Source organism: Pezoporus flaviventris, unplaced genomic scaffold, assembly GCF_033815535.1.
Source record: "Pezoporus flaviventris isolate CSIRO_AGI_PZ_B2104156 unplaced genomic scaffold, CSIRO_AGI_Pfla_v1 ptg000001l, whole genome shotgun sequence".
In the NCBI taxonomy this organism is placed as follows: domain Eukaryota; kingdom Metazoa; phylum Chordata; class Aves; order Psittaciformes; family Psittacidae; genus Pezoporus; species Pezoporus flaviventris.
This window is the reverse complement of record NW_026892549.1, coordinates 47,353,629-47,424,516: the sequence shown is the minus strand read 5'-3', so window position 1 is coordinate 47,424,516 and position 70,888 is coordinate 47,353,629. Positions and strand designations below refer to the sequence as shown.

General features: G+C 40.6%; 3 protein-coding genes and 3 long non-coding RNA genes across 7 annotated transcripts in view; 4 read left to right on the top strand and 2 right to left on the bottom strand.

Moving 5' to 3' along the window:
* Positions 1-8,040, bottom strand: part of LOC133267348 (uncharacterized) — a 12,021-nt gene extending 3,981 nt beyond the window's left edge. The window contains exons 1-2 of the long non-coding RNA XR_009742755.1: positions 7,683-8,040; positions 6,427-6,522 (exon numbers count right to left, since the gene is read on the bottom strand). This is a non-coding gene — a long non-coding RNA (uncharacterized LOC133267348). The remainder of the gene's footprint in view (positions 1-6,426; positions 6,523-7,682) is intronic.
* A 16,422-nt stretch (positions 8,041-24,462) lies between these two features.
* CUNH2orf69 (chromosome unknown C2orf69 homolog) lies at positions 24,463-27,898 on the top strand. Its single transcript, XM_061456485.1, has 2 exons — positions 24,463-24,846; positions 26,106-27,898. The coding sequence occupies exons 1-2, from the start codon at positions 24,520-24,522 to the stop codon at positions 26,943-26,945; spliced, it is 1,167 nt and encodes a 388-aa protein (XP_061312469.1). The 5' UTR covers positions 24,463-24,519; the 3' UTR covers positions 26,946-27,898.
* A 1,702-nt stretch (positions 27,899-29,600) lies between these two features.
* Positions 29,601-32,055, top strand: LOC133270915 (uncharacterized). The gene is made up of 2 exons (XR_009743960.1): positions 29,601-30,740; positions 31,636-32,055. It is a non-coding gene; the product is annotated as an uncharacterized LOC133270915 (long non-coding RNA).
* A 2,717-nt stretch (positions 32,056-34,772) lies between these two features.
* On the bottom strand, positions 34,773-44,017 carry TYW5 (tRNA-yW synthesizing protein 5). 2 transcript variants are annotated; one of them, XM_061456496.1, is made up of 8 exons: positions 43,882-44,017; positions 42,402-42,556; positions 39,953-40,022; positions 39,036-39,080; positions 38,381-38,518; positions 37,580-37,667; positions 36,953-37,069; positions 34,773-35,163 (listed from the first exon to the last, which is right to left on the bottom strand). In XM_061456496.1, the coding sequence occupies exons 1-8, from the start codon at positions 43,987-43,989 to the stop codon at positions 34,907-34,909; spliced, it is 978 nt and encodes a 325-aa protein (XP_061312480.1). In that variant the 5' UTR covers positions 43,990-44,017; the 3' UTR covers positions 34,773-34,906. The 2 variants fall into 2 exon arrangements, with proteins under 2 accessions (XP_061312480.1, XP_061312489.1); XM_061456505.1 differs by lacking the exon at positions 43,882-44,017 and adding an exon at positions 43,665-43,701.
* Positions 44,018-44,223: 206 nt separating this feature from the next.
* MAIP1 (matrix AAA peptidase interacting protein 1) lies at positions 44,224-51,378 on the top strand. Its single transcript, XM_061456520.1, has 5 exons — positions 44,224-44,587; positions 46,210-46,281; positions 47,970-48,096; positions 49,217-49,367; positions 51,135-51,378. The coding sequence occupies exons 1-5, from the start codon at positions 44,270-44,272 to the stop codon at positions 51,211-51,213; spliced, it is 747 nt and encodes a 248-aa protein (XP_061312504.1). The 5' UTR covers positions 44,224-44,269; the 3' UTR covers positions 51,214-51,378.
* A 3,483-nt stretch (positions 51,379-54,861) lies between these two features.
* On the top strand, positions 54,862-68,477 carry LOC133270921 (uncharacterized). Its single transcript, XR_009743962.1, has 3 exons — positions 54,862-56,172; positions 66,251-66,310; positions 68,187-68,477. It is a non-coding gene; the product is annotated as an uncharacterized LOC133270921 (long non-coding RNA).
* The last annotated feature ends 2,411 nt before the right edge of the window (positions 68,478-70,888 follow it).

Genomic DNA, 70,888 nt, shown 5'->3' with positions numbered 1-70,888 from the left:
GGCAGCTCAGCTGACGAGAGCGAGCAGCTGACTCACACGGGGCGGAGCCTGAAGCAGCGGCACCAGCCCTGACTGGTCAAAAAACTGCCCCGGGGAGCGCGACCGACCAGGAGCGCGGCGAGCAGAGCGGGCCAGAGGCGGTTTGCGCGGCAGTTCGAGCGGGATAGTGAGCACTCGTCGTATGATCAGGGCCTGGTCCGGCAGCTCTGCTCTGGCTGCCCCGGCGGTGGCAGCGTAGGCACCCAGACAGAGCCGATGAGAGGGGAGGCTGCAGTGCAGAGCTCGGGGTGTAGAGAGTGCCCGCACTGGTCTGGTGAGGGGAGGGTGCACGATGGGCAGGGCTGCACTCGGTGCTCCCTGCGGGAGGTCCTCCTGCAGCAGGGGCTGAGCTGCGGGATGCTGTTAATAGACTGCGAGATGTCAGGGAAGCTGAGAGGAAGCAGGAATGCTTGCTCCCGGCCCAAACTGTGCAGGGGCCTCGAGCTTCACCTCTACCTCATGAAGGAAAGAAGGAGACCGTTAACCTGGGAAGCTAGGAATCAGTGACAAAAAAAAAAAACAAACAACAAACAAACAAAAAAAGAAAGAAAAGGACAACCAAAAGCAAGGGGCTTCCCCCTAAATCTGTTGTCCCCATGCAGAACCGCTTTGCTGTTCTGCAGGGGGCTAATGAGGAAACGCACTCCAGCCGGAAATAGCCAGCTGATGCACTGGTAAAGAAGATCTCTACTGGTGCTGCCAGGAAAAAGCGGCGGGTCGTAGTAGTAGGGGACTCTACACTGAAAGGGACAGAAGCACTTGTCTGCCGGCCAGACCCCATCTCAAGGGAGGTGTGTTGCCTACCGGGGCACGGGATCAGGGATGTGGCAGAGAGGCTGCCTGCTCTAGTAAGTCCCACGGACTATTACCCACTCCTGGTGATACATGTTGGGTGCTAGGGATATAGATAGTAGCAGCCAGGGGAACATAAAGAAGGACTACAGAGCCCTGGGGGAGGTGGTTAGGGGCTCTGGAGCTCAGGTAGTCTTTTCATCAATTCTCCTGGATACAGGGGAGGACCTAAAAAAAGCTAGGAGGATTAGTCAGGTTAATATAATGGTTAAAAGGGTGGTGTCATAGTCAGGGGTTTGGGTGCCTTGAACACAGGACCCAAGGTTTGTAGGCCAGGTCTAGTGGGGGCTGGTGGAGCTGGTCTGATAAAGAAGGGAAAGAGCAGTTTTGGTAGGAGGCTTGCCAGACTGGTCAAGGAGGCTTTAAACTAGATGTGTTGGGGGAGGGGGCATCATTCCATCCCAACACACATAGTCAGTTGCCAGCACCTATAATAAGTGCTCTGAGCAATGTAGAGATATTCCAGCCGCTCCAGCCAATGAGCCGGCTTCAGTTGGAGCTCGGCTCAGATGCCTCTATACAAATGCCCGTAGCATGGGGAACAAACAAGAGGAATTAGAGATGTGCTCATCTACGGGGGTATGATATAATAGGCATAGCAGAAACATGGTGGGATGGCTCCTATGACTGGAGTGTGGGAATGGAAGGTTACAGGTTCTTTAGAAAAGACAGGGTGGTAGGGAGGGGGAGTTCCCCTTTATGTTATTAGGGATAGGCTGGAGAGTATGGAACGCTGTCTGGGGACAGGTGAGCAGTTAACAGAGAGTTTGTGGGTCAGGGTTAAAGGGAATATAGCTATGGGAGACATTACTATGGGGATCTGTTACAGACCGCCTGATCAAGGAGAACCTGCAGATGAAGCACTCCATAGACAGATAGGAAAAGCCTCACGCTCGCAGGCCCTTGTTCTCATGGGTGACTTCAACCATCCTGACATCTGTTGGAAGGACGGTACGGCCCGGCACAAGCAATCCAGGAGGTTCCTCAGTTGTGTGGAAGACAACTTCCTTCTGCAAGTAATAGAGGAGCCGACAAGGAGAGGTGCCATGCTTGACCTCGTGCTCACCAACACTTGTGACTTGTTGGAAATGTGACTCTCCAGGGCAGCCTTGGATGCAGCGATCACGAGATGCTCGAATTTGAGATCCTCAGGACAGTGAGAAGAGCGTGCAGCAAGCTCACTGCCCTGGGCTTCAAAAGAACAGACTTTGGCCTCTTCAGGAACCTGCTTAGTAAGGTTCCATGGGATAGAGCCCTAGAGGGGAGGGGGCCCAAGACTCTTGGTTGATATTCAAGGATCACCTGCTACAAGCTCAGGAGTGTTGCATCCCAACTAGAAGGAAGTGCAGCAGGAGGGCCAGGAGACCTCCTTGGATGGATAAGGAGCTCCTGAGGAAAATTCAAATGAAAAAAGAGGCTTATAATGAGTAGAAGCAAGGACAGGTGGCATGGGAAGAGTACAGGGATGCTGTCCAGGAGGCTAGGGACCAGGTTAGGAAAGCTAAGGCCCAGTTAGAATTAAACTTAGCTGGAGGTATTAAGGATAACAGGAAGGGATTCTACAGGTATATAGCAAATAAAAAACAGACTAGGGAGAATGTAGGCCCCCTCAGGAAGCTCTCAGGAGAACTGGCTACACAGGATTTGGAGAAGGCTGAGGTTCTGAATGACTTCTTTGCCTCAGTCTTCACTGGCAAAGGCTCTGACCAAACCACCCAAGTCTTGGAAGGCAGATGCAGGGACTGTGAGAATGAAGACCTTAGGCCCACTGTAGGAGGGGAACTGGTTCGAGACCATCTTAAAAATCTGAACGTGCACAAGTCCATGGGTCCTGATGAGATCCATTCATGGGTCCTGAAGGAGCTGGCAAATGAAGTGGCTAAGCCGCTGGCCATCATATTTGAGAAATCATGGCAGTCAGGTGAAGTTCCCGATGACTGGAAAAAGGGAAATACAACCCCTATTTTCAAGACGGGGAAAATGGATGACCTGGGGAATTACAGACCAGTCAGTCTCACCTCTGTGCCTGGCAAAATCTTGGAGCAGATTCTCCTGGAAGGCATGCTAAGACACATGAAAATCAACAAGGTGCTTGGTGACAGCCAGCATGGCTTCACTAAGGGGAAATCCTGCCTGACCAATTTGGTGGCCTTCTATGATGGGGCTACAGAACTGATGAACAGGGGTAGAGCAGTTGATGTCATCTACCTGGACTTGTGTAAAGCGTTCGACACTGTCCCACAAGACATCCCTGTCTCTAAATTGGAGAGACATCAACTTGATGGATGGACCACTCGGTGGATAAAGAACTGGCTGCATGGCTGCATGCAAAGAGTTGTGGTCAATGGCTCAATGTCCAGCTGGAGACCAGTAACGAGTGGCATCTCTCAGGGATCGGTGTTGGGACCGGCCTTGTTCAACATCTTTGTTGCTGACATGGGCAGTGGGAGTGAGTGCACCCTCAGCAAGCTTGCCGATGACACCAAGCTGTGTGGTTCAGTTGACACACTGGAGGGAAGGAATGCCATCCAGAGGGACCTTGACACTCTTGTGAGGTGGGTTGATGCCAACCTCATGAAGTTTAACCATGCCAAGTGCAAGGTCCTGTGCCTGGGTCAGGGCAATCCCAGGCACAGCTACAGGTTGGGCAGAGAAGAAATTCAGAGCAGGCCTGTGGAGAAGGACTTGGGGGTGTTGGTTGATGAGAAAATGAACATGAGCTGGCTTCAGTGTGCACTTGCAGCCCAGAAAGCAAACCGTATCCTGGGCTGCATCAAAAGGAGCGTGACCAGTGGGTCGAAGGAGGTGATCCTGCCCCTCTACTCTGCTCTTGTGAGACCTCACCTGGAGTATTGTGTGCAGTTCTGGTCTCCTGAACATAAAAAGGACATGGAATTGTTGGAACAAGTCCAGAGAAGGGCCACGAGGATGATCAGGGGACTGGAGCACCTCCCGTATGAAGACAGGCTGAGGAAGTTGGGGCTGTTCAGCCTTTAGAAGAGAAGGCTGCGTGGAGACCTCGTAGCAGCCTTCCAGTATCTGAAGGGGACCTATAGGGATGCTGGGAAGGGATTCTTCATTAGAGACTGTAGTGATAGGACAAGGGGTAATGGGTTAAAACTTAAACAGGGGAAGTTTAGGTTGGATAGAAGGAGGAAATTCTTTCCTGTTAGGGTGGTGAGGCACTGGAATAGGTTGCCCAGGGAGGTTGTGAATGCTCCATCCCTGGCAGTGTTCAAGACCAGATTTGATGAGGCCTTGGGTGATATGATTTAGCGTAAGGTGTCCCTGCCCACGGCAGGGGGGTTGGAGCTAGATGATCTTAAGGTCCTTTCCAACCCTAATTATTCTATGATTCTATTCTATTCTATGAAATGAAGGTCATCAAGTCAGAGAAAGGAAACACATCATGTGACCTAAACATCCAATCAAAAATATCAGCTCAGAATCTGAGTTGCCTAACACAGGCAGTCATCACCTAACTCCAAAATATGTACCACAAACAAATGCCTACAACTATTTAATTAATAGCTCTGAATAGTAAGCTGGAGAAAATGCTAAACTGTTCACAATGTGGGAAGAGAGGGAAAAGTTAAACTGCTTGCTCCAGTTGCAACTTTTACTATCTGAGAATCTTGCCCACTGTTCTTTTTTACTCTTCATTTGGCAGAATTTGGGAAGTTCTAACTGCTCACTACAAATTCAATAGTGTCTGTCTCCGTGAAAATGAAAGCTGCTGTTATAAAACTTTAAAAGTTTGAGTCACACCATGCTGCAACAGACAAGGAATAGTTTCTCGCATGGTTATAATTCTGGTGTGTCCTCAGGGAAGGGTCCTATAGGCAGTTCAATCTCATCTGAACTGCAGCTGCTGCACCATTTCTCCATCCCAAGCAACATAGTCTGCTCTAATGGAGAAGCACATCAGAGAAAATTAGCCGACAGAACAGTGACTAATCAGGCCCTAATCACACAAAGACAAGACCATTCAGTAATGACTACACTTAAACAGAATGGACTTCAGGAAAAATACTCCTGTAAGATCTGACAAAGCAGCAGACAACTGGAAGCCAAAACTAGGTTAGAAAACACGGCTCTAATCTTGGCCTAATTATTTAAAAAAAATCTGGATGAGGAAAAAAAAAAGAAAAAGAGAGGACAAAAAAAAAAAAAGAGTTTGTACCTGTGGTGCGGAAACAGTATTAAAACAGGTAAAATCAACTGTTGTGAAGCAGCAAGGAATTAGAGTGTACTGGATGAGGTACATCATCACACTGGGTCAGCGCATGTATGATCAACAAATTCTGATGATTCTGCTTTGGGGTACACTAATTTTGCTGGACATTGAGATATGTTGGGCAGTTTTGTTACGTGGCTGTGACAAGGATGAGTTCCAGAGTTCCTCTTGGTGTTTATTTGGTCTGCTGAATGTTTGCTGAGAAGAAGTTCAAAAGAAGGGATGTGTTTAACATCAAAATAAGCGTAATTAAACATTCACAACCAAAAGAGACTAAAGCCATCTACAGTATTGATACTAAAAACATTAAAGCGTCAGGTATTCAAAGGTAAAAGTCAGCAAAAATTCATTGCAGTGCTGCACGTTGTAGCTAAAATTTTAATTCTGCTGAAATGAGAGGCAAAATTACCTGCAAACTCAATGAATCCAAAGTTTACCATACAGATGAAATCAGAGCAATCTTTAAGAATATTTAAACAGAAAATGCAATTTGAGTCATAGAATCATAGAATCCTTGCTAATATTGCATCCAGTTTCTCTGATTCGTTGTAATCCCTCTCTAGTTTAGAGGACTACTAAATGCAGGATTATTTGTAATGAATTTTTTTGTTCACCAGTACATTCCATAACATCCCCTGCAATTGTTAGCAACACAGCATGGATTCTCCAAAACAAAGCTATATTCTCACACATAATTCTAGGCAAATAAGATTTTGGAAACAACTTGAGGTCATACAGGACCTACTTCCACAGGTATTCAGACAGGATTCAAAGCTTAAGTTTTAGACAGCAACTTGAATTAGCTGTGCAGCAGAGAAGTCAGCACTGCTACATCAAGTGTGAACAACAAAGGGTCAAAACCACCTCAAAAAGTAGCAATTTAATGCACTGAATGACAATCTTACATCCCACAGAATCATCACTGAACATATTTGAAATAGGTGTAACATACAAGCTCTTACTTTAGCTAGCCAGAAATGATGAATTTCTTAGAAAACTCATATATTGTTATGTGAGCTCATCCTGGCCACTGACGCCAATACCAAGACATGAAATTAATTACTGTTAGACAAGGCATTCTGATCAGGAATAATTAAAATCTTTTTTTAATATACATACATTTTGTTAACTTGTGGTGATGGCCATTTCCTTCTGAAGTGTAAGTATCAATAAGAACCATCAAAGTTCTCTTCCAGATTTAACTTCCCTCCCTATTTATCTCCTTCACTCCCTTTCTCTTCCTTTCACTAAAAGGAAAAGCCCAAACCAGAAAATCCTGAAGAGGTTAAGTTGCTTACAAGAAGAAAGCTCACTGTAGGAAAAAACATACACATAATATTTCAGTTCTGTTCACTGCCTCAGTCACTGTTAAGAGCACTGTTCTGTAGACTGATCTGGAAAAAATGAGGTAAAAAGATGGACTGGAAGTCAGAATATTTAAATGCTCTTGATTACTGACACACTTTGCTAATAAATCTTGAGCAGGTCAGTCAACTTCACTGTATTTCTAAAAGGATATATTAATTTTATCCATCTTTGAATAGTGTCCTGGGTTCAGCAGTAGCAGTCATGTTTTTCCTTCGTGTTAACTGGTGCAGTGCTGTGTTTTGACTTCTAGCTTGAGAACAGTGTTGGTGAAGCCGATGTTTTTGGTTGTTGCTAAGTGATGTTTACCCTGACCAAGGACTCTGTGAGGCTCATGCTCTGCCAGGGAGGAGGGGAAGCTGTGAGGAAGCAGAGACGGGGCGCCTGACCCGGGCTAGCCGGGGAGGTATTCCATACCACAGCACGTCATGCCCGGGGTGGGGGGTAACTGGGAGTTACCCGGAAGGACAGGGGTTTCCGGGTGGAACTCGCTTTCTTGGCCAGTGGTATCGTATTCTCTTCCCTTGTTATTTTCCCTTATCATTGTTTTAGCTGATAGTAGCGGTGGTGATTTGTTGCTGGACTGTTCTTGTCTCAACCCGTAGGAGTTGCACTCTCTCGATCCTCCTCCCCGTTCCTCCGGGAGCGGGGAAGGGGAGAGCCCCGGTGCGGGGGCGGGGGGGGGGGGGAGACGGACATGGACCTCGATTGTTGTCAGCTCGGCACCACTCACTGGGAGTGAGTGAACAAGTTACCTGACCGGGTTTAAACCATGACAAATAGTAATTTCATCCCATGCCTTCAAAGCCATTCCAAAGAGGATTGTGCCCTTTTTTTGTCACCGAGGCCAAAAGATCACCAGATAGAGGAAGATAACTCAATATTGTGTGGCAGTATGTGACACTGTTCCCTAATTAAACCACTGGAACAAAGAACAGTCATTAACATGGAATGATTCCAGATTCACACTGTTCATTTGTGGTTCCCCAAACGCAGCAAGTTATGATTTAGGTTCATATACTTCACTAGCTCAATACAGAAAAGTTTGTCAATGCTGAGATTTAAAATAGATATGCTTAAGATGTATGATTATACATATATATGGCTTATAAAATAATACGGATATTGCTTCCCCTCTTCCAAAGTTATCCAGTGCCTTTCATTAATGCACACAATGCACAATACTTACAGTGCTCTGGAGTGATTCCAACTAGTGCCATCCCAGCAGTCTTCTTTCCATGGTCATGGGCCAATTCTTTAAAGCATGCCTCTGCTGATTGAGGACAGACATGCATGAAGTATTCTCAAGAACATAGTATTACATATATTCAGCCTTTATACAAAAACAGTGTATTGTCATCTTATCTTGAAAACTTTCCACATCATAAGTTAGCTCAATTTTTACATTGTGAGGAAAAGCAACCATCCACAGATCCTTCAAGCCACTTGTATCGCTGCCTTGGATAGCACTTATTATTTCTCTTTGTGTAGCCAAATCTTGAGTGTTCATAGTCACACTGCACCTCACTCCATACGAGCTGGGTCCAATACCTGTAACACATTAGAAAAAGAGATATGTCAGAATAAAAATCCTCACTACTACTACTTGCACATCTCTTTGAAAAAAAAAAAAAAAGAGAGAGAGATCAGGTTTCTAGCTTTTCCAGACCTATCGTGATGGCATCCCATCTGACTCAAGTAAGAGTTCCTGGACCTATAATGCTACCACTTGTCCCATTAGTATTTAAGTTCAGTTTATCTTCATTTCTCAAAGTTCATTGTCTCCAGGTGACTTCTTAATCACAAATATCCAATATGTATGCACTCAATTTCCTTTTACTTGGTTTGATATTCTGTTGCTTTATTTCAGTGTGCTAAAAAAGAAAAGTCTTCTGAATGTACAGAGAAACGTGCTTAGTGAAAACAGATAAGGTGTATTTCATTTGTCCCTTTTTATCCACTCATATCAGCTTCATTGTCCATGCTGTAAAGTAACACCTAAATATTAATTATCTTGCAAAGATGAGCTTCTCTTTTTCCTGTTGTGTTCTGCATGAAAGAGCAAGGAAAAAAGAAAAAAAAAAAAGAGCTGATTTTGATTTCGTAACTAATGAACTTCTCTACATTACTCAGAAATGGAGCATAAGATATATCTACCCAAATTCCTTTTGAGGTGAGTAATAACTGATAAATACTTTTCTCCAGTTAATATCAACAATAAATTGATGTATCACTGTGCTTTAGAAAGTACCTTGAATATCAATTGTTTTGACCTATCTCCAAAGCTTTAAAATATAATGAATGAGTAATTATTTCTCTAAGACACCAGTGCCTGTTGCTCAAGAAATATCTGGGCTCAATTTCACACTGCAGGAAAAAAAGCAACTACTTCTATGGCTTTGGCACAGCAGCACATTCAACAAAACTTTCCTAGCAGCAAACAAAATGAAAACATCTTGCTTGTGGCACTCCTTTTAGCCAGTGCTTTAACAAGAGTCTCTAGATTATAATCAAACTTGTAACTGAAAGAATAAATGCTAACTCCCACTTATATGAAAAGGGGAAAGTCAACCAAATGTAAATCTTCTGCTGCTCACTGCCAGCTATATCAGATTCATATTCGCAGTTAAATGTACTACAAAATAATTTAAAATCACTTCAACTGTTTACAATGCCAATCTAAACCAAAATGATAGTATGTTAGAAAGCCAGATTTTAAAATGAGAAAGAAGTATAAGTGGATTTATGTAAGAAGTTATAGGACAAGAGGTAACAGCCTCAAGCTGCACCAGGGGATCTTTAAACTGGATATTAGAAAAAAAATTCTTCACAGAGAGGATGGTCAGCACTGGAACAGGCTGCCCAAGGAACCGGTAGAATCACTGTAACTGAAAGTGTTCACAAACCATGCAGATGAGGCCCTTAGTGACATGGCTTAGTGGTGGACTTTGCGCTCATGGGGTAAAGGTTGGACTTGATCTTAAAGGTGTTTTCCCACCTAGTTGATTTCATGATTCTATGACTCTATAGACCCAAAAAGAGGACACTGAAATTTTACTTTTTTCAGTGGTACAATTTGCAAATACTTGGAACCTCAGGTAACGCTATTTTTAGTGTACTTGCCACAGCTCTGTTGATAAAGGCTTTGGGTTCTACATAACACACACAATCACTCTTAGTTTTAGCTCATATTTCTTTTCTCCTGAGCAATATCAAAGTCCTTGCTGCATGTTCACTGAGCACTCCCTGGCACTTAACTCAGAATAGGGTGAATTCTACTCTTGTCTCTACAGATGAGACCTGACCAAGCTCCACAAGTAATAGAATTTTCTTTGTGACCTTTCTTATCTTCTTTAGCAAATGAAGAATTTTTGTTTATAGTTCTTCGCAAAGAATGAATGTCTTTACATGAGTTTACTCATGCTGAAGTTCATTATCTCCCATATCTTACAAAATGGAAGAAGGAATAATTATGATGAGATTCTAGTGATCCACCAGAGAATGATGAATCACAATAACAGCATTCAGCAACTGACCAGCAATCCAAAGCCTGAATAATCTGTATGTTTTTCAAGTTTTAAAGCTTATCACTTAGAAATGTCACTGAAAATGCAAAGAGGACAATCCTATTGTGACAGACAAAAATTCAATCCATGATACAAAGAGCTTACAAACCACTCATCGGTTGGCTTTGTGCTACAGGAATACACAAGATTGAAGAGCTTCACTTACTGTAATTATAAAATAATATTTCATTGCTATGCTAATAATATATTTGACAAGTTGCTTCTAAGTACAGCTTTACATTGCCTTAGAAAAAATAATTCTTCTCCCTCCCCTGTTTAGAGTAACTGTGTGGCTCTGCATAGAACACAGACATTAATATATCTGTAGAAGACTGAGTTCACAAGACAAATGGCCATACACATTGATTTAAAAATATACCTCTAGATTTCAGGCTGGTGTTATGTTAATGGTGAATGAAATAGAGAAAGTCTTGTAAGGAGTGGCTGAGGGAACTGGAGTTGTTTAGCCTGGTGAAAACAAGGCTCAGGGGAGAACTTGTTGCTCTCTACAATAACCTGAAAGGAGGCTGTAGGGAGGTAGTTGTCTTTTCTCCCAAGTAACAAGAGATAGAACAAGAGGAAATAGCCTGAAGTTGCTCCAGGGGAGTTTTAGATTGGATATTAGGAAAATTTTTTCACCAAAAGGGTTGTCAAGCATTAGAACAGGCTGCCCAGGGAAGTGGTTAAGGCACTATCCCTGGAGATACTTAAAAGATGTGTGGATATGGTATTTAGCAATGTGGTTTAGCGGTGGACTTGGCAATGTTAGGTTAATGGTTGGACTGGATGATCTGAAAGGCCTTTTCCAACCTAAATGATTATATGATCATCTGTTCAGAAACAGGAACATGAGAAGTTATCGTGCAGGTCACAGTAGTGAAGACAGGACTCCATAATTCTGATCTCTGCTCTAACGCTCAGCCTGGTCAATCATACTGAGTCTCATAAAGAAACCAAACATACCTGTATGCAGTCTGCAAATAAATCAATTCATTTTAGGTAAGCATTCAACACAAAAGTCTCCCCTAGTATTTTTCTTATTCATAAAGGAATCGTACAAAGCTTCAAGTTTCCCTGGCAATTCTGCCATTTAAAAACAACAAGCAAAAAATGGGACACACACCCCCCCCCTGCCCCCAGTGCAAACCATACAGCCAGTGATCCTCAGAGTTAAAGGTCTACAGTTAGCCAATAGTGATGTAAACTCCTTATGCCAGATTGTTAAAGTACAGAAGATAGCAGAAATGCTCATAATCAAGATCTGATGTTTGCTTTTTCCTCTGGACACAAACACAGTATTTGTGTTTGAGCACTGGCAGTAACAACTGTGAACTATGCTATTAATATCTGATTTAAAAATGCTTGTGGCAGGATCCTGTCTGGAGGAACAAAAAAAAAAAAGTATTCAGACAAAACAACAGTTAGAAGTGCATTAAAAAAAATTAACAGCAGTGATTACAGAAGAAAACCATGTATTCTTCTCTCAGGAAGTTATTGACATATAACTTCTCTTAAGATAGATCCAAACACTGCCATTCTCAACTAAAATCCAAGTTTCTGAGAAGATGTATTTTTAAAGTATATGCAAATCCTTGTTTTATTTAAAGGGAGAAAAATAGCTCAGTACCATTTTTGCTTATTTTCCCTGAACATCTTTAGGTTAAATAAATGGATATTAAACAGACTAAGAAGTCCAGCTGCATTAAGGGCTTAATTTATTAACTTGGGCTTAAGAATTTACACTTTAAAATAGATCATAGAATTAGGGCTTCTGAATTTCAGTCAGGGATGCAATGAAAATTGCTGGCAGTTTAGAGCAGCAATTCACACCAAAATTACATGAGGCATCCATTTGCTAAACAGTCTCCTAAAATGATCTCTGGCTCCAAATCAACATCTGGAGGTGCATCCTTTTCACTGACTATCCATCGAATTTAGCTGCCTATTATAAGTGGCTAAAGTAGGACAATATTAATTTGTTTCTTTGACTGTTCCTACTGAGACATTCTGTAGTGTTTGCTAATGCTATGTAAAACCAGCCCTAGCAATTAGTCATTTTGGTTGTTGTGTTTGGTTTTTTTTTGGCAAGATATGCATATAGAAACATTCTGATGATTGTTGCTACAAATTTTTAAGGACATAGTCAACACAGCCAAACCAAAGACCTGGGGAGACCCATGATCCAGGTAGGCAGAAAATACCCATCCTGTCATCTTTTTGCTGTGTGTGGGTTTCTGGCAAGCACTTCTGGAAAAGCATCCTGCCCAAATTTGGCTGTTGTTATCAGCCACATGCCTTCCACTGTTAGATTTACCAAAAATTCACAAGATGGCATCAAATTCCCCTTGAAAAGCAACTGCTCTATTGGAAGTGTAATCAATTAAGGTGGGTTTTGTGGGCTTTTTTTCTGTTTGTGTTTTTTAAGGTTTTGTTTGGTTGGTTCCAACAGGATTACAGAATTTTAGCTTGAATGACTGTCCAGGTATTTTCAACCTCCCTGCAGGTGTAAGACCTAAACCAGAACTATCCTATGGAATCCACTCCTGCAGTATTAAAATTTACTGGTAGAACTTCACTCACAGTGAAGCTGTAACTCAAATTTAAAACAGGTCCTTATAAAAGGACTGTTCTGTTGTCTTTGCTCCTTGCTTTCATTTATAACATTTTGGAATCCTAAACTTGAAACCTATTTTACAAACTGACAAGTTTCTTACTGCCCTACTGTAAATACAGCCTGTATGAATTTTCTTGCCCTTTCTTTAGTTATTCAATTTTGTGAAAAGTTTACTTTGTTTGTAATGGAATGAAAGAAAATTATCTGCCTTCAGGTTCCTTTGCAGACCTGACATATTAAAACACAGCAGTTTAATAGATATTTATTGAATACTTCAGATCTAGAAATAAGGAACATTACTGATTTTTGCTTGCCCATTATCTGAAGTTCTGATGAAAATTAAATCTCTTCCAGACCAAAAATTTGCTTATTATTATATTGGAATGTAAGAACATTTTGTATTTATTTAAGGCATTTGATACTGTCTCCCACAGCATCCTCATAGATAAGCGAAGGAAGTGGGGGCTTGATGATCAGGTAGTGAGGTGGATCAAGAACTGGTTGGAAGGAAGAAGGCAGAGAGTTGTGGTCAATGGGGCAGAATCTAGCGGGAGGTCTGTGACTAGTGCAGTCCCTCAGGTGCTGGTGCTGGGACCAGTGCTGTTTAATATTTTCATCAACAACCTGGATGAGGGAACTGAATGTAGCCTCAGCAAGTTTGCTGATGACACTAAGCTGGGAGGAGTGGCTGATACACCAGAAGGCTGTGTTGACATTCAGCGAGACCTGGACAGGCTGGAGAGTTGAGCAGAGAGGAACTTGATGAAATTCAACAAGGACAAGTGTAGAGTCTTGCATCCGGGGAAGAACAACCCCATGTACCAGTACAGGCTGGGGCCTGACCTGCTGGACAGTAGTGAAGGGGAAAGGGACCTGGGGGTCCTGGTGGATGACCATGAGCCAGCAATGTGCCCTCCTCCCCCTCTACTCTGCCTTGGTGAGGCCGCATCTGGAATATTGTGTCCAGTTCTGGGCCCCTCAGTTCAAGAAGGACAGGGAACTGCTGGAGAGAGTCCAGCACAGAGCCACAAAGATGATTAAGGGAGTGGAACATCTCCCATATGAGGGGAGGCTGAGGGAGCTGGGACTCTTTAGCTTGGAGAAGAGAGACTGAGGGGTGACCTCATCAATGTTTACAAATATGTAAAGGGTGAGTGTCAGGATGATGCAGCTAGTTTTTTTCAGTGATGTCCAGTGACAGGACACAGGGCAATGGGTGTAAACTGGAGCATAGGAGGTTCCATGTGAACATCAGGAAAAATTTCTTTACTGTGAGAGTGACAGAGCACTGGAACAGGTTGCCCAGGGGGGTTGTGGAGTCTCCTACATTGGAGATATTCAAGGCCCGCCTGGACAAGTTCCTGTGTGATGTACTCTAGGTTACCCTGCTCTTGCAGGAGGGTTGGACTAGATGATCTTTTGAGGTCCCTTCCAACCCTTAGGATTCTGTGATTCTGTATGATTTTTAAGTGGTGTCTTCTCTATTTGGGAGAAGGCATATCCATTTTCCATAAAGCATTCAGGATGAAGTTATGAATTAACAGATTTGCATAGAAATTTAAATAAAACCAAAACCAACAGCAATGGTTTAGCCAAAATTCTCTGCATATTTGTACATAACCATTGGGAAAATAACTTAAATACTTAGAGAAACTTCTCTTTCAATGTTTTCTTTTCAGGAGCTGCTGGCTAAGAATATAATGATAAATGCCAGCCCTAAACAATAGCATTCAATTCTAAGCAGATTTACTTGTAAAGCAGAGAGTGATGCCTGCCTGCTCTCATACAAAACACATTGAAAAATCCATTTCTTTTCCATAATGGCTCAGTAGATATTACATGAGTTATTTCTCATATAACTCAGACCATGTTCTCACTTCATCCCTACAAACCAAGACTTTTAAAGTCTCTCATGTACTTTTTAATGGCTGTCAACATAATCTGTTTAGATTTTACTGCAAAGTCAAACCCTAATTTGTTTAATTTAATTATGAAGACCAATGGACCTCATCACTTGTTCTCCCTGTCTGAATAAGGACCTTACAAAAGGAATTAGAATTCTTTCAGCAAGCATGCTCAAAACCTCACTGAACTGAGTGGGAGTTACTCCATAGACTAATTGACTTCACCTTAGGCTGAGAGAGAGCATTGCTGACAACACTGAATTTGTACACTTTATTGCTAGAAAAGCGTTACAGTTCCTACCTCCTTGACCTTATCGTTGGGAAGACAGAAGTGCTAAATCAGGTTAAAATACCAGCAAATTAAAATCCTTCCTTGAAAAGCAACCTCCTTTGAATAAGACTTTATTTACTGGCCTGCCCAAGAAACACTCTAATTCCTACAACAAAGTCAGATGCTAAGCTACATTAGAAGAGGGGGATAGGAAAACCAAACTAACATAGGTCAAAAAAAAGGAAGGAATAACAAGGATAAAAGAATTAAATTTCTTTATTTTACAGTAAATAACTTCTAGATTTAACTGTGTACACCTATTTAAGCAAACATATATATATCAGAACAGTAATGAGCCAAACTCAATGCCAAAATGGTACAATTGTTCCACTGATGCTTCAACACCATTTCAGTAATCAAGTCTAACTTTTAGCAGACACCAGAGTGTCTTAACTCAGAGATTACTTGTCTCAGGATTAAAGACTTTCAACAGATGAAGATGCTGGAAATAATATCTGACTTATGCTAAAGTTATTTTAACTCCTTTAAAACTATTGCTTTGCAAAATGGTGCTCTTAGCTTTAGCTATTTGGATAATGAGTTCGGTGACTTTTTGTAGAAGGAAAGGTCTACTCGCTCCACGAAAGAGGAATTTTAATTCCAACGTAAGACTGAGATAATGCAGAGTTTGCAAAGTACAAGGAAAGGGCAAAGAAACACTTTAAGTTAAGACAATGGATTCTGCATGAATCCACATTTAGAAAACACATCAATAACATGGATTTTTTTCCTCTAAACTGATCTCAGGTAAGAATTTTTAAAGAGATCTACAAAGTCTCACAAATCTTTGAGAAGTGCTTATGCTAAGAAAGCCTGTATCATACTAAAAAAGTTACTCAAAAAATCTTTAGAGGGAAACAGATCCTTTTCAGAACACAACATTTTATGCTGTTTGGCATTGAACAAAACACAATAACAGCTTATTTTACTCAGGCACTGAATGTTTGGATGTTCACATATTGCTTTATTATTGATATCACGTTAGTGCATGTCAAATACCAAAACAATGCCATTTAGAGAAAAAAAGGCAAGTCTTATTTAGCTATCAAACAGAAGAACTTGGAAAGCAACTTTGAGTTGGTATGAAAAAACAACAAGTGATCTGCAAATCTCAAGTACTTCAGCAAGGAGAAATTAACAGTAAGGGCTAAAGTTTTAAACTGCCTCCATAACGAAAGCATTCCCTGCAATTAGAAACCTTCATTCCACAGATTTGTTTTGTGCCATTTTAATATTTGACCTAATTACAAAAGTACATGCATCCAAGGACAGTTATGTCACTGTCCTGCATGTGTCTACTTTAATGCAAGAAAAAGCGTTCTGGCTGTTTTTATATAGAAGGACTGTTTTGATGATGACACTGTAAGGACTGTCGTAAAATACCAGTCTATTGAACATTGAAATAATGCTTATAAAGCATTAAAACTTTTTTCTTTGAGAAGTTTCTAACTTCATGAAAGTATCGCTCTGAGACAATCCTACTACTTTTAGTGTGAGGCATCCCTGCCCATGTCAGGGGGGTTGGAACTAGATGATCTTAAGGTCCTTTCCAACCCTAACTATTCTATGATTCTACTAGGATGCAAGCATTCTTATACTTACATTTCCTAAGTAAAATTCTTGTTGGACTAATATTACCTGATACAGCAGTGTCTTTTTAGTAGATGACTGTCCTTGCACACCACTAGTACCATTTAAAGCCTACATAGGAGTTAGATAGGTACCTTCTGTTGGTAGATGTGCAAATCTCACCATTCATGCAACCATTTTTAATGCAGTTTAATGTTATCATTAAGTAGTATCCACTTTGATTGAAACCCATGTGTTTAACACTTCTTACCAAATTATCTTAGGAAGGACTCCTAACTCACGAGTTACCCAGTAAATCTCTAGGCAGGTCTCCAAATCAATGGGCAATGTCAATGGTGTCCAAGAAAGGTGAGAGAAAAGTAAACCTGTCGCCAGTAAGTTCAAATTCACTCTAGAACCAGTGGTACATGCAATAGCAAAGCTCTGCAAATGCAAAAAGTAAAAACCACTGGCAGATGTATCAGACAATTGGGAAACAAGACCCATCTTTCTTCCAGACAGATGAATTCTTCTGGTACAAGGGTTAAAAGGGGTTTACGAACATAAAAAAAACCAAACATTCTTACCTAAAATATCAACACAAGTTGCTTTGATTAAAAGAGACTGTTACAGGCATAATCTGGAGATGTATTTAGCATTGCTACACAACTACATTTCTGCCCTAGGGGAAGATACAAATTCAAGATTTCAAGTATGCAGCAAATAGCAAAAATATCAATTCTCCATATCACACAAGCGTATATATAATTTTCTGACTGAAATCAGTTAAAGACAAGTCCTCTGAGAAAGCTGAACAGAAGCATGTGCTTAAATACTTCAAATTATAATGATTTAAGTTATCAGAGATTCCTTTATTTGCAGTATCTATATTACACGTGCTGAAATCTTTCAGGTCTATTTGCAGATAAAAGGGATCTTCCCCATCCATGTTATGCACAGGGTTATTTGCATTAAGAGGAATGAAGAATAGCCTATAGAAGCCCGATTCTGTAAATTCACACATGTCGCCTGTTGGTTATTTTCCATTGTCCTTAAGTAGTGGAGAATATTACAGGAAGATGAAGAATCTGTATCCACTGGAAGTCACACAGCTGAATGTGTCCCTCATTTCATATAACAGTATTCCACTTGCATAATACTTTTCTAGATCAGCATCCCATAGAAAAATGGCCTAGTGCAATGTCCAGCGCTCTTGCAGTGCTCCACCTAAGAAAACACTGTTCTCTGACAAATAACTCAAGTTTCAAATTTCCTATTTGTGTAATGTATCATGCAAACGTACCACTTTTCCAAAGAAAAACTAGAGCAGAGGATATGGCATAAATGCCAGAAACCCATGGTGCAAAGATATTGTCTGAGGCCAAATTCTGACCTCATTTTTGTGCATGCATCAAAGTTAATACATGGGATGGCAGAAATTAGTCTCATGCTGAATACATTGCAGTACCCATCCACAAAGCCAGAAAATTCTAAAACAAAGAATGCATGAGAGGGGAAATTGAGATCCAAGCACACAGGAGCTAAAATGTCATTATTTCACTGCCAGAAAAGCCTCAGACTGCAGAAATAGTTAGGGGGCTGAGCTTTGGTCCACTTTTTAAGCAAGAAAATCCCCCTCTATTTCACTTCCTGGGCCACTATGTGTTCTTTTAAATCCTATAAATAGATTTTCCAATTTATATTGATTTATACCAGACAGCATAGAGCTTCCTTAAGACACAAATTTTTTTCTTGTATGCTTAAACAAGCTACAAAGCACAGAAACCTTGCTGTCATTTGATTATGTGTTCCATGAACAGCAGAGCTACCAAAGCTTTTTTATGGACTCGTGTCCTTTGTTCTTAATTTTTCTACTAAAGTAATTTCAGCACTATATCCACCATGTCCTCCATGAACTGGACCAAGACAGAGGCAGCACATACCAGCTCCAGTATGCAGAGCCAACACATACTTAATTTTTAGCCTATTGCTTTCAAACTCGCTGTTCAAAGGCTGAATTCTCCCCAGCTTCCCTTCAATGGGGGCATTCCTTTGGGTCATCCTAATTTATTCATTCAGCAGCTTTCCCAGTACTCCCAGATTATTTATTCTGCAACTCCTACTCTTCATTTAAAGTGTCTAATAGGGCCATTGGAAAGGACTGACAGGTAGACAGACTGCATGATTAAACAAAACCAATTTCCGCACCAAAACAGCACAAGGGAAAAGTGTTTTAAACAGTAGCAGTAGTTCTGTGATTCTGAATTCCTTATACACCTGATTTTTTTCAGCAATAAAAAAAAAAGAGAAATGAGATCACATATCCTGTTATTTTAGTAGCTTCTCCACACAGCTGACAGAAGAACATGGATTTATTTTTCATGCTGAAAAGCTTTTATTCTCACTTTAACACAACTCAGTAAATTGATGAGAGAGTAATTTATTCTCCCCTATGCTTTCCTGAATATCCATACACACACAAAAGATGGATGCTGGCAGCCAGAGCTGTCAGTAGGAATTTCAGCAGAAGTAAATTGTTTAGTACTTATAATGGAGCATAATAGCTGTAATTTCATTTGAACTGTTGCCACTAATAAGCTAATAAAACTACAAGTCAAGACCCAGCCATTCATCACTCTGTAGCCGCTGGGAATTTCTCTGTGCATGCTTCACCACAGAGACAGGTAACTCAGTACTTTAAGTGTTACTATACCTGAGAGAATGATGAGCCAGGCCTGGCACTTACTCTGAATAGTGAATGACACAACTGCATATCAACTGCAAAGGAGTTTCCTATCAGTATTTAACAGGTGTTTTCACAGCTATTCCAATCCTTTGCCAAAATGCAAACTACTAAGTTGAATGCATATGCAGCAGAAAACTGTTTAAAAGGGAATTCAAATATAAAATGTAATACACAGATATGGAAATACATATATATGCACATTGTACATTAGTTGGGCAGGAAGCATGCTTTTCTGAAGATCACTGAAGTACCATGAAACACTACAGTTACTACCTGTGAACAGACAGAAAGTCATATATATTAGATACTTGGCTAAAGATATTAATGTCGCAGCACCAGACAGTTGTTCTTCACATAGAATTTTGATGAAGTATCTATCAAAATGCTCTAATTTAAACTGTATGATTAAAAAAAACCCTACAACATATTTTCTTAGTCTGAGAAAATACATATAACCAGAATTATATTTTGTGTTGTTTGAACATGCTTTGAATGAAAGCACAGGGTTAGCATAGCAGATATGAAGGCAACAAAACATATCTGATTCCAGAAAAAAGTGCTTTGATTGCAATAAAGATTACTTTTGCAGTAATCTTTTTCTACTTCGAAACTGAAGACATAGTTGCCTCTCATAGATGAAACTAATGACTCTGCAGGCAGCCACAAAAGTCTATATGGGATCTCAGAGAGACTGGTTTGGTGAACAAGGCAGTAGTTCTCTCCAGAGGAATTAATTTTGATATGCATGTCTTTCATCACTGCTCATCAACCATGATACACATTCATTTTGCCAAGCTCCAAAGATGTATGGATAGATTTCTGCAGAATCATGAAAAAACACTATGCACTTTACCTCCCAGTCCAACCTATAATAGCAACAAAAGTGAGCAGTGACCTGCATAGTGCAGGCATGCAGGACAGGCTAGTAACCCAGTGCTTGGGCTCATTACTGAAAATAGAATGGAGGAACGAGACATCACAGACAACAGGACAAATGGGAAGGCTAACAGAGGCCCCTCAAAGTAGAGTGTCTCATGCCTACATTGGTTAATATTTGTAAGGATTGATTCACTCAAGTTTATTGAATCCACTTACATTTTGCACTAGCCACATGACAAAGACCAGAGGCAAACTCAGAGCAGTCACTGTACCATTAAAATTTATAGTATGGAACATTTCTTGTGTCTTCCTGAAAGTAGGAACAGGTTGATGCTTTCCATTTTAAGTGGAAAAAACGTGTTACATACACTGTTACTTCCTACAACCAAAAGAGCCCATTTGATTATTTTGTGTGTATCTGAATTCTGGCTGAGATACCGACTAATTTTCATGCTCTCCCATAATGCTCATGTAACATTTGGGATGAAGATGGAAGCCTGTATGCCACCTTATATATTTGCTTTATCTGGTAACAGTTGCACGATGAACACATTGTATAAAGGTTTCTGGGCAGAAGCACCTGCATCACCTTTGGTTACCACAAATAACTATTACTAGAATGTTAATAATGGCTGCAAACCTTTCTGGACAAGCTAATCTCTCATCTGCAAAAACTAGACAAGGGAAATATAGGCAACAAGGAAAAAAGCACAGATAATTTTTTTTTCATGCTACTGATAGTAATTAACATTTCTCAAAAATAATTACTAAAATGTAAGCTCTCATTCTCGTAACCACTCCTCTTCAACGAATCCTTACTACTCTGTCACATCTCATTAATCATGAAAGAGCTCTGCCTGTGTAAGCAAACCTTAGCAATTAAGGTCCAAGCAACCAGACTTTCAGAGCACAGGCATTATAATGTTCTACACTTTGGTGAGCAATCTTTTGAAATTACCTGCTTCATTTGAAAGAAGCAAACCACTTATGTTCTTTCTTATGCTTATATATTAGCAGGTCTCACCTAGTATTTTTTTTAACACAGTACCTATTAGGAAACAGAAGTAACAAAGTTTCATTACCTTCTAATTAAAAGTTACAGTGTCAGCATGGACCAGAATGGCTCAAAATTGGAATAAGAAAATCCACCTGCATGAACTGAAATAAACAGTTGTATGAGTGAGCTAGAGATTTTTTCCTTAATAGTGTTGCTTCATTAGCAGAGGCATTGTGAAAGTTTCCATTAAGATTATAGCTTTAGGGCATGCTCACCAAGAAAAATTTAGAAAACACTCTATAACCATACCCCAGAAACACAAACCAAAAGGAAAATAAGGGTTTGCTTTGAGGAAATTCCAAAGTGAACACCTAAGTATTTCTAGCTGTCCACACACACACAGTAAGCTGCACTCCCACCAAATGCACATACCTCACAAGGTTTTAGGAACCTTAAGCCTTTTTTCCTACATGCATCTTCCTTCTTTACAGAGCTACCCTAGCTCCAGCGCAGCCCCACCTTCCTGCAGGCAAGGCTGCACCACAGTCTATACAGAAACAAGGATAAAATAGGGTTCCACAGTTGCAAGCGTTTACTTGCTATCTTTGTGATCTACCTTTGCTACTCCTCCTCCAAATAGTCAAGCTAAGTAGTTTTCTAAGTACCTGACAGCAATTTGGATCTTCACAGTTTGATTTCTAATACATGCAGTTAACATGTTAAAAAACTCCTTTTTTTTTTTTTTCAGAAGAATCAAACTACAGATTTACGTGCCTAAGTTTTGGAGCTAATACAGGCATCCATTTTTACCTTTTTTTTCCCCTCAAACATAGCCTGAAACTTCACAAGGGTGTTGTAACTTCTTATACCTGACTTATTCTGTGGCTTTTCTAAGTGGGTATTTGAAATCTGTTATCCTGGTGGCTGTGTGAACACAATAAACATTCATATTTCCTACATGATGTACAGGAAAGCGAAAGTGATAAATAAACAAGACACAACATGCAATGTGCCCTTGTAGCTAAGAAGGCCATGTTAGAACAGTCCAGCACTATTTTCAACAAAACACCTTTCTTCCCATAAGGGTGACTGATCACTTAACAGGATATTCAAAAGCTAGCTAGACACAGTCCTGAATAACCTGCTCTAGCTGACCCTGTTTTGAGCAGGTCGGTTGATTGACCATGGCCAGAGGCATCTTTCAGCCTCAGACATGCCATGGTTCTAAATTGCTCAGTTTTAAACTCCTGGGAGCACAGTCAGGAATTCACAGAGGAATTCCAGTTCCAATTCAGCACTAACTCCACTATAAATCAGGCTCTCAAGACATGAAAGTGGTTATAATCTGATGGCTCTTCTGATAGATTTTTCAAACCATGCTACACAGCACCATCTTCTGGTGACCAAAAGTTAACCATGGCAAGCATAATTTCCAAGCAAGAAATAGTAATGTTAAGTTTTAAAAGAAGATATTTAAAATAAGCAACTTCTATAAGAAGTCACCATTTTTTTTTTATTAACCCACTATCCCTAGAAACACACAAAGTGAAAAAATATCCTTTAAAATGTCTTACACTTTTGATGAAGAGGACCAGGCATCAACCTTGCACACATTTCTGCAAATAAAAAACCCAAAAATACACATTTTTTATACAATAAACAATGAAACCTCAACGCACACATTGTTCTTCTGAGCTTGCATATGAACCCTTGATTACAAAGTGCAAGTCTGCTTTCTGGAAGAGCTTTTGGATAAGCTTTGGAATACGGGAAGTAAGAACTGTTGCACTTGTTCTGGCATAAGCCCAAACCCATACCCATGAAATATACAAGTGTGCTGAGTAGACCATGAACACCCCCTTGCTCAAACTGAGTTTACATGAGCAGGCCTCACACAACTGCACAGGCTAGAGTTATTACTTGGAAAATAAGCCACTCTAAGTACTCTTAAGTCCTGCTTGCTGCTAGCTTGCTACACTAGCAAATAGACTTAACAGCATCCTATTTCCTTTTCATTTATTGAATTTTCCAGCCAGAAGAAACCAGTCAATATTTTGATGCAAGTTACGCAATTATGCAATCACTGTTCAATTAACTTTGCTTTCTTGCACAACTGACTCAACTAGCAACAGGCAGACTTGGTATCCAGTAGTTTCGTAGGTTTGCATGCAAGCATTTTTAACAAGGCTAAGAAAACAGAACAAAGGAATGAATACATGAAATAGGAAAACTGTAGACCAACCAGGAATACTTAGGAATAAAGAAAAGGCTGTTTCCTTGCTTTGTTTACCATGTAAAGTGCAGTTTCTCACAACAGTATACATAAAAGCTTTTATTCCAATGTAGTAGCACTAGTATAGCCAAAGCACAGTAAGCATATAGGATTTTGGCTGGTTGTTGGTTTGGGGCTTTTTAATACAACCAACATTTGAGAAATAAATCATAGAATAGAATCACAGAATAGTCTGAGTTGGAAAAGACCTTCAAACATCAACTACTTCAGCAAGCAGGGACATTTTCAACCAGACAAGGTTGCCCAGAACCACATCCAGCCTAGCCTCGGATGCCTCCAGGGATGGCACATCCACCACCTCTGGGCAACCTGTGCCAGTATTTTACCACCCTCATTGTAAAGAATTTCTTCCTCATGCCCAGCCTTAATCTTCTCTTTTTTAGTTTAAATCATCATCCCTTGTCCTATTGCAACAGGCCCTGCTGAAATCTCATTCTTACAGACTTCTTTTAAGTACTGAAAGGACACAATAAGGTCTCCCTAGAATCTTCTCCTGACTAAACAACCCCAACTCTCTCAGCCTTTTGTCATGGAACTGCTCCAACACTCTGCCCATTTCAGTGGCCCTTCTCTGTTAAGATTCACCAGCCTAGCACTATTTCCAATACAAGGCAGCACAGGCAGGACACCAGCTGGACACCACCACCTCAACTTTGTTTCCACGGGGGCAGGGTGAGGCTGAGGGGCCGGCAGCTGTACAAGCTCACCTGGGGCACCACATAACTTGAGAACTGAGGAGCCTCATAGCTCCCAGGAACAAGTCCACACCTGAGCCCATCTGATGGAGCGCTGGTGCCCAAACCAACCGTGGCACAGGGCTTGAGAAGGTTTTCAGAAGCACCCGAGGACCCCAAAGCGCGGACACTACCCCGCCCGCGCTGCCGCTACCTCACGGCTTCCTGCTTCCCGCCGCGCTCCTTTTAAAGGCTTCGGTGACGTCATGGCCGAAACGAGCGCCAGTTAGACGCGCCGTTGCTCCGCCCCCGGTGGGTCTTTGGGGGTGGTGCCGATAGATGGAGGCCAGGCGGGGAGGGGGTGGGGGGTGGTAGTGCGCAGGCGCACAGCGGAGCGTGGTCGGGCCGCGGGCGGGCGGGCGGCAGCCGGCGGGGTGTGGGGCGGGCACTCAGATGAGCAGGCGCTGCCCGCCGGCCGCGGCCTCGTTGCTGCGGGGGCTAGTCGGCCCCGCTGTTCTCTGCCTGGGCAGGAGCATGAGTCTCTGCGGGGCGCCGGCCGCCTGCGCCGCGGGGCCTGCGGGTGCTGGTGGTGGTGGCAGTGGCGGCAGCGGCGCGGGGTTCTCCTCAGCGCGGCTGAGCCCGCCGTGGCTGAGGCTGCCTCAGGTGCCGGGCGCGGAGCCGCACCGGGCTAACGAGTTGCTGCTGCTGCTGCCGCTGGCCCCGCGCGGCTCGGCCCCGCCGCAACAGCATCACGTTGTCTACTTCCCGGGAGACGTGCAGGTACGGCAGGGAGGGCTGCGGGCGGTAAGCGATGGCGGGCGGGAGCGGAGAAGCGGCGCTGCTGGGGATCCCGCGGCGGGTAGTCAGAGGCTTCCCTAGGGAAGCATCTCTGGGCGCTCGCTGCTCGTTACCGTTGGGTAAATGTAGCGGAAATGAGCCGTTCTTGAAGCCTGAAACGCATCAGCAATTGGAGGGGAGTCGTCTTCTATGGTATTGCTTGAGATTGACATTTCTGGCGATGATGGCGGTATCTGAAAAGGTGTCAAAGAGCATCAGAGGAAAGACAAATCCTAAAATGGCAAGTTCTTCTCATCAGGTTTAGCACGTCGTCTCTGTGCAGGCGTACAAACATCCCAGGCACCATCCTGCGGTATTTCATGGGCGCTGTTGCTTCCTCAGTGTGTCCTGAAGGCACGTGTTGTCTCTGAGTTGACAAGTAGGAGACTCTGAAGTGCTGTCACTAAGCATGTGGTTGACCTCTGTAACATACATACTTTGGAGAGTCAGCTCATCTCACAAGTCATTACTGCTCAAAAGCAGGGGTTAGTGCCTTTTTGTTCTAGGGAAAAACCTTTCCTTTTCAGTAAGGTAAATGTGCAAAACTTAGTAGTAGATTTTCATTTTAAGGCTTGGGGTGGCCTAAGAAAACCTTTCTGATTTTCATTCCTGGGTATGGCTTTATTCCTTAAGAAAATAAATCAATTGGTATTCTCTGCCATTATGAATACAGAGGTGAGGATCATTCATAATCTGGGAGTTAATTTCTTTCCATTTATGCCCCATATGGATGTGAACAGTAAAGATTCCCTATAGATGAATAAGAGGATTTTTTTTTTTTAATGTATATAAAAGATAGAAACTTTTTGCAAAGTTTTAAGTCTATTGTTTGTTAAGATAATCAGTGCTCAGGAAGAGCTAATACAGCAAAATTATGTATTCTATGTCACAATAAGCTGAATAATACTTTAATCTTCTCTTGGAGTGAAGTAAACAAAAATAATGAATACCTCCATGTGCTCATTTTTATTGCATTAATATTGGGGTGTTAAAAATACATGCTAATAAATATTAAAGTAGAATAAGTAAATCTAAGTATGACAGTTTCTTTAATGTGTTTCTTAGTCTGGAAGCGTAGCAAGCGAGCTCCTCTCTAATGCACATTTCTCTGTTAGTTGCAGTCCTTTCTTATGCATGTAAGTACACTGGACAGAGCTGAAGTATTTTCACAGTGTAGTAACATCTTGTATTCACTTTTTCAGAACTATCATGACGTCATGTCTTGCCACCCAGAAAACTTTCAGTGGGAGCACTGGAGTTTTGAAAACGTTGCGACCATACTTGCCCGACGGTTCCCTAATAGCTTCATTTGGGTTGTAAAATGTTCTCGAATGCACCTGCACAAATTCAGTTGTTATGACAACTTCGTGGTGAGCAACATGTTTGGAGCACCAGAGCACAGCACAGACTTTGGAGCTTTCAAGCATCTCCATGCATTGCTAGTTAATGCATTCAGACTCTCTCAGAATATTCTGCTGTCCCAGAAAAGCATGCATGGTGTCAGCAAGGATGCAAAAATAGCTGCTTGTAAATCACAGCCGCAGTCTGTTCCTACAACAAATGGTGGCTCATCCACGGGAAGAGAGAAAGATTGTGAATGCTCTAATAATTCTGCTATGAACTTCATTGTACCATCTGCTGTAGGTGCAGCATCATTTACTTTGATTGGCTTCAGTAAAGGTTGTGTGGTTTTGAACCAGCTACTTTATGAGCTGAAGGAAGCTAAAAAAGACAAGAATACAGATGCCTTCTTAAAAAACATAAAAGCAATTTACTGGTTGGATGGTGGTCACTCGGGAGGAAGCAATACTTGGGTTACTTACCCTGAAGTGCTGAAAGAACTTGCGGAGACAGGAGTTGAAGTTCATGCTCATGTTACGCCATACCAAGTGTTTGACACAATGAGGTCATGGATTGGGAGAGAGCACGAGAAATTTGTACAGATACTTGAAGGATTTGGTGTAGAAGTAAATGATCAACTACATTTTGCTGATGATGATCCCTCCTTAGATAACCATTTCAGAGTTCATGAAGTATTTTGAAACTTTATGTATCTGAATAGTGTATTCATTGTAAAAGCACTTTTAACATTGTAAATGTTTTCACCTAGATTTGCAACTTTGTGCAGATGCTTTCTGAAGAGAATATTAGATCAGTCCTGTGTTGCTGATAGATACTATATATAAATTTCAGTAGTTTAAAAGGGAGGTTCGGACCCCATATCTACAACAGATGTTGTCACTTATTCCTAGAAAATATGTTATGAAGAACTATCCTATACATGGTTGGGTTTTTCTGTTAAATGTGAACATTTATTCTGAAGCTATTGGCAAAATTTTTAGTCTTGGATGTCTAATGTTATATACTGCCTTTAACGGTAGTTTGAAGTACTCAAGCCCTTCAAATTTTGGAATACTTCAGTTTAGTATTAGGGTTAAAAGCTTTGCTCTTTGTCAATAACAAATGTGAGGTTAGGTTTTTGGCTTAAGGAAAATTATAATTGTTAGAGCTTGTTAGAATCTTAGTTATATACTTTGGTGAAAACTTATAATTAGTTAATTAAATCTTCCAGTTTTGTAACATTTCTCCTAATTGAAACAAAGTCACAAATATTTACCTCTGGAATAATAGTGCCAATCCGTTTTAATTCCTTATGCGTGCCTTCCCTTTTCTGTTGCTATAAAGCTCCATTAATTCATTGTATTTATGTTCTAGTGATAGTCATGTCACCTGGAGGCTTGAAAATTTTGACGTAGCTATATTAAGTGACCAAGAATGCTGATGAGTGCGTGGCTTATTGCTGTTTCAACATACCTTGCTATTGCTTTGACTAACTTCTCAAAGGACCAGCAGTAATATCTGTATTTTCATGTCAAGAGGTGTCCTTACCCCTGCATTGGACTGATGAGGTTTTCCTTGCTAATGATTGCATTGATGTTGATCTAAATCGAGCTGTAAGAACTTCACATATTGCAAGTCGCATAAAAAAAATTTAGACTGTGTTGACTGTAGCTGTTTCACAATGCCTTGTTTTTTTAAACTATTATCTCCTTTAAATGTACTGCATTAGTTGCTTCTAGAGCCACACAAAAATCTATTTTCAGAGCCTAATTTTCATACAGGAAAAAAATAAACCTCTAATTAAACACAAAGCTGGACTAATCAGATACAAAAGATGCAGTCTATTTCAGGCCCCAAACCTGCATGTTCTTTAGAAAGAATTACTGAAAAATGAACAAATAAACTAGTGGAACTTTTCTACTGTTTTTAAGTAACTTTCCAGTTATCTACAAATAAATTTTATAATAACTCTTAAAGACAGCTGCAGCTATTAACAGTGAACAGCTTAAAATGGTTTTGGATTTGCTGAAAGTGTAGGAATACAAAACACCGTGAAGATTACACAAACTATTGTGGTTCAATTACAAAAAAAGGCATTTTATTCACTTTGCTCCTATGTTTGATGGCTTAGCAACCTCTTCCCCTGCTTCTTGCTTCCTGTGACTCTTGCACTGTGGGAGGAAAGTCCCGAGTCATTTTTCTTCTATTGGCATCATTAAAACTTACAAGGTTCACTGGAGACAGTGTTTTCACAACTCTTGCAGAGGTTGCATGCCTCTTTGTTCTGTATAGGAAATATGGGTGACCTAACAAAGTGTTTTAATGGGAAGCTTACAAATAGCTTGAAATATCTTTAATTATCCACTTATAAAATAAACTTAAAAAAAATAACAACAAACCCCCCAGAACACACCACTGATCTAGCTCCCCTCTCAAACCGACCAGACTAACTTGGGTATGCTAAAACTTGCCCTGTCCAATAACAGTGCAGATCATAGACCAGTTTCTAAACAATTCTGTGCCAGCCAAAACAGCAGGAGTAGGTTGGTGCAAGCTTTTGGAATCAGCTATTAAAATATTGACATTGTCTTCAGAAGTTTCTGGATGTCTGCCCTACGAAAATATTAACCTGTTTGATGGAGGCTGCTTACAATAACTGTTAAATAAGCTCAAGTGGTGTTGTATTAATTTGAAGAATAAGCACTTTGTTGTGAACCTAATCTTGTTGTGAGATCTCATGTTGTGGAGGGAAAACTGACCAGTTGTTTTTCATTCTCTAAACAGTGGTAGTACTCTGTTGGAATGTGCCTCTGTCATTCACTACAAAGCATGCTAATAATAACTTTTGCAAACAATGTAGAAAATAAACTACTTCTGATGGGTGAAACCACTTTGATGTGAATGCAAAGCCATTAAGGAATGTGCAGTTAAATTTCATGGATTAAGCTTTATCAGGTGTTACACAAACCTAGATTAAAAAAAAATCAGATTTGTTAGCTTTTCTTCAAGGAAGAAAAGTGTTTGTGTGGCCAGCGTCTGTAACTCTGCAACAACTTACTGGCATCTTGTGTACTTGGAAAAGCTAGAATGAAGTATCCATGAGTGTGAGCATTTCTATGTTAGGATGAAATGGGTCATAGTCTGTATATCCCTGTTTCTGAATGTTAACTGTAAAGGCAGTTTTTAATAAGCTTAGATGCAAATACCTGAAGTTCAGTGATTCAGTATACAGAGATTTAGTTCAAGACATTTCTGGTTCTGAACAGAATGAGTGACATTACACAGTCCTTCATACAACCTAGTTTGTAATAGCTGGTATTCTTCATACTACATACTTGTTTCTTGTACAACAGACAAGACACTCTTAGATTTTGAGGAAAGCTGAAATGTTTTAAGCTGTACCTGTTAAATTTCTTTAAAACAAGGCTTGATTCTGTGAAATTCTTCAGATTTCTATATAACTTATTTGATTTTATTTTGTGTGCGTCTGAAATACTAGAAATTTTGGTAACCTTCATATCTAGGACTAATTTAATAGCATCTGTGTAAATGCTGCTGCATAAATCAGTATTTGCCTCTAATTCTGAAAGGTGATGAAGGGTCCAAGTCTTAACATATTGCTGAAAGGACCCATCTCTTCTGTCCTCCCATCGCTAACATTCTGCTGCCTCCCTTATGTTAGCACAAGCACTTTATGGTTAGCTTACCATGTTCTACCTTACTAAGTTATTTGTGCTGATGGATATAACTAGCAGGAGTGGTGTGTATTTAAACAGGCATAGAAATTATTTTAAATAAGTCTGCTAAGTCAGTTTGGGAGTTAGAATGTTACAACTGTGGCTATTTACAGCTAAAAGTGGTTGTTCATGATCATGCACTCAGATTTTCCCAATAGGTTCTCTTTGAGCTATTTGCAGAAAGAAAATGCTTGGTTTTTCTTCCCTCTTAGGGTGCTTCATACGATGGTGTCTTTCCTAAGCTAACAGTTCTTTCATCTCTGCAGATAAGTAATATTTGTTGTCTCGTATAGACTGAAAGTTGAAGCACCGAGGTTAAAGTATACCCATCCACTTACCTTGAATGCACATTTAAATTACATGGGGTCTTACCAGTTAATACAAGAAAGTAGTTAAAGAACAGTAAAAATTCTGAGGTGTGTGCTGTGTTGTGAGCCACATTTTTAGGTCAGCAGAGTTCACAAACACGAACTCTGCCTGGCGTCCCTGTGCAATATAAGAGCCCATGTCTCAGACTTGCAATCCAGACAAGAGAGTGCTTCAAATCACCTTTGCAGTTACTTCTTCACACTGTTTTTAATCTTACATTGAAATACAATTCACTTTTGTGTGGATGGTAGATTAAAAAGAAAAGTTTGCTTCTGGTGCTCACAACCTGATGAAAATTTAGACACGTTTAAATACTGCTGATAGAGACCCTAAGACCAAAGTTGGCTTTCTGTTGGTCTTCTTGATCTCTTAATTCTGTTCAGATGAAAGGTAGAACCATAGAATCGTTAGGGTTGGAAAGGACCTCAAGATCATCTAGTTCCAACCACCCTGCTGTGGGCAGGGACACCTTACGCTAAATCATATCACCCAAGGCCTCGTCCAACCTGGTCTTGAACACTGCCAGGGATGGAGCATTCACAACCTCCCTGGGCAACCCATTCCAGTGCCTCACCACCCTAACAGGAAAGAATTTCCACCTTATATCCAATCTAAACTTCCCCTGTTTAAGTTTTAACCCGTTACCCCTTGTCCTATCACTACCGTCTCTAATGAAGAGTCCCTCCCCAGCATCCCTATAGGCCCCCTTCAGATACTGGAAGGCTGCTATGAGGTCTCCAAGCAGCCTTCTCTTCTCCAGGCTGAACAGCCCCAACTTCCTCAGCCTGTCTTCATACGGGAGGTGCTCCAGTCCCCTGATCATCCTTGTGGCCCTTCTCTGGACTTGTTCCAACAGTTCCATGTCCTTTTTATGTTCAGGAGACCAGAACTGCACACAATACTCCAGGGGAGGTCTCACAAGAGCAGAGTAGAGGGGCAGGATCACCTCCTTCGACCTGCTGGTCACGCTCCTTTTGATGCAGCCCAGGATACGGTTGGCTTTCTGGGCTGCAAGCGCACACTGAAGCCAGCTCATGTTCATTTTCTCATCAACCAACACCCCCAAATCCTTCTCTGCAGGGCTGCTCTGAATCTCTTCTCTGCCCAACCTGTAGCTGTGCCTGGGATTGCTCCGACCCAGGTGTAGGACCTTGCACTTGGCATGGTTAAACTTCAGAAGGTTGACATCAGCCACCTCACAAGAGTGTCAAGGTCCCTCTGGATGGCATTCCTTCCCTCCAGGGTATCAAGAACCACACAGCTTGGTGTCATCGGCAAAAAAAAGGTGACTGTTTTTAACTCAAATAAAACAACATGAAGTCATTAAGCCAGTAATGCAAAATCATGTAACACCTATGTGGCAGACAGACACTGCTTCTCCCAGTGCCAGGCATACAGTTCCTAACTAAATTAATTCTATCAGTATTAGCAGCATAATTCACTCCTCCCTCTGACAAAAAAAAACACTTGCACAGGATTAGCTGTTCCACATCACTTCAGAAACCGTGGAAAACTGATTCAGGCAGTCATTTTGCATGTAATGTACTGTGGGTTATAAAGTAGTGATGGCTTTGTTGTTGTTTCCTGCCATTAGGGCTTCATTATATGTTTCTAACTGACTCAAGGAATGCCAAATTCTACTTAACCGAATTACCAGAAAAGCATCTGGCAAAACAAAAGGGAAAAATAAATCATCTGTTTTTTACTTCACGTGTATAAACATCTCATGTACTTGAAAAGGGGCAGAATGCCATCACTCTAAGGTTCAGAATAAATATTCTGTCTTTCATTAAGCTTTCAGAGAGCACTTTGAGTCACAACTGTTAGTTTGCTTTGTTAATCTTGGCACTTCAGAGCTGAGTTGTTTCTAAAGAAAGCTCTGCTGCAAGACACAGAAAACAGTCAAGGGTCATAGCAGTGCTGAAGTGCAAAACAAGGCTCTTTGTCTCTCCCACACCAGTTTACACTCTGAGCAATATTCCTAAGCCTGGGTATCAGATCAATCTATTCCATACCTTACATGCTCTCTGCATAGCCCTGATTCCCCATCATGAGAAATGCATTGATTTTGTGTGACTGAAGTTTTAAGCAATTCGTGCACTGCTTGACAGCTGAAATATGAATGTTTTCACAGCAAAAACTGTCCATAACTATGATCTGTGTTATTATTGCAAGCAATAGCTTCTGAGCTTTTTTGTATGAACACAGCATCGCATGTGGAGTTGCATGTTTTACATGGTTGAGCAGTTCTTTTAATGTTTTCAATCTGCTGTTAAAAATGTTGACTAGGAACAGATCTGGATCTGAACAATTGGAAAGGAAGTAATCCACGCTTGTTTCTCTTGGGAATCGCCACTTAAAAGAGATCATTACTCTCAGGAATTACCACACAGAGAGCTCAGAATCTATCCCCACTCCTAGAGCCTGACCCAGAGGAAAACAAGAAATCTTGTTTTGCACCACAAACTTAGGTAACTGTCAGAACAGATCCAGTATTTCATCCATCCTTCTAGAGCACTGGAATCTTTGGTTATTGAGTGACAGTAACAGAGAATCTCTTGTAAAAGTTACTGTCTCAGAATATCTGTCTTCAACACCTGTGTTGTCTGCATGGAGACATGTAAGTCTCTGGCTTGGAAAGATACATTTTGGTCAGAGGAAATGAATCATGAACCAGGACAAATTCGGCTGAGGCCTCCCTGCCCATAACAGGGGGTTGGAACTAGATGATCTTAAGGTCCTTTCCAACCCAAACCATTCTGTGATTCTGTTATTCTCACAAGCTGAGACGTAAGTGGATTGCTCATACACTGACTGCTGCTCCATCAACTTTCCTTATTTATACGTGAATGTTGAGGGGTGCTGAGAACACCAAGCCAGGACCTCTGTTTTGGGAATGGAACATTAAGAAATAGCAGAATGAGGGATCGGTACAGTACTTCCCTGTACTAGCATATTGAGAAACTGCCAGTGGTTAGAGTTTAAAGGGGTAGCTATTCAGGCACAGTGCTGGAACACAGCTTTGTCTAGCCCTGGAGGCTCTCTGAGTCTCTCCATTCAGTCCTAACACACAAAGAATATGCTCTGTACACCTCTGCAATTCAGATGGGGCCCTCAATATTACCGGTACAACAAAGCCAAGAGGCTTCCCCAGCCTAACAGCTTCTGTCTCAGCAGTATGCACAAACAGTCCTTGTTTGGTTTAGAACAAAAATTTTGGGAGACCTATTTGTGATCCCAAATTTAAATTCTACCCTCAGAACATACAATGATGCCCATCTGAATCGCTTGGCTGGTTCCATTCAAGCCTATTCATTAAGATGGCCGGGTGCCCATTCACATGGTAGCAGACTATTTTCACTGTGTTGAACTGCCAAGAAGAACAGGTTTAGAAGAATAATCTGTACAGTGTTGCAGTCTCCAGCTCTTCTGCATAAAGATATTTTTCCCATCACTTTATTAACATACCAATTTAGTCTAAGAGCTGACAAGTTACAGTTCTCAAAAAACACTACTAGAATAACCAACTGACCTAAGTCAGATAACTGTTGCATGCCCCAAACATCACAAGTAACATCAGAGGTATTTCAAAGGGACAATTACTATCTTTTCTGTGATATGCCCATCTTTATTTCATAAGGCTTTCATAAGCACCACAATCTGCTGAAAAGTAACCATCTACAACGCCTGTACAAAAGGCTCCATCCCAAAAGGTATCATGCAACCCCCTTTCATATGATAATAGAATGTATCTTAAAAACTTCCCCAAGAGATTCTACATCTACTCCATAACTAGGAACTTAATTTCATATTTTAGCACTGTAGCTGTATGGATTTGGGGGCACATAAGATCCAAGTGTTTCACAGCTGCAGAAACAGCAATGCCACCTGACTGCACTGGGAAAGGGATAGACAAGGTTTCCTGCATAATACATAATTCAGCTAGGAAAGGAGTAAATCATTTTACCTTGAAGTCAAGCTGCTGCACAATTCCAAGCTTAGCCTTGCATGACTAGCTTTTGCTTTTTTCCCCATGACCACCCAGTTTCACCACAAGGGGGAGCAGAAACCCCCCGTTACTACTAGGTAATTACTCAAAGAAACCATGAATTCGAACAAACCACCACCAATTGGCTTTCTCAGACCTCCTCAGAAACCACTCTGACTTTCCTAAACTTTAGTAAATGAGATAGCATTCAGGAAGACGTGAAGTTACTTCTAAGCATACATGCTGTCAGCCCAGCCCAGATACCAAAACTGTCATTAAGAAAAATATAAGTAGAACACTCCGTAGAAGTAGAGTTGTACATTCAGGCACTGAAATACATGCCTCCTTGTAGAGGACAGACCAACTCCAGACCAAGCAGACTGTGCACACACTGAACATGAGGAAAAATGAATTAAAAAGTCTACCAGATAAACTTTGTTATAGATGAATGTTTATAAACACAGTTCTCATTGGTCTTGCAGAAAGCTTATGTATGTACATATGGACAGTTTCCGTATTAGCATGCAATTTTCTACTTTCACAGGAGCTTGCTGAATTAAAATGTGTTTTATCCATTATCATTCCTGTAGGCTTTTTCTTGGATGCGTAACACCATTCTCCGAGCATAAAAATCCCTATATTCCTCAGGTAGTTCTTCGAGTGTTTTCAAGGCCCTGTCCAAGATCTGTATAGCTCTAGAGGCTGCAGTAGGATCTTTATTCCCGTAAGTGTCATTCTTATCATAGCAATCAGCAGGAAGGTGCTTCCAAAAGACATTCAGGGCCACTCCAAATTCCTCAGAAATTACATTGTGGAACCACAAAGCTGTAGGAAGAAGAATGTCTAAAGTTAAAACGACTATCTGAAACTTTCAAGTGACTTGTAACAAGTGTCAGAATCACCCAAACTAGATCTTGCTGAGGAAAGCCTCAAATGCTGTATTTCTTGTTTATTTGTAAATAGTCATCCCTGAGTATATTGCATTGTACCAAATTTAAGAAGTTCTTCAAGATATTCACATCAATCCATAACTTCACACAAAAGTAACAAGTGCCGAAGTATAAATACTCAAATATAAGCAAACCATAAGCATGTGTAGGATGAAAATAAGACATTTTCCCTGTTCACTCATCTCTACTTTAAATGCAGATATCTTTTCATAGATATAGTCCTTAACTTTGCACAGATTGTCCAAGCAGTAACACAAAACACAAGTGTCAGCCACATCACCCTATGAAACTATTTTTACTATGAGAAGATTAGCAACTTTCTACTATAAAAAGATTGGCAATTTGCATTCTGCTAATCTTTTCATAGTAAAGTTGTGAGGCTTTTCAATTGAATCATCATGGCTGTGGTAAGGAAGCAAAGACATTTTTGCCTCATCAAGTACATTTTAAAAAGAAATACGATATGGTATATTTAACCTATTTCAATTTTAAGCTAAGAGACTGAATGCCATGCTTATTGCAGTTTAGTTGCTTGTATGTGCTGAAGACATAGAAAAGCTTATTCTGAGAAATGAACACGAAGCTTTTTTCAGGTTTGGAGGAGGGGCTGCTTCTACCTTCTCCGTAATAATCACATACATTTCTCAAAAAGCATCTTTTTTCAGTGATATATATTCCAGAATGCTGACAAAGCAAGCACCGTTCTCTGGACTCAAAAATCCCTATTCTCCCCAGCCATTCTTAAGAATGCTGAATGTGTTTTAAGTTTGAACCAGCACATTTACTAGCAAAACCAAACTAATATCTGCATTGCATAGAACAAAGCAGAAATTATGTACGCTGACATTACCAACACTGACATACCTTTTGCTAACTGTAATCAAAAGTTTCTTTAGAAAGAATCATAAATGGTAAGTTCAAAATTAAGTAACAAGTCTAAGACAAAGAATATACCTTAAAACTTCCAAAAGATCTACTGTATTCTTGTTTACCATCCTGTTTTTGTTGTCCAGATAACATGAAAAGCAATAGAGTAAGTATCTGTCACAATCTCATAATGAGTCTAAATAAAAAATTAACAAGTAGGTGTAGTTCAATAAGAGTAATTCAGCTGCCTTTTCCTGATCACCAGAATTTCATCATCTTAGCCCAGGAAGCAGCTTTGCATTTTCTGCTTGTGTAGAAAAATGATTAAGACTTGTCCTTCCATCCACCGAAGGTGATTATAAATTCCTAGAAGGTCCAATAACTCTACCATCTGTAATCCTCATCAAATCATACACCTCACAGTTCTTAAATGCTAGGGCTTTAGAAGAACAGAAACAGTACTTCGCTCATTCTGCCATTAGAAAACCCAGGTCACTGAAATAATTTCAGATTTCACAAGTTGAGTTTATAGGGCTACTCTATTAAGACACAAATTCAGAAGCATACAGTGTAATCTTGAAGGAAGGTAAGCTTGTAGGTAGATAAAATAATACCTTTCATTAGGCTAATTAGTACAGTTAGTTAGAAGAAGTAGACATGTTTTGCCAATGGCTTTAGATGCCCCTACTTATAACACAGACATGCTTTAGTAGTGTCTTACCATCCCTTAAAATGTGAAATTGAAAACAAATCTATTTCAAAAAACACACTGCGGTCAGGATCTCTTCGTTGCTTACCTGGAATAAATAACACATCTCCTGCTTCCAGAAAACATTGATAGTGCTTGGCTTTCACAAAAAGGGGGTATTTCTCTAAGTCTGGGTTATCCACATCCAGCACCTCCGACTTAGTGCCTAGGAAAGTTTTTACAAGCAATGAATAAACATTCCTACTCTTCCAACAGCTACAAAGCATTATCACATTGTTTGAAATGGCAGTTCTTGAATCAAGTTTAATACTGGTTTATTTTTCTAACTCTTCAAAAAACCAGGGAAACCTGATGGCATTCCTCATTTACTGAAGAGACATGTTCTCCTGCTGTCTATATTTCTCCTGTAACACTAGAAGACACTTTCTCTGACATTTAAAATACCATTTTGAATCCAGACAGAACACTGTACTCCTCCACAGTTAGGTGCTGAAAACAGAACCAGGCAAAGCTGCTGTGCTACTTTACAGTTTTTCTAATCCCTACAATGGTTAGCATTGACTAATGCAAACAGGATCAGAGTTAGGGGACCCAATGACTTCTTTTACATCAATATGTCTGTTAGTGACTTCTTTCTTTCACAGTGCAATGCTTGTGAGCTGGAAAGGCAACTTTGATCACCAGAATCTGAACTAGATAGATATGACACGCATACCTGATAAATATAAATATGGTGCATCTCGAGGGCTATACAAAGCAACTCGTTTTTTCCCTGTTACTTGGATTAAGAAGTTATCCATGACCTGGAATAAGCATAGTAAGAGAGATGTCAGCCAAGAGTTAAGAATGAATACTTAGCCTGCCACTAATCTAAAATATCAGCTTAGAAGAGGGAATTATAAAAACTTTCACATGCTGGAATTAGCTAAAACAGCTTCCACACATAGTTAATCAAAAAACCCTCAAGAATATAAGTCTCGTTATCCCTTTGGCTGCACGTTCTTGACAATTAGTACATCTGGAAACACAATACTGCTTTCCAACAACTTTGGGGTTTTCCTTAATTAGGAATTGAGATCTTTCATCTTAAAACACAAAGACATACCATACTTTAGACATATAAACCAGCAAAATTTCATACAAGCTATATTTAAGATTCCTTTCCTTTTCCAGTATTACCCCTATCTCATTTTGCTGATGTTCTATTGACAAAGGATTCTTTTTCATGACTATTTCAGATTTTTAACTGACTGAAAACAGTAAAAAAAAAAAAAAGGGGGGGGGAAGACGCAAAATCAAACATATTTGCAAGTATGGAATTAGACAAAAACCAGTAAGATATCATGACTACACAATACATCTATTTCAATTCACTGTACCACTGCATTGATTCATTTCACTATTTAGAAACATGTGAAGTCTATCATTAACTGAATTTTGTCAGATATTTGCACTTTGATATCTCAATTCATAATGCCATCTGTAACATTTAATGTTAAGCACATACAGTACCTACATCATAATGTGTCCACAACTGCAATCCAGCTGAGCTGATGCGGAAGACGCTAGAGAAAAACTGTTCCTTCTCAAAATACTCTGGAATCTGAATATCTTCTGCCAAAGTAGGAAACTGCTTTCTGATATCTGCAATATCCTGAAATAAAAAGGATACAACTCTTATAGAACCATATATGCACATTAAAATAAGGGAGCACTTCACTATCATTTCTCATCATATGAAACACGGGGCTACATCTTCAGCCTTGGTGTATAGCTGAAAAGAGCAATGTCTTTTGGTGGTCACCCTTCCAGCCTTGACTTGGTCAACAATATTAGTAAGAATAGCCAGAGAGCTGCTTTGGGCCATCGCTGCTAGAAGTCACACTGAAGAAGCAAGAGATCATCAGAAATCCTTTTATATTAGTTAACAAGAAAAGCTAAAGAATGGGAGGTGAAGAATGTACTCTTCAGTGATCAGCTAAGCTCTCGTACAACAGCAACTATTTTAGACACTTAGGTTTAAATATTCTGACCTAAATCCAGTCAGAATCACAGGCCAAGTGACCATAACCAAGTTGTATTTCTATACTACACAGCTAGAGGGTGACAGCAGGATTTTAAAAATACTCTGTGACTTTACAGTACTAGAACTTTAATTTCAAGTAACTCACCTTCCTAACATCTTCACCCACTGATCGCAAATAGTACTTTTCATCCTGAAGAGAACACAAAGAAAATTGGTTAGGTTTTAGAATAAGAATTAAAAACCCATTAGAAAACTCTGTATTTTCTCATTAATGCAGGGCTTCATTAAAAAATTATATAAATAAATGGCATTTATAAATTCAGCTACTTTGTTGTACTGCCTTTACTCTACTGATCCCTGCTGTTCATCTCGAAAAATGGGGAAAATATGTTAGAGTAGAAGAGTAAAGTGGTGGGAGACTTGTCAACTGCTTCAGCATTGCTGTTACTGAACAGACTCAAAGCAAATGAAGATTGTAATTTAAGTTCTTCACAATACTGACGCAGGAAGCTATTTCAATTGGTTTCAAAACTTACAGCACACTACCTAGCATAAAAGGTAAAAAGTATATCTGCATTCAAAACTGTTTGCTTCCTAATCACAGTTCTCTGAAAATCCCTCTATCCCTCTGATACATGAAGATAGTCACAAAACCACTACTCACAAATTATATTACATTACAATTAATCAGTATTTGTATTTTGATACCAAACGTAATCACATGCTAAAATATCTTCACAACATTTTCTTGCAAATGATACAGTTGTTATTCTAAACCAAGGTTTGATTTCTAACTTTTATGCTGGAATATTTGCTCATGCAAGCAGTTTCTGTTAACAGAAACAGGATGTCTGAAGTTAACCATACTGTACATATATAAAACAACTTCTTATAAAAATACTTTTCCCCATACTACTTCTCTTGGCTCCAAGCCACACAAAACACTTAAATCTAAGATCAAGTGCTTTACTGGAGTAAGACTTTAATTTACAATTCATCATTTTCTCTTCCATATACTGGCAAAATAACCAACAGAAGAAACCGTGACACTAAGGAAATTACCTCAGAAAGAAAGTACTCCTTGTGGTTGACTTCAGCTGCTCTTCGTACAAATACATCAAAAGGCAAAGATCTGAAATACAAATATTTACATTTATACAATGAATCAATGAAACAACACATGGCCTATAAATGTCAGGTTTAAAATCATAAACTGAAGATTTAATATGCTGCTTTTTTTTTTTCCAATTTATTTAACATGGTAACCATGGCAGGGGGGCTGGAACTATATGATCTTGAGGTCCTTTCCAACCCTAACTATTCTATGATTCTATGAATAATCAGTGTTTGCAGTGGATGTTCAAAGAGTTCTACTGAGACAGAAATCCTACATTTACAAACCACTGTTTTAGTAAACTGTTCCCATGTATCCCAACAGAATCACCAATTTGCTGAGGCTGGAAGGAACCTCTGGAGACCCTCCAGGCCAAGTCCATGAATTTATTAAACATAACTTCAAAAGATTCAAAAAGAAGCACTGGGCATTAGAGCCTGTCCCTCTGAAATTAATAGAAACATTACATATTTATTTAAATAATGGGAGCTTTCCAAATGATTACAGATTTTGGCATCAGTTGGTAGCTGAATGGCAAACCAAGCACAAGTAGTAATAGGACATACATTCATTGTTATGAATTCAATGTTAGGTTCATTTAACTCACCATCTCACATTGTCACTGGATAATGAATAGACTGTATGTAAACATCACATTTCAAGCAACCACCAAGTACCCAGGATTAAGAAGAAACTATCCTTAAGCAAAATCTTTTGTGATCTTTTTATCCCTCTACCAGAATGTGACCTGCAACTGACAGTACTTAGAACACTTCTTTAAACATTTTAGACTTGTCTATAAAAGTCAAATACAACAACTACAGTTAGTGGAAAAACAAACAAAACCCAAACTCTGACTTCAGTTGAACTGTTAATTATCATGCCATTTATACTTGCTCCTGAAGAAAGTGACAACACAGCTCTACAACAGCTTAAACTGATGCACGCTGGTGCTGCCAGAGCTCTGCCCTTGCTGTTTACCCTAATCATCCAATCTTCTCCCTTATGCTAGCACTGGCACTCATCTGACCTGATGGTGAACCTGCTTGCAAAGCTAAACCAGCAGAAAACCATTCAGATTTCTGTAGCACATCACAACCTGACTGAATGAGCTCCAGAATCAACACAAAGACAGGGGTAGAAGCATACAACTTACTGCAGTACTACTCATGTGCCTCAGTTTAAACTCATGAAACTACACGTTAAGTCTTATGTTTCTACTCTTTTATTTCTACTTATTCTCCCCTCATATTAGAATGAGGGACTTGCTGTGGAAAGGGTCAAAGCTTCCTGAATTTCAAGTGCAGTAGCTGAAACTTTATAACGAAGTACCATCACAGCACCTCTATACAACTCTCTACAAACCTGCTAAAATTAGTATGCCAGAGCAACTGCATGTGAATTCACAGTAAAAGGTATTATGAAAAGAAACAAAATAAAGCAGGGAAATAAAAATCTGATGATAAGGCAAAATCATTCAAGTATGAGCTAATCTAAAAGACTCAACATTTCTTTATGCAGTAAGCAGAATATAGCATAAGGTAGGGTTTTTTCCTCTGAATAACAGGCTCCACTCATAGAGACTTGTAGCTTGTTTACACTTACAGCATATGCTTCTGCCTGCTTAAGAGCTGACTGAACACATCTTGCTCCCACTTAAGGAAAACAAATGAGAAGCAAAATAAAGGCATTTTCCCTTGAAGAACAACACAGTGACTGAGATTAGATGAACACTGAAAAAATGTTTTGGCAGCTACATGAGAGGAACTTCAGAGGAGACCAAGAGTTTATGTGACCCACATCAAGATTAAAGAGCTGGTGAAACGTGTGGCATCCAGTAGTTTGAACACTGTGAGAACTGCACTGCTAACTTTGAAAGGAGCTTTGTTTTAATCAGTAACATCCCTCCTAGCATGGAATAGCAAGCCTGCCACATGCCAGCATTCAAAGAGGTTCAGACACATGATGAGTCAGAAACTAGCCCTACTCAGTAACACTGAAAACACACCATATAACCAGAACAAAATAGCAGATCAGGGTATTCATAGAATCAATAGTAGCAAGGGGGGTTGGTTTGCTATTCTTACCAATGCCAGATTATGCCAGGCTCAAATATCCTACCAGAGTGCTCTGTCAAAATATCTTTATAACACTTCTTTGTGCCATTACTTTTAAGGCCCTGTTTGGCCCCTTCTTTCACCATTGTAGTACTTATTCAGGGTTTTGAGATGTTTGCGAAATGAAGAGGGGGAAGTCAAGGACAGCACTTCGATACATAATTTAAAGTTTTCACAAAGTATCTTCATGCTCTCACCCTTAGCTTCAAACAGATGCACTGTATGTCTGCAAGTTACAAGCACATAACTTTAAAATACAAGAGGCCTTGGAACAAAGTACCTATACACAAAGTTCTTACTGAGGAAATCCATCTGTGGCACTGCAGAAACATGAATCTTCACTTCTTTAGATCCTACGGCTTGGCTCAAGTAATCTACTGTCCATTTGGTTGTGCAAGCTCCCAGTTCCATCCCTTTCAGCACTACTGGCTTTCTCTAGTAAACAAAAAACATAAAAAAAATCAATGGTGAAATAATTGCAGTGACCCAAAATCACAAAAAACCCAGAATTAATTTTTCAAACCAAGTACACACAAACAATCCAGTTGAATACCAGGACCCATTACACAAAGTCATAACTGATGTGTTCACACACAACCAATGTGAAACAGAATGCTGAATGTTGAAACAAAATGCAGTAGATAGTGGGGTTCTTTCTCTATTTACTATTCTCTTTCTTAGCAGGGTAAGGAAAGACTTGGAGGGGCAAAGATAATTTTAACACACACCTTGTGCTGGGCCATTAAGGAATCTAGCTGGACTAAGGAATAGCTTTAGTCAGTCTAGCCCATTCTTAGCAGAAAACAGACAAAAGAGACCACACAGTTAAAATCATAGAATCAAGTAAGTTGGAAAAGACCTTTAAGATCATCAAGTCCAACCTTTACCCCAGGACTACCAAGACCACCACTAAACCAGGTAGCTGAGGTCCTCATCTACACCATTTCTGAGCACTTCCAGGGACGGCGATTCCACCACTTCCCTGGGCAGCCTGTTCCAATGCCTAATCATCCTCTCTGTGAAGAAATCTTTTTTAATATCCAATCTAAAGTCCCCTGGCACAGCTTGAGGCCGTCACCTCTTGTCCTACCACTTGTTACTTGGGAGAGGAGACCATCCCCCACCTCACCATAACCTCCTTTCTGGTAGCTGTAGAGAGCGATAAGGTCCCCCCTTGAGCTTTCTCTTCTCCAGACTAAACACTCCCAGTTCCCTCAGCCACTCCTCATAACAGCTGTGCTCTAAGGTGTACAGCGTGTGTTATGGTAGTGCTCTATGTTGTTATGAAAGAAGTTCTTTCCACCAAGGTTCCTTGACACTGACAGCCACAAGCAGGTTTGATGCAGCGCACGCAATAAAAAACAGGAAGAGACACCTTTGCTTTGAATTGGGATCTTGGAGAATAAACAGGAAGCAGCGATAACAAAGCAACAAAACCAGCAATCACACCTTTTTTTTTTTTTAACTACTGCTAAAGGAAACGAGCTCAGAGAGCGAGCAGTTGTCAGAACTTGTTAACAGTTTATCTGGCCGCTAAACTCACATTCATCCTAATGGCTCCTCAGGAAAACACGTAAACCCGAAGCCTGCGGTCTGCCTGCACTAACTGCCAGGTGAAGGGTTGCCACAGGAAACCCCCAGTCTTTCCTCCCCTTCCTTCCCCGCACAGTCCGAGCTTGCTCCCGCAGGCCCACAACACCCAGCCTGCGCCCGCGGACCCGGCGGCTCGTCTGGGCTTGCGGAGCGGCTCCGGGCCGTACCCGGGGGTAGATGTCGCTGAGGAACCGCTCCCGCGTGACGCCGCTCAGCCGCTCCACCGGCACCACCGGCCGCTGCCGCCGCTCCATGGCTGCTCCCGAGACACACATCCGCGTCCGCCTTCCGCAGCTGCCCCCCGGAAAGAAGAGCTCGCGCAGAAACGTTCCTCGCCTCCCTTCCCACACGCACCGCTAGGCAAGGGCGGCAGAGCCGGCGGGTCCCACCGTGACTCTGTGCTTCTCTAGGCCAACACGCTCGGAACCGCCGATCACCCAAACCAGCGCCAGCTCCGGAGCGAGCCCCACTGGGAGGGAACCGGTGGCGGCGGCTCTTGTTTCCCGCGGAGCGGGAGTTCCGACCGGACGGGGCGGTGGGACGGCAGCGGCCATCATGGCGCTGCGCGCGGCTACGGGCCGCTGTCGGTGGCTCGCGCGCGCGCTGGCGGCGCCGGGTCCGGCCCGCGTCCCCCCGATGCCGCCACTATCACCGCCCGCCGCTGCTGCCGCATCGGGCCTGCTCCGGGCCCGCGCCCGGTTCGCCAGCACCGCCGGGCAGGGTCCGGAGGGCGAGCGTCTTCAGCGGCGGGTGGTGGTGGTGAGGATCACCAGCCCCTTCGCCTGGCTCCGCACCCGCTTCTATTACCTCCTCATCAGGCTTTACTTCGATCAGGAGTTCAGCATCGAAGAGTTCACGCGGGGAGCCAAGCAGGTGAGCGGCGGGCTGCGAGGCGCGGACACCGGGCCCGGCGCGATGCTGTGGGAAGGGGGAGCAGGAGGGCTGGCCGGCATGCTTGCCTGCCCGCCTGCCTGCCTGTGGGGAGGAGTGCCCAGTGGTCGTCGGAGGTGGGCGTTCTTCAGACTTTTCCTATTTTCTTTCCCAAATTCCAGCATTAAAATGAGCTGGTTGAGCCCATTCCGCAGAGTAGTATGAAGGAACATGTTGCCCAGTGTTTCGAAGACTTTAAGGGGAAGCGTGTCTCCTTTTAGCTGGTTTCCCAAAATGACAACGCTTAGGCAGGTGTAGAGTTGGTGCTACTGGGGAAAGTCTGAGAGAACTGGATTTGTTCAGCGTTGAGAGAAGGAGGCTCCACGGAGACCTTATCACCATGTTCCAGTATTTAAAGGGTAGCTACAAAGATGGAGACTCCCTTTTTTACAAGGAGTCACATGGAAAAGATGAAGGGTAACAGGCATAAGTTACTCCTGGGGAGATTCCAAGTGGGCACCTGAGGAAAAATTTTCACAATGCAGACAATGACCCATTGGAATCTCCCTAGGGAAGTTGTGGACTCCCTAGTATTGGACACTTTTAAGATGCAGCTGCACACAGGGTGCTGGGACATCTAGTCTGGGTCGTGCTTTGCATAGAAGGGTTGGACCAGATGATCCTTGAGGGCCCTTGCAACCTGGTACTCTATGAGTCTATGATAGATTTGTTTCTTAAAATTTACGAACTCAGTAAGCATTGTCAACAGTGTGTGTCAAAGGGTAGGTAATCTCAAAGCTAATAACATAAAACATACAGTGTAACCTCTGTCAAGCTTCAATTATTGCATTTAATGTTAAAGAACAAACAGAAAATGTTAGCTTGAAACAACCCCCCCAGGGGGTAGGGCACAGAACATTAAAATGCTTGGGAACAATTCAAGAGAGACAAAAAAACCCTACACCAAATTAGGTGCTATGCATGCAGAATCACCCGATTTATCTTGCCCTGGGTTTGTTTGTACTTGCTGCAGAGTCCTAAACACTGTGTCTGCGTTTCATATGTAGCCTTTTTTAATATATGGAGGCATTATTATGTGCAAATGCCTGTGAAGTCAAGGAGGAAATGGGAATTTAGTTTCCTGAAGTGTAAAGACTAAACCAGGTTTATGAAGAAATTTTATAAAACTACAGCTTCTGTTATGACTGAAACCAGGAGAAAAGCTGAGAAAAGGGGCAGGGGAACAAAATGGGGAAAGATATAGACTCTTTGAATTTCCAAAACCGATAAAACCAGCTTATATAGATTACTGTATGTAATGCCTTTTTTGTTTGTGTTTTTTTTTTTTTTTTTAAAGTTACGCATTCAGGTGCCTGTTGTCAAAAGTTTTAAGGCTTTAAATGAGAGAATGAAAAGAAACCATGTTTTTATCAGTTCATAGAATCACTCTTTTAGTGCTGCAGGGTTTCCATTTCAGTGGTGATGCACTCTGCAAACATTGAAATCTTAAATCTTGGAATATTTGGGTAACTTGTCACATAATGATAGATCTGCCTGAAATAAGACAGCTTAATGTTGTTTGTTCTTCTCATTTTCTCTCTTTCTACCTTTTTTCTTTTTGGTAGGCCTTTTCTGTTGTTTCAAAGCTGCTGTCTCAGCGTAAACTTGAGCTGCTGGATGAACTTGTATCAGCAGAGGTAAATGCTTTCCATGTCTCACTCTAGCCATTGATTTTTCCATTATCAAGTAACATACATTTAGCCTGTCATTATCTACAAATGCTGCCAGTTTGGTTTGATTGGGGAAAAACTGCATAATGCTGAGCTAAGCGATTGTTTGTCCTGTAGCTTTTTTAATGTTCAATTTCAAGGCATGAAACTTAATTTAAAGTTACTATATTAAAAAAAAAATTAAAAATTCTTGCTGTGGAGGGTAAGCACCAATTGCCAGAAAGATTGCTGGTGTACCAGAAAGGGTTGTAAGGCAGTGGGTTCTGGATTTCGGATGGCATTAGATACCTCTGTTGGTGTAGGCAGAGAGCTGACGCTTTGCTCATCCATGCTGCACTAATCCATTCCTACCCCCAGGCAGACCATACAGCCATTTACTGGCTTCAACTGGAAGGCATCTGTCTTGTGTCATGGTCTCAGGGGTGTGGCTGGCCTGGCTGGTTAAACATCGGTGTTCTTTGTTTTGTGTTTTTGTGAGTTTTTAATGGCTGAAGTTGTCTGGGCCTTCCCAGGGGATGGAGGTAGCAGATGCATCATAGTTAGGAGAGAAGATACTTTAGACCTATGTTTGCCTTATTACTGGGGGGTGTCAGCTTGGCCTGCCCTATTGCCACCCATGCCTTTGCAGCAAAATAATTTGGTGCTGTTGTACTGCATCCTCACTGGACAATCATACCTTCTCTCTCTGAGCAGATAGTCATAAAATGTGAGTTTGTTTACTACAGTCGGCTTCGAAAAGCATCTCCTCTTCTTCTGCAAATTCTTTCAGTGATCATGTCTCATCGAGAGACCTAATTTAACCAGAGCAATGTAATGGATGAGGCTGTGATACCATGTTACTTTGTTGTTGCTTTGGCCAGTGAATTTTATACCTGCACAATGTACTAGAAATCAGTGTCTTCTAGTGAAGATTGTCTCTTGCTTCCATGTGACCTCTGGATTTCTTTGTTATTCAGAAATGGCAATTCTAGTTAGGCTAAAAACTGAGTATGAGTTAAAAAGAAGTGCTGCACAGTTTCATCCTTCCTTATCACATGTTCTTTTCAAGGTGTTTGAGGTGACGCCTATATTCAGTGTGTGCACCACAGTCTTTTTCTACTTAACACAGCTGTGTAGGTCTTAGGATGCCCATATACTATGTCTGGGAATGCGGTATGGAACTTAAGTCCCAGAGCAATGATTTTTCAGTCTTTCCTGATTTGCAAATGTCTAAAGTTTTTCTAATTGGAATGTGGATCACAAAATGGCAAAGACGAGCTTAGTGGTAATGGAACTGATTTGTGAAAAGTAATTAAGAAATTAATCGAAAGCTAAAGAATAAACGCATAGTGAGAAATCAGCAGTGAGAAGACAGAGTGTAAGCAAGATTGTAGAACTGGTGTTTTCTGGGCTTACAGGCCTTGCAACTTCTGTTTTGTCAGTACCTTTTCTAGACCTTTTTAAAAAATACTTAGTTTTCATTGATGTGAGCAGTAAAAGGATCTTCCTTAATATCACCAAATTAGGGGTTTTAGGAGTGCCCAAACTTCCCAGTTTTTTTTCACTTTTGTTGTTGTATATATTACACAATACAGATCATTTTATTAACTGCAGTTGAAAGGATTGTTACTTCAATTTCCTAATGAAAAACTAAGTGACAGTTTTTCTGAATTTAGGTACTTCAGGTGCTGAAGGAAAAGATTTCTTTGCTCCCTGACAGCCACAGGGATGCTTTAGCAGCTGACATTGATTCAATCATGTACACAACAGAAGGAGATGTTCGCATTTACTATGATGATGATGGTATGTTTAGAATTCTAAACCATTTCAGCAATGGGCAGTCTTATTTCCTGATTTTGCTACTAAGCAGGTATTCTTACAGATGTGGTTTTGAGTACTGTTTCTCGTTCCCTGTTTTTCTGTTTGTAGTTCATCTATTTGCCCCATCCCTGGCAGTGTTCAAGGACAGGCTGGATGGGGCTTTGAGCAGTCTGGGCAACTGGAAAGTGTCCTGTCCATGGCATGGAGGTTGGAACTAGGTGATCTTTAAGGTCCCTTTCAGCCCAAACCATTCTATGATTTTGTATACAGTTCCTTGATTTCCTTTTAAATCAGAAACTGAGAGATTATTGCTAGTAAGTCGTGGTACCGTTTTGACTTCTGTTTAGGTTTTGCTTATTCCTCTTTTGTAATTTCAGATTTTTCATATTATTAGTCCTTAGCAATCTCAAACCACTTAAAACCAATTATTTTACTGTGTGCAGAAAGCTGTTTGCTTCAGCAATGAAAATACATCTGGCAAGAAGAATAGTGAAGGCTGAACAATGAAATAAATTTTGCTGTCCTCACTTCTATTCTAGTTGCATGGAATACACTTTATTCTGGACTTTTGAAGCTAGTGATGAGCTCAAATAATTTTTTCTTTGGGTTGAACTCCAGCATTAAGAGCTCAGGTCACTATCAGACACAGTAGAGACAGTTTGTAGTCTAACCATGGGTCTTCCAATGAGCATTTAAAATTGCTAGACCAGTGAAATTTTTTCCTTTTTTGGGACATAGGGATTTTCTTTTTTTTATTTCTCCTAGATTGCTCCTGAGTTTCAACTACTCTCATACTTCCATAGTATCAGTAGTTGGCTTTGGGCTTTGGTAACTAGCTTTTTTCACACAGTTTGATTACGTACGTTATCACATGATACTCGTGATAAAATACATGCCTTTCTACAGAGTACATTTTTATTGTTGCTAAACAGCATGAATATGATTTTAATTAGCTTTATCATTTATTATTCTATCATGCATTCTTCATGGCTGAAGTCAGCTGCCCTTCCAGGGTCTCACTAGAATATATGCTAGGTAACAGGAGTATTTGACCAATGAGAAACATAAGATCTTACCTTATGCTTTGATTTATTTCCAACAGGAAGAAAGTTTGTTAGTATCTTGATGTGTTTCTGGTATCTGAATGGTGCTAACCTACCTGACAAAGTACCAGGTGAAACCAAAGTTTTCCAGATTGTGTTTGGAGATGAAAGTTCAAAAGAAAAAAAGCATCTTTTAACAGCAAACTATGAGTAAGTTTACTTGTCCCTTTTTTTCTTCATGTACATGGGCTAGCTGCACGGAAAGCAGTTCAGGAACTGAAAGCATTCACACTGTGCCGGTGCAGGAACTTGTTATGGTTTAATTTGCCTTGATTCTAATCTTAAATTCTCATCCAGCTTTCCACTGCGCCATTTTTTTTTAAGTACCCCTTAAAGTCATTATGTTATTACCTTATTTCTGAGTTGACATTAGTGGGAACTCTATCAGGAAGAGCAGTAGTTGGAGCAGTGAATGAAGTTTCTGATCCTTTCCTGCAGCTCTCAGGAAATAGGCCAATATCAGTCCTTGTTTTCCATCTCTTAGAGCACAGCTAAGAGCAATGCAGTCAAGCCAAGCGGTCAGGTGTGGTGCTGTTGACTTGTCATTTCCCACACAAAAGTCAGAACTGGAGTTAGTTGAAAAAGTAGCTCATGAAGAGGAATTTATTTAGCTAAATGCTTTCTGCAGAAAGTTAGCACAAAGCAACATCACCTGGTGTTCAGATAGTTCATACCACTCTGATCCAAGTACTCAAAGAACACATTGTGTAGAGGAATTTTCATAGGACTGCTTGTAAATAATGTCTCTGTTAGTGTACTGATGTTGGAGCAGTGCAGAAATACCTGCACAGCTGGCAAAAGGTACTGAAAATAACATTATTAGGGGAGAAGTGAGGATTTTTGTGTGAGAAATGCAATATAGTCAATGACTTTAACACCCATGTTTGAAATGGTGTGAGACTGTGGGTCTAGTTGATGAGGAGCTCTGAAACAAAGGAAACATTCTGAGGACACCAGTGCTTTTTGCCTGGATGGACTTTTGTGGATCCATACTTTAGCTGAATTCAGAATCTTCCTTACATCTGGAGGCTTCTGAGGTTCCATTAACTTCAAGAGTCTACATAAAGCCCTAAATATCTTCCTAATCCCTAGCAGAAATATCTTTGCAAGTATGTGTTTCTTCTGCTATTAACAGTGCCAACCTAAATTCAAATTAGCAAAGATCCTGCAGGCCTTGGAAGCCTACTGTTAAGTATTTGGGTGTCTGGAGAAGACAGTTTCCAGTAGTGGATTTGCATGTAATTGCAGAGCACTGAGGTTATACTGCTTGTGTCGACAATGTGCAGGTTACTTGGAGCATGAATATTCAGCTTGAAGTTCAGACCTATCTTTAGATGGCCAGCAATCAAAACTGACATGCTCAGGGAGGGAGATATTATGACTACAAAAGGAAGAAGACTGTATGAAAAGAGGGTTTCATTTTCCTAGTAACAACTGTGAGATTCACTGAGACTGTTAACTTGATCTTCGATGTATTTCTGAAGACAATTTACTTTTAAACATGGTTCAGTAAAAATGAAAATGTTCGGGTAGAATGAATAGCATGTGATTTCCCTTTACAATGCAGTTGCCATCCCATTAAACCATTATTTAGAGATGAAGATCTGACACAATGCCATATTCATAGTTACTGCTATGAAAGCTGAGTGCTTTCTTGATAGCAGGGTCTTTACTATTGCTGCTTGATGCTGTCTGTGGGATCTCAACCAAAATACTCTGAACTCAGTGCACTCTGTTTCTTACTATAGAATTAATTTTGATACTCCATTTTGGGGCATAAGCATCAGAGTCTAAGGAGCTCTTACAGGAATAACTTTGAAGTAAAGTATTTCTTCACAATTTCTAGTTGGTATTAGTAGCTATTTAAGGATCAAGTAAATTTTAACAACTCTCCATTTACTGTCTTTCCTTTTGCAGGTTCCAAAGGGAATTTACAGATGGAGCAAAACCAGATTGGACAATTACACGGATTGAACATCCAAGGCTATTAGAATAAATGCCTTCTACAGTCTTTTTGTGTACCACTGTAGATGTTAGGTCTCTCTTCCCCCACCCCCCCTTCCCATCCGAAAGAGGGATGAATTTTGTATGTTTCATTTCCCCAAATTGTTCCTGAAACTTATTCTATGCTGCAGCATTACAATAAAGCCTTTTCCCTGGAGCAGGCTAGTACAAGTTTAATTGGTACTGATGCTCATCCAAGGCATTTACACAGCACAGTTTCACACAGGCCAATATTACGGGTATGTTGACTTCTTACATCATGAGAAGAAATGGTTCTACTTGAAGATAAACAACAGTTTTTTGGCTGATGGCCCCTCTGAGTTATTTTCCTATGTTTCTTTTTTCCCTAGGGACTGTACAATATATAACTGAATAATATGCCAGATGAAATAGAGGTAGATGGACTTCTTAGATTGTCTAGCCTCAGCAGTTCATTTTGAGATAATCTTGCTTTTGAATACATTTGAGATTAAAGAAGTTGGTGCCATTATCAGTACTTGGTATAGGACTGGAGTAAGAGAAAACTTCCAGCATTTCACCAGGAAGATGAATCAATCTGATACGTATATTTTGAAAAATAAAACCAACATTCCTTTCAATTCAGTAACATACAGGCAAGCTTAGAGATTTATGAAGGAAAAAGTAGTCAAAAACATGAATTTAAAAGAGCTACCGGACAGTGAATCTAAATAAACTCCCCTGAAATGCTTGTTGAAGAAATGAGCAAATCATTTAATGTTGCAACTGAACTATTTCCCGATTCTCAGATTATGTCTGTTACTGGCATGTTACAGGTGAGGGTAGTAGTTTTTACATGCAGGTCAACAGGAGATCATCATAACAGTTTCTTTTCTTCACTATCTCAACTTTAAAGATATAGCTAACTTTCTACCCAGGCATGTTATAGAGATCTGTGCAGTGTTTTGAAAGCATGAAGTATAGTTGCTGTGATTCACAGTAGTGATTGAAAGGTATAAGTTAAATTTACATGGCTCAGCTCTTTTGATACAGTGATTTGACGAGAAGAATGTTTTAACATTTATCAACAAGGCTTTTTATGTCTAATCTTGGCAAAATAATTATGGTATTTTGTTCTGCCTTAGCAGCAGCCTGGCCTTACAACGGAGAGTTCGTGATCTGTCCTCTGCACAAAGTTCAGTGATGACAGAGGTCCTTGTCTTCAGGGGAGAAACAAAATGCTGTATTTAAAATTATATATAGCCATTTTGTATGCAGTCAATCTGGAAAAGTTTGAGGCAAAGTGAAAGATATTTATTATTCTGTGGACCATTTGCTGGAGTGATGCTAGCAAGCATGTCCAGTGTGGCTACTGAATGATGTGCTGCAAGAAGCTGCTATCGGATGTATTTCTTTGACATAGCAACAGGAGAAACAAGCAGAACACTAGTGAAGTGTGTAGATGCACTTCTAGAAGAAGTCATTATGGAGCAAAAGAAGATAAAAGCCAGCAAAGCCATCTTTGTATTCAGGAGTGTCTGCTTTCACATTTAAGTAGTGGAAGTCTATCTAGAAATGGTGCTAAACTGTCATTTTTAATTTAGGTTACTTTAGTAGTATCTTTTCTGTTTGATAGATCTATCAAAATGGGAGTCTGTCATGACTGATAAGGGATTACCCTTTTACTAGCGAGTGCTCCATTTTTGGAAGCGAAGGCGGGGTAGACCCTTCTATATAACTAATAATGAAAAATGTTTGTTTTGTTCACTGTAAAATTGTGGCTTGGTATGAACATGCTCCAAACCCAACCTGGAAGGAAGGGACAGATATGCATCTTAAAGAATCGAAGTTTACAGGAAGGTTTGAATCTGTTTTACCTGACATCTCTACATAAATCCTCTTTCATAAATCTCATCATCATAGCGGTTAATGAGACTAAAGCGAAAGTCAGTGAAGGGCCTTTGTCATCTTACGGTATCCATGTTTTCTCTTGTGGAAATACTTTTCTTCCATGTTACTTGATCAGGCAAAACAGGATTTTACAGTTTCTATGTTGCTACTCAAAAGTATTTCCCCAAACTTGCTGTTATTTAAGATAAGAAATGTATTTAGTGTCTTCAAGCTAGTTTCTAGTGAGTACATTTCTATATCAAGTTTGTCCCAAATTCTCATGGAAAAAATGATGAATAAAGGGTTAAGTTTGCTTCATCTTGATCTAAGAAAAATATGGAGGAGAGTATAGTCTTGTAATTTGGGGATGGCCATAATACTAACTTAAGTGTTACAGAATTTTTAAAGAACTAAAGGAAGTGTTTATTAGAAACATCTTCACAATTTGGGAATAATAATGCTGAACAGGGAACAGTAGAACAATGTGGGGGTCTCTGTCACAGCATGCTAGCGCTCCTGCTTTCTGTAGCTGATTTGTCTCAGACATCACAGTGTGTAAGGATTTGGGTGTGATTTATATCCTTTTTGTCTCCTTGCCTGACTTCCACTTCTGCTGCTTTTAAGTCAAGGGGACAAGTACAATTGTAATCATGGTGTAGTGGCTCTAAATCCGCATACATACCCATCTAAAATATTTGCAGTTTTAGCCCAGTAATTCTTAGAAACAGTGTCACCAGGTTTGGTAGTGATTTTCAGGGTAGAATTCATCTCTGTTAGGAACACTGACATTTCTAATTAATTTTACACAGAACGGTGAGGTCACCAAGTGTCTGGACTATGCTTAAAATGGAGATTGAAAGTACCACATTCTTCTCCCTGGGGTGAAATTACGTTTCTTTAGGTTCATGGGGAGTTTGGGAAGCCTTATTTTTTTATTTGTTCATCCAAAAGTATGGTCATGTTTACTAATTACTGACAGCTGCTTAGTACAGTTCCAGTGCATGTGTCTGAATCTCGACAAGCACGGATTAAATCTGGCCAACAAAACCCCCATTAATTTGCAAACCCTACTCACCAGTAGATGGCCTTGGTCACAAAGTTATTGTGGCTGGGAAGTGACTGGCATTAATGAGAGTGTAGAAGGAATAAAGAATGAAATGGTAGAGGCATTGATTCTCATTTAAGTGCTATTTCAATCATTTAGACTTGTCTTATTAAAAAGTCTTGATATTCTTACTGACTTTCATCCTGAGTCAATGATAGTGTCTCATGTACTCTCTGCAGTGTCTACCCATTTTGAAGTGGCAATTTAATACTGTCCTAATATGGGAAAGATGAGTTGTACATGTGAGTTCACACAGGTATTGCTTCTTTTCTCTCCTGACCCAGACTTGTCTGATTAATTCAGGAGCCACATTCAACTTTCTCCAGTTTTTAAGGCATGTTCAAGCTTGACCTTGCCTTCAGTTCAGGTTGTATTTAGTTAAATATTTTCAGGTCTTATGACTGGAAAGCTGCTTAGTAGTAAAAGTCATATTGTTTTTCCAGTAGCGATCATATTCCTTCAAAACTCCACAAGTCCAGTGCTTCTCTTTCTAGTTGCATGGTTAAACTCATTTCCTGCCCCATGTGCTTTGTTGGCTGCAGGTGGGGCCTTTGACATTCCTTATATGCTGTAGTCACATGATGGCTCCCAGCTTATATGAGATGGGATACAAGTGTGTGTAGTAGGAAGTGTTTTTAGATTCATTTCTCTCTTACAGATGGATGTAATAGTTGATAAGGAAGGTACTTAGCTGTTAAAGCAAGCGTTGCCTACACAGCTGTGGTTTTCTTCTTCTAAGGGAAAGGCAGCTGAGCTAAATGGAGCTGTACAGTGAGTACTCACTACAATAAGTCATAGGTTTTTTTTTTCATTGTCTTTTACACCCCCCCCCCCCTTTTCTCTTTCTCCCCATTGCTGATGTGCTTTGCTTTTGGGTTTTTACAGTCCTGCAAAATAGGATGAATGTTGAGCAGGTCACTGTGTACCCCTGCAGCATTGTTGAAAATACCCCCTTGTCACAACTCTCTTACGTATATTTTGTCTGAACTCAGTGATGTATGCTTTTCCTAGTATGAGGTTCTCCTATTGGAGTTGATGGGGAAATTGGAAAATGTCATGCATTTTAATGGGAGCAGACAGCAACTTTTTTGCTGCCTTTGAAGTTACTCTGTCAGAAATAGAAGCAAGCTAAAATTAGACATGCTGTAGTTTCTCTTTTCTGCATTTCCTCCCTCCTCTGCTGTCACAGAACAAAGCTTTTGATAGTGAACTTGGTCCTGTAGTGTTCAGGATCTGTGAGAGAAAGGAGCAAGACAAGCAAAGCAAAGTGCATGTGTAAGCAAGATCAGATCACAGTAGCATCAGGCTGTCAGGACAAGGTTGTCCATGTGGACAGATCTGCCTTTTTGGCATTGGAAATCTACCCCAGTTTGCTACTGATGCAGCTGGCAGAGGAGATGGCATTTCATCAAGGATGCAGTCATTTGTCTTAAGGACATGAAAGATTTGACACATATAGGGAAACAAGTGGTGACATGAATGGTCCTATAAATTATCTTTTGCGGTTGACAGTAACCTTTTACATAAAAAGCTATACTTCTACTCTGATTTGTGTATGAGGGAACAGTCTGAGTTTCCAAGATTCAAGCTGAAGTCCAACCTTAAATTTTACAGAGATTTCATAGTCTGATTGGGGAGGCATGGGAGAGGCTGCCCAGATAAAGCAGAGGTAAATCAGAGCAGCTACAGGCTGTCTCTGCCTTGCACTACTTAGCAGCTGGTGCATCTCTAGCAATCAGGAGTGAAACAGGGGAGGGAGGGAAATGCCTTGTTAATCCCTCCCTTCTGAACTTTCTGGAACTGCTTGGCAAGTGCAGCAATTGTGACGTAAGTACCAGCTGCCAAGCCTGGAAACAAGTTTCAGTGGTACACAGATTAAGTGGCTAGTGGCCTTGCTAAAGCCCATGGGTCTGTTAGAACAGCTGTTTCTGAGCTTGCTGGAGTGTTAACACTGCTTGAGGACCTTCATGCTTCTTATCTGCAGTACAGCCAGACAAGGTCATTACTTGTGATGTTATTTTTTGGTAATTTGTATCATTTTGTAAACTGAGAACTAATGAATGTAAATAATGGTTTGGGGGACTTAATGTGCTTTCAGAGGGAACAGGGTTGAGGGAGTGAAATACAAAGTGAAGAGCAAACTAATGAATTTGTGTAGTCCATAATGTGTCATGCAAGAAGGCATTGACCATTAAACAGGTGAGCTTGCTGGCTTGATAGGGGTGGAAATTAAGTCATGAAGAGGTCTACCTTGGATTGACAGCTGCCTGATATCTCTCAATTCTTGTATGTTCAAAGTGCATGTATTAAAATCTGTAATGAGCTTAGTCAGGCACTTTGACCTTTTTAATTACCAGTGGGGTGATTGTCCCTTAGGTCTACCTCAGGCTCAGCACCCTATCACAGAGCCTGCTGAGCTGTTAGCCTGTTCCCTGCATTTTTGTAATTAGTGTCATTAAGCACCTTTTTTTCCTCTGAGATAAGAGGTATTTTTTGTAAGACAGAATAGTAGAGGAATCACTGATCCTGTGGGTGCAGTTTGCACTGCCTGTTGGTAGAGGTTAGGGTTCCTATTATTGATACGCAGACTTCTGTATGGACTTCTGCTGCAAAGTGCTTTCAGAAGGTGTCATTCCTGCTGTGGCAGCTCAATCTCTGCCCATGAAAGTGTGGTGAAACTCAGTGGGGAGAGAATTAAACCGTGCAGTTTCACTCCTTCCATAAGGTTCCAGCCCTCTGTCTAAGAGTATAGTAAAATTAGTACAAAAAAAAGTGCATGTAAAGATGGTAGGTTTATTGTTGCTTGGATTATAAACTTGATTGTGTATCTGCTTTAAAATTTCAGAAGCAAATTGACAGATCATATTTTGAGTCTGAATTTATATCAGCCTTCAGATGCATTACAATTATAATAAAATCTTAGGTAGCCTGATTTCTACTATGAGTAAGGGAGGGCTTTTCCATTATTATTCACACTACTCTAGTGGGTTTTGTTTGTATTTTGCTTTTGTATTTTCTCCTAAACACCAGCAGTTAGTCAGGGCTGAAAATAAGCCTTCCATTGCTGAGAAATAGTATAGACAGCTAAGAGAAAATAGAATTTTTTTTTGTCTGGTCAGTCATTCTTAGTGCTGCATATTCTACTTCCAGATTCTGGCTTGGAAAGAAGTCTTTTTGAATGCCAGACTTGTGGCTCGCTATGACTCTCTGCAGTGGAGACTGTTGTTTCTTGATGGAATTATCTGCATGTATTTTGCCCAGGTTTCTGCTAGTACAGTGTCCCCAGGTACAGCTTCTGCTTCAAGGTCTCCTGCAGTGTACAATTTAATCTCTTGCTTTCATTTCACTGAAGTAGGTAGGTTTCAGCAAGGGCTGGGTGAAAGTTAGTGCCTGCATTATACTGGAGGTCTGCTTAAGTGATCTAATGGCTCCTTCTGGCAAAATCTGTGAAATTATAAGAGCAGAAGTAGAGAGAGGAAGGGAATCAAAGGTGGATGGTAGCACAAGGTTCGTATAAAGAGGAAGTGGTATGTATTCTGACTGTAGAGCAGGAGCTTTATCAGCCCTGAAATGGAAGTAAGTTTAGAAAAACTGGACAAAATAAAAACATTGTCAAGGCACCACCCCAGAACTCTTCAAGAAGTTCTCCCTTCTACTAGCCTATTGTCAACCTAAATAGGCAATAGAATTTGTCTTGATTATATGATAAAAGTAGTCTAATGTCTGTGTTATCAGGAGAAAACTAAGTCTAGAGGATGTACAGTGAGTTGTGTCAGTTGTGAGGGAAGTCTTCAGAAAACTTAAAATGTGAAGACATCTCACCTTCATTTGCAAGACCCCAGGTTACTTCTCATTAGCAGCGGTCAGTGACCGCTCCTGAGAGTGATACATTCAGCCTGCAGTCAAATGGCCTTCTTGCTTATCTACTTATTTACTTTCACACAACCCTCTTCTTTCCTAACCTCCTTGCAGATCTAGCATTTGTACAGTGGCTAATTCAGAAGGTTAGCTGGTGAGACTCATTCACAGATGCATTAATCTCATTGGAGTCTCAGAATCATTTGACAGTCTTTCTCAAAAACCTCAGTGTCTCCAATAGCTTAACGAGCAGAGCACACTGCTGCATCTGAGCCTGCTGTATTTATCTGGCATTGGAATAATTTCCTCTAATTTCGTATTTCTGTTTCTGTATTCTCAAGCTTGATTTGCAGGATTTTATTTCTGCTGTTAAACACAGTAGCAAAGAGTACTTGTACTTTCTCCCTAGCATTATTTCTGATACTGTGGGTCACCAGTAAGGATTTCTTTCCTTGTTTCACTCTTTTGTTGACACCTTACCACTATAGTCTCTTCTCATTTTGTTTTTAACCCTGTGCATTCCTAGTCTTTCTACTATATTCTACTATACTTTCTTGCTCTGTTTGCTTTCTTTATGGTGCATTAAGTTATGATTTCTTTCATCCTGTGCCCAGAAAAGAAGATAAAGTCTGCTTCAAAGACTATGCCCAAAGCTACTTAAAAAAAAAAGGTGGGGGGGGGGAGGAGAGGAAGTTTGCTGATTCAAGCATTCAGAAAATGCCAGAGGAAGGCCAGCATTAGTTTCCTCCTCTCAGATTTTCATGGGCTCTTATCTTGCTGCTGTCTATATGTCTGCTGGGACAGGCATAGCTGTGTCACTTGAAGTCAGGGCCTGCCTGAATGCAAGTGGTTCTGAAAACTGACCACAGTATCATGTCACAGTGCGTGCTCCTTCCTGCACAGGTCTCTAGTCATATTCTTCTTATGTAAATCGATATCCTAACTCTCAATACTGTTTATTTGATACGTAAAATGTCTGTGTCCATTCAAGCATTAATCCGGCCGATTGAGCACAAAAGGCATAATTGTTTGCTTTAGGTTCTGTGCTGCTTTACTAAGAGAGTGCCCCTGTAACTTACATTTATACGGTCTGTCCTTATTACTAAAGTTTTTCTTGGGTTTTCACTAGACATCTTGAAGAATCCTCCCTTTACCATTTGGATGTAGAATGAGCTATAAAGTGTGGAGGATTGTACAAGGATTCAGTTAGATATGTAGTGTTGCTTGCTTCCTTCTTAGCTGGTTTGCTGGGCTTTGTGGTTTGTAGGAGCTGTTGTGGGGGAGTTTTGAATCAGTTTCTCATCTCCTTTAATTTCTTGTTTGCATTCGCAAGAGGCTGCCTGTTTTAGTAGTCTTCTATATTTCTCCCCAGTGGACTATATTTCCTGTTTTCTTCGTGAACAGCACTGTATGTTAATTGTTTTACCATTTTTGCTTTCTTCCTGAATGATCTGGGAGCTATTTTGGGCTTTTATCCAGATATACATCTCTCTTGAAAGTGTGTCAGCTCTCCACATTCCCAAGCTGAAGAAGACTGTTTTGAAATCCACATATGCACTTTCAGATGTTTCCATTTTCCTTGCCCTCATTTCTGTGGCATTTCTTTATGAAGTCTTGACATTGTGCCTTTACTGACTCCACAGCAATTTGGAGCACAAATGTATCTGAGGGAGGTGGCTTGAAGATCTAACACCAGGTGTTATTAAACTGGTAGTCCTGATTATTGGTGAAGACCACATCTAGATATGTGGTCTTTGTGTTTTTTTTATTGGGTTCTTGGGTTTTTGTTTGGGGTTTGATGGTTTTGGGGGTCTTCTTGTTGTTGTTGGTTTGGAGTTATCTGTTTGCTTGTTTCTCAAGTGCTGCATCCAACATAACTGTTTTGTAAAATAAATCAGTGAATACGTTTGTAACTACTGTTGTCAGTGCCCTAAATACTTGAGGTGCTTTGTGCTTCATATTCACAGGGCTGACATTGCACATAATTAAAATCCTGACATTTCGGCATTAAATATTTTATTGAGTCATATTTTATTCACATGCCTTTTCTCATTCAAGGTTCTCTGGTATGCATCAAATGCACGTTAGGCCTACAGTCTGCTGTAGCAGCTTAAGTATAGATTAATTTCTTATGCTCCTTAGTTTGTAAAACAGCTTGGGTTTTGAGTTTCAGCTTCCGTGTTTTCTACACTCTCTCTTCTGTTTTTTTCTTCCGCCAAGAAATTGTCCAGAAAGATTGTGTTTTCGGTGGATATTTGGGTGTCTGTCCCTAAATGCAGAGCAGATCAAAGATCCTAAATAGGAAACACTGCATATGTTCAGGGGATTTAAATGTAGCATGGCTATTATGGCTTGCTTAAACAGCTTTTTACAATTTCCATCCCATTATTCGCTATGCTTTATTCCATCCTAGTATTCTTAATTGTGATTTCCACTAATGGAAACAAGAGCAACACCAAGTAAGTGTGGAAGGTAAGTCATTTTGGGAATACAGGAGTATCGCCCCTGAGAAGATAGTACTGAGGAGAGACACAAATTTGTAATTATTCCCATTTTGTTTTGTCTTTCTGGATGAGAGCAAACTGTGCAGCACGGAATTTCTTCAGACAGTGTGTAAGCTACTGCACAAGTAATATTAGACTGGCATGAGTCTGACAAAATTCTCAAGCCATGCCCTGGAGAGCTGTGTGTGGGCATCCTTAGGCAGATTTTAAATAAAAGGCACCAAAGGAAGTCCCCATGTGGCATAAGGCATGAACACTTCAGAGGGTCAGAAGACATGTAAATGTGTGTCATGCTGGCAAAATAATCCTGGTGTTTGAGGAGTTGTTTCCATTTTGCTCACCTTCCTAATGCTTAGATCTCATGTGTAATGAGATTCCTAAAGAACAACTGTCCTTTATGGTTGCTACACTGCTTCATATTTTCCTGAGTACGTTCCCTCAGTATGTTTGTAGTTAGGATAAGGTACAGAAGTCTAAGCTGTATAAGCACTCCTAAAAAGGTACTGTGTACGTACAGAAATGTTAATCTATATGTTCCCTATAAGCCAACCGTTGTAACCAGTCTTTCTAAATCATCGAGACATGAAAAACCTGTTTTACACGCAGCTTTCAGAGCTTTTTATTTAATATATTGATTTACAGATGGCAGTGGGGGTGGATGCGTGGAGGAGGTCTTGAATACCCAGGTTCACATGCAGAGCTGTTGAGACAATGCAATTCTCTAGCCTCTTCCTGGTGCAGTTTCTGTCAGGTCACAATCTGCCTCCAGTATTTGTGCTTGATTAGCATGTGCTTTTAAAGCATGAGTTTTGATTGTTTGAGGCATGATGGTTCTGTTCTTCCGAGGCCTGAGTACCAAGCATTTTTCAGCGACTTAGTGAATGGTATTAAGCAGTTGTTCTGCTGAAGTCAGCTCACAGAAGACACGAGTCAAAACATATTGAGTCTTATAAATTACTCCCTTTTGATTTCAGCATGCTTCAGAATAGGCTGTGATTCTGTAAGAAGTCTGGGCATTCAACAATATGAGGTGCTGCTGTGTGTACTAGCCCCAGTCCTACCAAATACTCCATACAAGTACCATTGTTTGCATAGTTTTACTGTAGCTTTTTAAATTTTGTGGTTTTCTAGGAATTTTGGTTTGTTGGTTGTTTGGGGTTTTTCTGTTTTGTGGTGGTTTTTTTTGGTCAGAATTACAACCAGAGTGCCTGTCACATTGCAGGCTTTATAATTCCAGGTTTAGATTCCTTTTACAAATCCAAGCCTCTCTTTCCCAGTTTGAGTTTTCTTAAGAACTACTCAGAATGTGTTCTTGAGGCTTACTGTGCGTGTTGCTTTGTCACAGAATGGGAGCTATGACTTTCCTCTCCTCCCGAGTGCAGTTCAAAGACCAGCTTTGTGTGAAACCAGACCTGTTCTACCCTTGCATGGTCTTGAAGCAGTAAAATGTGGTGTTATGTGGGGGACAGCCTGGGTACCCAGAGCAGCAGTTCCTTCAAGCAGTAGAGCTCTCTCCATGAATCAAATTAGCCAGTGTTTGGGCTTCAGATACTTCCCTGACCTATATAACCGTCTAAAGCTTCCTGTTCTAATATTGATTTAAGACTTAAGTATCAGTGGCTTATTTTTCTACATTATAATTCTCTTTCCTATTTAACATGGACCTCTGGGATATGCAGAGGGACAAAGTCAGACCTTCCTGGCAGTCAGGATGGGGGTTGGGGGGGGAGGCATGTGCAGGCCATTGAAAAGAGGCAGAGCTTGAATTGCTGTGCAACACTTTTTTTGGTACAGCAATCAAACTGTGTATTGTACTTCTTGCCAAAACAGAGGAAACACAGCCCTCATTCTCTTGCAAGTTCCCTCCTGTGTTTGTTAGGTTACCTTAAAGCTTCATCTTATTTATAAGCCCTAACCCATCCTTCTCATGAACTGTTTCTGAATCACTAGAAAAAGAAAAGTAGAAGGTACTTCTTGCTTTGTGCAGCTCTGGTTAACAGCTGTACCTCTTAGGGAAAATAGCCAGTGGTGATAAAATCTCACCATGCTCACTCTCATGAGTAAAGAGTACTACTGCAGCATATGCTGCTTCTCCCCAGGACCTCTTGTGTGGCAGCAGTCAGCATAATGCCGAACAATTTAATTGTGGGGAAAGAAAGGTTTATTCCTCTCCTTCCCCCCTCTTGGCTATCTATTCCAGCTCTTGCTTCTTTGCTGGTTTTAATTTAGAAAATGTTCTGGGCTCCCAAATGACCCAAAAGTCACTGGCTTCTTTGCTCATTTATCAGCCTGGTCCAGCAGTCATGAGCTTTTTGGAAGTGTGAGAAATCGTTTATATTCTGTTTCTGCATGCGATTGGCCCTGCAGTACTGGGTTGCAAGGTTGTGCCTTCTTTCAGCAGCAGTTCTCCCTTGTGAAGCCTTGTCTCTGCAGTTGAACCAGTGCTTGGGCAGCCCACTGTCCCCAGATGAAGCTTGTTATGTCAGATCATCTGCATAGTTGGTGTCCCGGTGTTACATACTAATCTTCCCCCTTAGATGGTGGTTGTTCTGATCCACCATTGCTAACCACAAGCAGTCAAAATTGAGGGTAGTGGCTTAATATTTGTAAAACTTTTTTGTAAACCAAACTGAACTCTGATATCTGTTTGCTTTTGGTTTATTCTGGCTTTCCGAGGCTGTATGCTCATTAAAGGCATGCTTTTTAAAGCTTTTCTCTGTGATGCTGAATAATAGGTGTGTGTATTGTCCAGTGTCACTGAGACTGTCACATGCTTGTAGGAAATAGGGGTTTAGGATCCATGTGAAGCATAGTAAGAAATCACAGGAGCTGATCGCAGCACTTAACCATGTTTGCAGGTGGAAGCATACACAAGCATAAGCTAGTTGACTAGCCCTGCCCATGGAAACACGAAAGGGTTTTATAGCTCTTTCTTGTCTGTGAATTTGCATTTGAGATTCCCTTTTCATAAGTGGCATACACCTCACTTAAAGGAGGTGGTGGTGTCCTTGTCCAAACTGTACCTTGTAAGTCAAAGCCATTGCAATCCTACTAGCTACTGCCTCCTGAGGCTTAAAGCTTTCCACGTTTTCTGGTTAAGGGGGATTTTTAAAATACTATGAGGAGTTTACCTTGCGTGCTTTCTTCAGTCCTATTTAGGAAGGGAAAGCGTGTCTAATCCTCCCAACACAGGAGAATTTGAATGCAGTAGGAACACTGACCGCCTCTCAATATTCCCCTTCAATATATATATATATATTTAATGCATATAACTATTAACAAAACTCCCCACTACTTACTAAAACTGCATCTTCCATAAGGCCAAAGTTCATAATTGTCCCATGGGTATAAACAAGATCAGCACCTGACCATTACTTTTCCTGATAGGAAGCTCAGAGTGCAGAAGGATGTGCTTGTATTGTGAACTGTTCCTCAAAAAGTTCGATATATGTGCCAATGAATAAAATAAAAGCCTTAATATTTAAACTACCCAGTTTGTATTCCCCTATCTAGAACATTACAGATAATTTTTGTAATCATTAGGGAGTTTATTTTCTCTAGCCAAAGAAGTAGGCTACACAAGGAAACTGGATCACTTTTTCCAATGAACAGAAGATCCTTTTGACCAGTTTAGTTCTTGCCCTAGAATGAAATCTGTATGGTTCACCTCTGCTCCTGTGTGTATAGACACTTAAGCACATCTGTGGAAGTTTAGAGGAATTAACAGGGATTATGAAGCAATAAAGGGAATTTTTAATAATAAATTTCTAACCCTCAGTGTGCCTGTTACCTGGAATTTGCTACCACTTGTAGAGATTTGCTACCACTGAAGGAGGCAGGCCACAAGCTGAAAAAATGTTTATTTGGGATAGCTTAAGGTAACTGGATCAGCTTGTTAAGAGTGTTGTTATTGGTTAACATGACTGTTAGAAGATCTGGAAGGGGGTTATCTTGATGACTGGAAAGTTATCCTCTTGGCTGCCAGAGTAAGTTAACATCCATATGTGGAGGTCATTGTGCCGCTGTTTTAGTTACAGTTGTACTTCGAGTTGGTACATCTGTTTGAGTCCTCTCTTCAAAAGCCATCTTAATGTCTTCATTCCTTAAAACAAAATCAAACCTAACAAACAAAAAACAAACAAAAAACCAAATCCACAACTCCTTCTTTTTTCTACAAGATGGTCGCAGTTTTTTCTGGACTTTAATTTTAGTATTATCCATTTAAGATGCTTATGAGAAGAATGTTGCAGTGAAACAGTGGATGGAAGTGTTGCTTTGAAGCTATCAACCAGTTGCAGTCCTAGGTTTTGTGATGCAAAGTTTCAAGCTATGCATGACCCAGACTCTCTTCTGACCTCTACCAGCTAGGCCATCAGCTTGTCTAGTTTGTAATTGATAAAGGGTGTCAGAACGTACTTGGTGTGTCTCTCTCATCTGAAGTAATTGTATTTCACATGGTGAGGCAGCAGAGGCAAGGAATGGAGCAATGGTGTTTCAGAGAAACTGGCTTGAGTTAGGGGACCTTTCTTGGAAAAATAAACAAAGCATAGGGTATAATAAGCATAGCTCATTGAAAAGAAAGCAGCTTCCAAATGCTGCAAGGAGCAATGCAGCATGAGTTGAGGCAGACATTTTTGCATGATTCTCCCAAATGACTCCCTATGATTAGACTGCATTGGCTCAGGCTGAAGAAGAAAGAGAATCTTGAAAGACAGTTAGAAAGATTTTATTGTTTCTGTATGGGAAGCGTATGTTTTCCCTTAGCATCACAGTTGCATTCTGTGAGTCTGCATACATTAACTTGAATTGATGGTTTATTAAGAGTATGAAATGCTCCCTGGTGTTAGCATTTATCCACTCCCTGTCTTCTTCCAGGGAAATAAATTCCTTTCTGGTAAACATTGTTCCTGGAGCTGGAAGCATCAGGGAAAAGAAGCTTGTGGGTGGGCCCTGAATCTGCAAAATACCTTTGTGCCTCACGTCTTAAAGATTCTACTTGCATTCTTGCTCAGAAGGGAAAAGGGACAAGGAAGAGCTCCCATGAGGATGAGAAAAATATCACAGTGTAAAATATCTCTAAAATGACAAGACTGGCAGTGAGACACTGAGGTATTTGCCCTTCATAATGTCATGATTAATTGCACAGAACTGTGATGTAAAGCTGAATTCAATCCTTCTGCCAAGGTTTTTGCCTAAACTAATGCTTTTTATGTTCTGGTACAAGCTGTTGCTACGAATGCTGTACAGTCACCCATCACTTAAAAGACCGAGGAGCACCATTGTCTCTAGTTATAGATGTGAACAATGATGCTGACATTAAGGACTGTCCAATGCTAAGTTGTTTTGTTAATTTGCTTGCTTACTTGTATTACAAGCTCAGTGAAGTTAACTTCCTTAATAAATCCTTTCTTTGAATCAAGCAGAAGGCACCAGTACTGTCTTTGACTTGAAATTTAAAAAATACTGAGCTCTGGATGAATGGATGTACCCATGACGTTTTCATTATTTTACATTAACATGCAGGTGGTTTTCATTTAGAACAAAATAATCTTTGCTGTACCTTAGAGATAACTTTGGCCTTATGTATTTATGGAATGAGCCTGTAGTTAATTCATGCTGATGCTAGGAAAAAGTATGCAAGCACTGAAGTAGTTTAAGTAAAAATAGGTAACATAATTTGCTGGTTTTATAATCACCATCTTTTTCCATCACAGTCAAGAATTGTTTTATGAACCTCTGATGTTTGATGATCACCATGTCAAACACCTTGTGGGGTGAGTAAAGCAGATAACTGAACTTTTTTGTACTACTTTCTTGCTGACTGCATATACTTCTATAGAGGGAAAACGTAACTCAGATAATATTTAAAGTTTAACTCTTTGTATGCATATCTGCTGATCAGTATGTGAAAATTAAGAACAAAGCCTGGTTTATGTTTAAAGGAAGATAAGTTGCTTCATTGTTCCCTTCCCACACCAGCCACTTTATGTAGCTTCTATTATGCAAAGTTGTAGATACCCAGGAAACAGAAACACTATCATGTGCTTTATCAAGTAACCTGTCACAGATGACAAATAATTATTAGTGATCTTGTTACCATGAACAAATGGTTTTGTACTTGAACAGTGTTGATAACGCATTTATAGAAAACACATTCAAGTCAGAAGGAAATTATAAGAAAAAAATAACACTTTCTGCGTATTTCTGTTTTATTCCAAGTCATAGCTGTGGACATTTACAAAAGTGTTTATAAGTTGCTACAAACGGAAGCTTTTTTTCTTACAGACTTTGATGAGAATAATCTAATTTGATCTTTGAAATATTTGGAATCACTGAAGTTGATAGGGATTATTTCACCCATATGTGAATAGTATTAAACAGTTTCTAAGGCAATGCAACTATTTAGGAAAGGAAGTGCTGTGTAATCGTAAAAACTGTAGGCAGAATTTAAGTTGGCAGATTGCTCTCAGTGCCGGTTGAAATGCTGCAAGGTCACAGGATCCTTCCTGTGTAGCATTTGCTGAGAGAATAGTTCCTGGAATCCTTGATTATGGTGAGAAACATGAACTTCTTATCTGAAAGGCAGCATATGTGATGCCTTTAACATTATGTTTTGGAAATCGATCTTGATGAAAGTCAGAAAGACCTGAAGACTCACCTGAAAAAAAGTTTCACATACTTTCTTTTCCCTGATATTTGGTCAATTACGTTTCAAAATGTCTCTAACTACAATTCATATTTCCTTGTAAGAATGTGTTACAAATAAATTTGAAAAACTCAGCAACTAGGGAGAAGAGTAGGCTTGAATGATGACCGGGTGTTTTTTCCCTTTCTCTGGGTTTATGTGGAGGAAATATCTATTGCTCTGGACCCGTATACCTGACAGTGGTATGTAAGTGTTTCCTAGGAACCCTCTTCAGAGTTGCATGTTACACACCAGTGCTACCATATTGCCAAAACTTCATAAGCATCGAAATACCTGTACTTCCACCGCTCTCTGAATGTTGGTGAGGTTTATAGTGGGCTAGTGTGTTTCCATCACAAGCCAGGGAGCAGTTCCAGAGGCAGGCTTTGAGAGGAGACTCAGTGTATTGCCAGCAAGTTTGGAGCACATGGTGCCTCTTTAAAATCCCTTCTCGGAGAAGAGCGATACTTAAAATAGACTCCTTTTCTGTAACACCATATGTAAGCTATTATCAATCAAAAGTTCTCCAAACTCATTGTTCTGCGTTCTATAAAGGGAACCTTCTCAAGCAGCAGGGAGCCACCACCTCATGAAATGCAGAGGAAATGTGCTCAAAACAGGGAAGGAGTCCTACATTTTAAAACCCAGAGAAGGGTTTAGAGGTACAAGTAAACAAGTTTCTTATGATTGCATTCATGTGTTTTATACCTCTATCAATGTGGCTTTTAAAAATATAAAATCATACGATCTTATTCTGAAGAAGAGGGCTATCTTGTTCTGGGGGTTTTGTTTTGCTGTGTCTTATAAGAAGCTAGACAGTGGCTTATTGAAGTCATAGTTAACCCTAGTAACTTAACAATATCAAAACTTTGCTGTTTCCTTAAGTGTAAAGCAAGCTCTTCCTTTTCCTTTTCAATATGAAAGCATACAGTTTATGAAGCTCTAATTCTCCTTGTTTTCGACAGCTTGTCTGCATAACATAAGCAGCACAGAAAAGCTAGGCTGTCTGTTAGTAGTACCTCTTGGCCACCATCAGAGTCTGGAGAGCAGTTCTGGTTTAACAAGTAGTGCTAGGCATGGGGCAGAGCTGGTAATGGCAGCTCTGCTGCCAGCTGTATCTTGGGGAGTTTGGGTGCTTCAGAGGGTTCTTCAAGCCTCTGTAGCTATTGTTGCTGCAGTTTTTTTCTTCATGGTTGTGGCAACAGTGTTTATTTCCGTCTTGGAGGTTGGCTGTAGAGGAAGCAATGTCAAAGGCATCAGGTAGATTAGAACAGTCTTTCTCTTGGTATTGCAAAACCATCACTTATTTCTTGACAAAACTTGCAGTGAAAACATAATACTACTTAGTGAAATGGTAGCCGAGTTGCAGTCTAGACTTCAGGGGAAAAAAGCAAGTGTTTCAGACCAGCATTCCTTCTTTCTGCTTTCAGTCCTGGGTTTTTTTGGAGGTAGGTAAATCCCTGATACGTCAGTGTCCATTAGAGCTGTGTTGCTACAAGCACATAGCACATCCTTATGTGACCTGCTGTCCCAGAAGTGGGTAGAGCTTGCACAAGGTAAGCCTTTTGAAGTTACCAGGAGCAGTCTCTTTGGCAATACTGTTTCCTGAAAGGGTGCTCTGATGACATCTTTGAGGTTTCTAGGACTAGGTTTCTAGGGCAAGTGCTAGGATTTGGGTGTATATTGTATTTAATTTAATGGATGAATAATATTTTTTGCTAGGAATGCTAAGGCTTTTAAGAACCTTATCTCAACAGCGTGGGTTGCCTGGCCTGTATTTATTCATCAGTATGATCTCTGTCCGTGTTGCATACTGTGAAAATCAGTAAAGAACAACAGAGAGGGTTTCTCTGCACCAAATAGTATGTGCTCAGACCCTCAGACGCTACGCAGGTAGACCACACTGCGAAACACCTTCTTAAGACAGAAACATGTACAAATACTCAATTAAGCTTTTAGCTGTGAGACCTGAAATTGGACCTTATACAGTACGTGGTCACTGAATGAAGCTGATATTTGCTTAGTATTTTTTCAGATGTGCTCAAGCAGGGAAGTTACCTAAAGTCCAGGTTTTTTTCATCTGACTTTAAGTACCCAACTTGGCTAGGTGGTCTCAGAAAACTCAGTAGATATCTAAACAGCTTTCTGTGTCCAGGCTGCTGGGCTGTGGATGCAGCTCAGGATACGGTTGGTTTCTGGGCTGCAAGTGCACACTGTTGGCTCATGTTATTTCTCGTTAACCAACACCCCCAAGTCCTTCTCTGCAGGGCTGCTCTGAATCTCTTCTCTGCCCAACCTGTAGCTGTGCCTGGGATTGCTCTGACCCAGGTGTAGAACCTTGCACTTGGCATGGTTAAACTTCATGAGGTTGGCATCAGCCCACCTCACAAGCATGTCAAGGTCCCTCTGGATGGCATTCCTTCCCTCCAGCGTATCAACCGAACCACACAGCTTGGTGTCATTGGCAAACTTGCTGAGGGCGCACTCAATCCCACTGTCCATGTCAGCAACAAAGATGTTGAACAAGGCCGGTCCCAACACCAGTCCCTGAGGGACACCACTTGTTACTGCTCCCCAGTTGGACACTGAGCTGTTGACCACAACTCTCTGTGTGCAGCCATCCAGTCAATATTTTATCCAGTCAATACTTTTATGGTGGTCCATCCATCACATTTATGTCTCTTTCAGTTCTTAATAGATGGCAGCTGAGATTAGTTATATGTAACTAATAGTCATCCAGGATATATGCCTAAACCAAGAAGAGGGAGAGAGAGGTGTGAGAGGCTCTGTCTGAAGTAGCATACAAAGAAGTTTCTGGCTGAACTCAGCCATACTTCCAATTCAATGTGCTGTAACGCAGCTGGGAACGGCATTTTAAAACTAAAATTCTGAGGTTTTTCAGGCTCACATCAATGAGTGATTGATTTAATCATGAGTCCATAATAGTGAACTGAGAACTGAACAGAGTTCCACACTCTTCTTGCAGAATTTGATCAGTTACTTGCAAATGAAAAAGTAAATTCACTGTTGTGATGAATCATGTTTTAAAGCCTTCACTCTACCCCTTAAACCAACATTTCATTAGCTTTGGAAATGGTGAATAATCAAAATAACAAATTTGGTCAGCGGAGAGCGTCCACCTTGAGAAAGCTAAAATGGGAAAATAATTTGAATCAAGGAAGTTCTTTAATACATTACTTTGGAAAGCAGCCCAGTTAAAAACACTGGATCAGATTCACAAATCAGAATGTTGCCTTTTTCAACAGAGCGGGATCTCTGCAAAGAAGAGCAGTGACAGCTTGGGAGTACCTGTTTTCTCTCAAACCCTGTTAGTCTTTAGAAAACTCCACGGCATGCTTCGCTTTATTGCAGACTTTCTTGAGTCCCTGCAGGATTTCACTAAATTAGTAACCTCCCTACGGGGGATTTTTCCTTTCTGATGTCTGTTATAAGCAGTTAAACAAAACAGGGGTTTGTAATGGGGGCTCAAGTCTGACAGTAGAGCACATTATGGAGATGGGCTAGAAAGAGGAAAGTACAAGTGTTCTGGATATGGTTCTGTCAATCCTGTTTGCAGTAACTGTACTGTAAACATCGGTGCATGTTAGCCACACTGGCTGGTGTGGTTGCAGTAACTGCAGGAACCCGTGCTTCAGGGCCTTGGGCA

Coding starts and splice junctions, on each gene's coding strand:
- CUNH2orf69 (XM_061456485.1), top strand. CDS start 24,520: ATGAGCAGGCGCTGCCCGCCGGCCGCGGCCTCGTTGCTGCGGGGGCTA. Junction 24,847..26,105: donor ACTTCCCGGGAGACGTGCAG/GTACGGCAGGGA, acceptor TCACTTTTTCAG/AACTATCATGACGTCATGTC.
- TYW5 (XM_061456496.1), bottom strand. CDS start 43,989: ATGTGTGTCTCGGGAGCAGCCATGGAGCGGCGGCAGCGGCCGGTGGTG. Junction 39,081..39,952: donor AGGAGTACTTTCTTTCTGAG/GTAATTTCCTTA, acceptor TGTTCTCTTCAG/GATGAAAAGTACTATTTGCG. Junction 38,519..39,035: donor TGGGTGAAGATGTTAGGAAG/GTGAGTTACTTG, acceptor TTTTTATTTCAG/GATATTGCAGATATCAGAAA.
- MAIP1 (XM_061456520.1), top strand. CDS start 44,270: ATGGCGCTGCGCGCGGCTACGGGCCGCTGTCGGTGGCTCGCGCGCGCG. Junction 46,282..47,969: donor ATGAACTTGTATCAGCAGAG/GTAAATGCTTTC, acceptor TTCTGAATTTAG/GTACTTCAGGTGCTGAAGGA. Junction 48,097..49,216: donor CATTTACTATGATGATGATG/GTATGTTTAGAA, acceptor TATTTCCAACAG/GAAGAAAGTTTGTTAGTATC.